Source organism: Aethalodelphis obliquidens, unplaced genomic scaffold (genome assembly GCF_003676395.1).
Source record: "Aethalodelphis obliquidens isolate GAN/ISIS:26980383/991018 unplaced genomic scaffold, ASM367639v1 scaffold4, whole genome shotgun sequence".
Classification (NCBI taxonomy): domain Eukaryota; kingdom Metazoa; phylum Chordata; class Mammalia; order Artiodactyla; family Delphinidae; genus Aethalodelphis; species Aethalodelphis obliquidens.
This window is the reverse complement of record NW_020837948.1, coordinates 47,426,320-47,498,408: the sequence shown is the minus strand read 5'-3', so window position 1 is coordinate 47,498,408 and position 72,089 is coordinate 47,426,320. Positions and strand designations below refer to the sequence as shown.

The 72,089-nt window shown below is 38.2% G+C and overlaps 1 protein-coding gene across 2 annotated transcripts; it reads left to right on the top strand.

The window, feature by feature from the left end:
* The first annotated feature begins 33,781 nt into the window (after window positions 1-33,781).
* LOC113617354 (tubulin beta chain-like) lies at window positions 33,782-41,177 on the top strand. Of its 2 annotated transcripts, none has more exons than XM_027100678.1 (2): window positions 33,782-33,792; window positions 39,322-41,177. In XM_027100678.1, exon 2 carries the CDS (start codon window positions 39,707-39,709, stop codon window positions 40,814-40,816), a length of 1,110 nt encoding a protein of 369 aa, XP_026956479.1. In that variant the 5' UTR covers window positions 33,782-33,792; window positions 39,322-39,706; the 3' UTR covers window positions 40,817-41,177. The 2 variants fall into 2 exon arrangements, with proteins under 2 accessions (XP_026956479.1, XP_026956480.1); XM_027100679.1 differs by lacking the exon at window positions 33,782-33,792 and having other exon boundaries at window positions 39,497-39,634; window positions 39,884-40,816.
* The last annotated feature ends 30,912 nt before the right edge of the window (window positions 41,178-72,089 follow it).

Here is a 72,089-nt window from a genome sequence, read left to right as displayed (position 1 = left end):
TGCATCCTAATCTGATCATCTGCAGAGGAATTTTTCCCAGCATCAGAAATAAAACTCTTACGGTACATTCTATATTGGGAATTTGTGCCAAGAGGACAAACATGTCCAGAGCCTAAATCATAAAAATGCCTTACATTGAATTAAGGGGAAAATGCAACAGTTGACCTGAAGACAATACAGGCTTTTAATCAGTGACAAAAATCATTAAAATGTTCAACAGAAAAAAAGCTCAGGTAGAAAAACGTGCACGCACGCACACACACACACACACACACACTACTAAGAGAGCTCTATCTCCAAGGACTACAGCAAAAGCACTGTGAAAGGTTTAAATGGAGAGTAACACTCCTGAGAACACAAATGAGAGGCAATCGCCACTCTAAGTCGGAAACAACAACATAGAAGTAGGAACCATTCAAGAGATTTCTTTAGTTTCCCCAATTAAACAGGAAAAATACATACATCTACTGACATTTCTTTCACAAATCACAGGATTGTTACTTTTTGTAAGAAATTTGTAAAATGGCGTTAAAATTTATAAATTACAAATTCACTCACTGTATTAATAAGTTGTGTTATTTCCAAAAAAATAGGTAAGAATAATTTTTAAAGATAACTACCATAGGGAAAAGGAAAATAAGTTCTCTGGAGAAAAGTAGAATTGCTATGCCTGTGGTACCCCCCAAAGCCTGTTACACAAGATAATGAAAGAATCCCATTCACTGTGTTACAGGAGACAACTAAGAACAAAGGGATTTGAAGGCTTTAAAGAAATATATAGGAAAAGAATATTTGTGGTGGCCAAATGTTGCATCATTTTAAAGAAAGCCACCAAAAACTAGGCTATAATATATACATTTATGAATATAACAGCATTACCACCTAAAGGAATGACAGTAATTTACAGAAGATGCCAACAGTAGTTTGTAGGTTTAAAATGTCTTCCGATTCCCCAGAACCATAGAGCTACTGAATATTCAGAGAATGGAGCAAAAACAGATCTTCATAGACCTGCATGGGTCATGCCCAGAAGCTGCAAAAAAAAAAGGACTTTGCAAGGAATTGTGAGGTGGTCCCAAAATCCAAGTTCCAACAGCAAGCAAATGGCCCAGTCAGAAGCTGAACCAAACTTAAAATATGAAGATCCCACTCCACTCCACTAAGCATTGCTCATATCTTCCTCAACGCTATCCTCCAAAACAGGAAACATAATTCCTCCAGAGGGGAGAAGCCTGTTGTTTTCTATCAAAAGAGAGGCAAATTTATCCAAATTTCTCTTCAATTCTATCCAATTTGTGAGTCAGCCACAAGGACAGTGGATAGATTATGACAGGTCATTGGAGTCCTCTAAAGCAGTTGTTTAGAGAGTTTGAGTTCATGAAAACCACATAGAAAAGGCAACCCTTGTTCACTGTTGGTGGGAATGTAAATTGGTGCAGCCACTGTGGAAGACAATATGAAGGTTTCTCAAAGGTCTAAAAATAAAACTACCATATGACCCAGCAATTCCACTCCTGGGTAAATATCTGAACAACACGAAAACACATTCAGAAAGATACAAGCACCCCAACGTTCATAACAGCATTACTTACAATTGCCAAGACATGGAAGTAACCTAAGTATCCATCAACAGATGAATGGATAAAGAAAATGTGGCATATATATATATATACACACACATACACACACACATACATACCACAATGGAATTCTACTCAGCCATAAAAAAGAATGAAATTTTTGCCATTTGCAGCAACATGGATGGACTTGGAGGGCATTATGCTAAATGAAATGTCAGACAGAGAAAGACAAATACTGTATGATATCACTTATATGTGGAATCTAAAAAAGTACAAGCTAGTGAATATAACAGAAAAGAAGCAGACTCACAGATACAAAGAACAAACTATTGGTGACCAGTTTGTGGAGGAGGGGCAGTAGAGCAGTGGTGTGTCAGATCATTTTACCAGGTAATATTATAATGAGAATTAAAATTTTTAAGTACATTATGAGTATTATAGAATCTAATTTTTTATAGTATCAACATAAAAATATCACAATAGAAACTTAAGAACTCTGCTATAACCTAAAGAGATGTTACAACCCAAGTCGTCCTCTACCTAAAGCACCCTGTTAAGAGATGGGCAGCTTCAAAAAATGATCTTGACATGGCCTCCTGTGGGTCTGCCGTGAATATTGCATTCCTGCCATGCACGTGCCTCCAAGAATTCTGTTACCTAAGAGAATGGAGGTGGATAATACAAACCGTAGAGAGAGAGATAGGGATCTGGGTCCTACTCCTGGCTCTTACTTAGCCAGAAACAAACTTTCTTTTTTTTGTTGTTGTTGTGGTACGCGGGTCCCTCACTGCTGTGGCCTCTCCCGCTGCGGAGCACAGGCTCTGGACGCGCAGGCTCAGCGGCCATGGCTCACGGGCCTAGCCGCTCCGCGCCATGTGGGATCTTCCCGGACCAGGGCACGAACCCATGTACCCTGCATCGACAGGCGGACTCTCAACCACTGCGCCACCAGGGAAGCCCAAACTGTGTTTCTTAACAGATCACTTAATTTGGCAAGACCTTGGTAATAATAAGGAAACATATGTGGAGCTACTTATAGAGTATCAGGTAATTTATTCCATTTCTTTAACTCTAAATCATCTGACTAGGAAGACTGTGTTAATTGGATTGGATTAACACTTTTGAGAAAAGATACACAAGAAAAAATCAGAAGGGAAAATAATTTTTCTAAAATAAAAAAGACCTTTAAAGATATATGTAAAAAAGAAAGACTGAATAATAATATGGGCACAGTGTTTAAGGAATAAACATCCAAAAATGCATTGCTAAGGATACAAAATGTAAGTGACACACATTCCTTTAATTTTCTTCAAATTATCAAATAGAATACTTTCCATAAAGATGCAGCCATCTGCATTTCATCTTGAATAATCTTATTTATTCATTTACACCCTACTTTATTCCTGAAAAGATCTGACTTAGCTAAGTAATTGGTGTACATTTTTTTAAAATCTTAATGGTTTGAATGACAACTGAACAATATTTAAAACTGAAAATTAGGAAAGCACAAAATGTGTATGATATTTGAAATATTATCTTAAAAGATAGTTCAGAAACAATTCTAAAATTTCCATTCTTAGAATAAATAAGTACCAAAATATATCCCCTGGGACTAATTAAGAAATGTTGTGTTCAGATGTGCAGTATCATATATAAAACTACCTTTTCTCTAACTGAGAGAAAAATAAGGGGCGGTCTAAAGCAGGCTTCCAGCATCTTAATAAAAACAACACATTACGGATCCAGAAACTTCCTAAGTCCTTCAGATGCATTATCTCATTTCATCTTCTCAATAATCTTAAAAGGCAATTATCATTATTATCCCCATTTTACAGATGAAGAATTTAAGAATTAGGGCAAGTACCTTGCCCAAAATCATACCTGTGTGAAATGAGAGAGAGTTAAAATTAAACCCAACCTAATTTGTATTTACCCTTCTAATTACCTCATTTTCCTGCCTCCCATTCACTTGATGTTTTGAGAGAGCATTACGTCCTCCCCACACATAGCTACAACTCTCTGTCCACGATTGCTCTGATCAGGTATTTTGTTTTTCACGATGCTCCAGCAAAATGAAGAAATTCCGCCACAAGCCTTTCTGGCTTCTTGTATCACCATCCCCTTTTCGCCACCCAATTCGCCAAGATCATTTCAGGAGGCACAGAGCACTAGTGCATAATGTGGAGTTTCCCAGAGCTGTCACAGTCAAGATGTGTGTAGAAATGTGGCTCTAGGACTCCACACTGGGGACAAGGTGGAGACAGGGGCAGGTTACTATAGCTCTTCCCTGAATGTGAAAAGGGGAACATTAAGCCTGCTGCTGTGTTGCCTATTTCCTGAGATGTATTGCCATCACTGAAGGAAAACAAAATTATTTTCTCTAGGAAACCAAGTGTTATTACATGTAAATCATTCATGTGCTGTTTAAAAGATTTGCATACTGATGACCCCAAGATTTCTCATATTCTACATTTCTACAATGTGTCTATGGTCATGGCTTAAAGCCCATCACAGAAAAAAAAAAGGCCATTTAGCAATATTTCACTGGTGATTCTAAACATGCATAAGTCATGGAGCCTATGCAAGGTCATGTCCTATAATGGAGACCGTACATTTGGGGATGAATCATCTAACCTAAATGGGTAAAAAAGCAACATGTTACCAGTGATGTCTTATCACCTTATAGAGCATCTTATCAAACTATATTCCCGTGAAAACTGTTTGAAAAGGAGAAATGTGTCATACACTCAATTAATCTGTTGGAGAGCTGGTCTTACAATTCCCTTTCTACCTTATTCCAGCAATATTTGGCAGGAAAAAATAGAGTTTAATAAAGTAGCATCTTGGAGTGTATGAGCAGTGAGGACTGTGTGGAAATACATTGAGTACTCTTTGCCATAAGCCATGTCCCAGGGAATTTCCCACCATAATTCCAACAATTCCAAATTTGCCCTATGAAAGAGTCAGCCAACTTGTTTCCCAGCCCAACTTCTCCCAATGCCAGAATTGAAGCGTGGCTGCCCTGTACCCCACTGGACCTCCACTAGCAATGGCTCCAAGAGTATCCCATATTGCTTCCACCCCGTGGTGTGAAATAACTTTAGTTTCTGCTTTTAAGTCAAGTGTATATGAGTCTACCAGGATGAAATTGGTTGAGCAGTTCATTCATTTACTAAACAAATATTTCCCAAGTGCCTGTGTCATGGCAGGCACTGAACTAGATGCCAAGAACACAACAGTGAGCAAGACAAATCTGGTCCCACTGCTCACGGAATCCATATTATCAGGGGAGACAGAAAATTATACAAGTAAGTACAGTGGAGACAGTCATAGACATACTTAACTTTGTCTCTGTTATCTATATTCATTCAGACCAGAAAAAATAGAAAAAAGAAAAGGAAAAGGAAGAGTGGGCAGAGGGGAAAAGAGAGAGAGAAACGTAAAAAATTTAAACTCTACCCACTATTATTCTCAATGATATGTCCTGAGGTAAACATGATCTAGGAAAGATGAAATCTCAGTTATCACCTGCCATACACAATGTGACCATCTCACCATGGGATAATCTGAGTGTTTTGAAGCTTTGACCACTAACACAAGACACTGCCTTCCTCTTATCTGCTACTGAATTAATAGCAGCCTAGAAGACAAATGGGTTATGCTGGATTTATTAAAGACAGGATAAATGAATATATCCTCCAATGTGGTGCCTTCCCATAGAAGTTTGCAAAGGTAATTTTGACCTTAAGTAAATTCTGTTTACCAAAATGTGAAAGCTATGTCTCTACTCCATGATAATGTGGTATATGGTAGGAAAGAAAAGTTCTAGGCACTTATGTGGCCAAAATTTGTCCTGTTTGATTTCACAGATCACCACATATACAAGTGAAGTGGAGTGGGCTATGGAAGGGTCGTGTTTTCTGCCAAACACTGTGGAATTTATTCTCTTTTCTTTTAACTGTGCCTGTTGTGCACTGCTGATATCTTTACTGTGCAAAGCAATTTCGAAAAAGATCAAAGTATTTTACCATTAGGACAAGATCTTTTCGCACCTGAGAGGATGCTGTGTTTAATCTCAGTGCAATTCTTCTTGATACCAATAAGATGGATCAAAAAAAACCAAACCAAAACAAAACACCCTTCATTTCTATTGGTAGATTCTCAGGATGAGAATCTGACTATCTCCTTCCAGTTTGTTTCTTCATTGGGCATTGCTAGCAAACCTGCTCAAATGAACTGGGTTTCAGGAAAGACTTTTCGGATGAACGTACCCCATGCAATAAAAGAGAATCTGAGTATAAAATGAAGGCAATTGCCTATATAATTCAAGGCAAAAGCTCACCTTTATCTCTATTACCTGGATACTTGAAGTGGGGGAAAGGCTGTAAATTATGTAAATAATTGCATTATTTCTTTAATTCGTTGCATCTTCATACTCAAATACAAAGTTTCTTATTTTCTTTTTGCAAATAGCTCAGTTTCTAAACTTCATTGAAATAAATAACAAAACAAAATGAAAGCATTTTCATTCAAAGACTTGATGACTCAGAGAAGTATACGGGTCCTATAGCAAGATGTTAACTTTTTCATTACTGTTGCATTACAATATTACTTAATTGATATTCAGAAACATGCAAGGCCATGTTACTTTCCCATAAACTGAAGTAGAAAATGTTGAAATGGAAAAGAACAATAAGAATGCATAAAATGTGAAAAATTTTGTCATGTTCTATTAGGGTTTTTCACGTTAGCATCCTATTATATTACTATTTGTTTTCACTAATATGATATGAAAATTGCTGAAATGATTACATGGTCATATCTTAATAGGCAACTCAAATTCTAAAATTATATGATTCTAATATAAGATGAAAGAAAACTGTTAATATTATAAAAAGTTTCTAATATGATCTGAAGGCCCATCTGGAAACAAAAAAGTTTAAGTTACTTTGGTATGATTTCTTGGAGACATTTTCTTTATAGGAACCAGGTGGTGACAGAGAAGGAGAAATTGGGCACAAGGATATCACTGCTAGACTGGATTCATAAATGGAAAATATTTCTCTCGGGTAGGCAATATGTTGCATGAATTATTTTATCCATTCTAAACAATTATGAATATTGATTAGAAGAGCTGAGTTTTATTGTCATTGTTTTTCAATGCAGGAGGTAGCTGCAGTGATTTAGCTTTTGCCTTTTTTTTCTTTTTTTGGTAAGAAAAGCCACTATTAGGAATATGTCTCTTCATAATTTGCTTTCATCTGAGAGTTACTATTAATTGTTAAACAATAATTGCTAAACAATACAGTTTGATATATACTATGAGATAATAAATGGAGGGTGTTGCTTAAGTTAACAGTTTTTTAGCTCTTACTGAAAAACTGTTTTTTAATGTATTGTGCTTATTAAATGTGATAATCATTCAGTAGTCTGTTTATTAAATAATTGGGGGTTAAATCTAAACTTACTTTCAATCTGGGCATAAAGATGATACTTTGGGATCTTAGAAGTAATGTCTGCAATGTAACTTTGGAGTCAAAATTGACTTCTTTACGAAAACTTGTTTTTATGTTGCAGAAACCTGCCATAAGAATCAAGTTGAGAAATGAAAGAAATGTTGGAAGAATAGAATAATTGATTGTAAAGGATGTTATTTACTCTTTTAAGAATACTAATTTCAAAGTTCTATAAGATTCCCTAAAATATTGTATTTAAATGAAGACTGCCACATTTTAATATTTATCTTTTTTAATAGGCAATGTTTTTTTAACATCTTTATTGGAGTATAATTGCTTTACGATGTTGTGTTAGTTTCTGTTGTATAACAAAGTGAATCAGCTGTACGTATATATATATCTCCATATCCCCTCCCTCTTGCGTCTCCCTCCCACCCTCCCTATCCCACATATCTAGGTGATCACAAAGCACCGAGCTGATCTCCCTGTGCTATGCGGCTGCTTCCCACTAGCTATCTGTTTTACATTTGGTAGTGTATATATGTCCCTGCCACTCTACTTCGTCCCAGCTTCCCCTTCCCCTTCCTTGGGTCCTCAAGTCCATTCTCTATGTCTGTGTCTTTATTCCTGTCCTGTCCCTAGGTTCTTCAGAACCACCTTTTTTTTAAGATTCCATATATATGCATTAGCATATGGTATTTATTTTTCTCTTTCTGACTTACTTCACTCTGTATGACAGCCTCTAGGTCCATCCACCTCACTACAAATAACTCAATTTCGTTTCTTTTTTGGCTGAGTAACATTCCATTGTATATATGTGCCGTATCTTCTTTATTCATTCATCTGACAGTGGACACTTAGGTTGCTTCCATGTCCTGGCTATTGTAAATAGTGCTGCAATGAACATTGTGGTGCATGACTTTTTTTGAATTATGGTTTTCTCAGGGTATATGCCCAGTAGTGGGATTTCTGGGTCATATGGTAGTTCTATTTTTAGTTTTTTAAGGAACCTCCATACTGTTCTCCATAGTGACTGTATCAATTTACATTCCCACCAACAGTGCAAGAGGGTTCCCTTTCCTCCACACCCTCTCCAGCATTTACTGTTTGTAGATTTTTTTATGATGGCCATTCTGACCAGTATGAGGTGATGCCTCATTGTAGTTTTGATTTGCATTTCTCTAATGATCAGTGATGTTGAGCATCCTTTCATGTGTTTGTTGGCAATCTGTATCTTCTTTGGAGAAATGTCTATTTAGGTCTTCTGCCCACTTTTGGATTGTTCATTTTTTTGATATTGAGCTGCATGAGCTGCTTGTATATTTTAGAGATTAATCCTTTGTCGGTTGCTTCATTTGCAAATATTTTCTCCCATTCTGAGGGTTGTCTTTTTGTCTTGTTTATGGTTTCTTTTGCGGTACAAAAGCTTTTAAGTTTCATTAGGCCCCATTTGTTTATTTTTCTTTTTATTTCCATTTCTCTAGGAGGTGGGTCGAAAAGGATCTTGACGTGATGTATGTCATAGAATGTTCTATGCTTACCTCTGAGTTTTATAGTGCCTGGCCTTATATTTAGGTCTTTAATTCATTTTGAGTTTATTTTTGTGTATGGTCTTAGAGAGTGTTCTAATTTCATTCTTTTACATGTAGCTGTCCAGTTTTCCCAGCACCACTTATTGAAGAGGCTGTCTTTTCTCCATTGTATATTCTTGCCTCCTTTATCAAAGATAAGGTGACCATATGTGCATGGGTTTATCTCTGGGCTTTCTATCCCGTTCCATTGATCTATATTTCTGTTTTTGTGCCAGTACCATACTGTCTTGATTACTGTAGCTTTGTAGTGTAGTCTGAAGTCCAGGAGCCTGATTCCTCCAGTTCCGTTTTTCTTTCTCAAGATTGCTTTGGCTATTCCAGGTCTTTTATGTTTCCATGCAAATTGTGAAATTTTTTGTTCTAGTTCTGTGAAAAATGTCATTCATAGTTTGATAGGGATTGCATTGAATCTGTAGATTGCTTTGAATAGTATAGTCATTTTCACAAAGCTGATTCTTCCAATCCAAGAACATGGTATATCTCTCCATCTGTTTGTATCATCTTTAATTTCTTAACATTTTATACACTGGAGAAACTTTTTTCTCAAAGATGGCATTATCGATGGTTTAAAAAATGATTATGATTGCTAGAAGGGCTTGGCTTATGAAATCTAGTCCTGACATATATTACTTTTACAGAAAAATGGATTTATCTCAATTGGCTCTTAATGTCATCTAAAAAGGGGGACCATTGAAAATTAGCTGCCAGACACAAAATCATCTTAGTTGAAATTAGAATACATTTAGAATATGTTTTATAAGAAAGACAAAGTGACAAAACTGGCTTTCAGATAGGGCAACTTTTTAAATGCCATATATTTTATCTTAAGTATGGTGTGGATTGTTTGTCAGAACCAGGCTATTCCCACCTCTTTCCCTTTCCTCCCACTCCAAGGTCTCAACACCATGGTCCAATTCTTCAAAAATGATTTGGGATAAGAACCATTTTGATGTAAACTTCTACAGCGCCATTTGGAGCTCTACAGAGAATCAATAAAACAAATGAGCTTAAATTACAGCTGAACTAATCATGTAAATGTTTAAAATGATAAGACTTCAATTCAAGCTTTTCTAAATGCCAATGAACCTAACTAATTACCATATCTGTCCCAGTTTGGGATGAGTTTGAGTATCCAGGTCTTGTTAACAAGTCTTCTCTTGTCCAAGGCAAAGAAAATCAGGTGGAAGAAGTTTCCAAGCCTAGTACTAAAAATGGAAACATCCATACCGTTTTGTGATCCATTTCTAATACACTATGTGGTCAAAAGAACAGATTTATCTTGTAACAAAAAACTAAATGTTTCCCATTTTTAAAAAGAAGCAATAACAAGAACCACAGTTCTACTGTCTATCTTCCATAAAGAATGTATCTTCCTATTTCTATATTGCTAGGGTTTTTTCGGCGCTAGGAACTTCATACTTACCTATGCTCTAATTAATCAAGATAACATGATGCATCCTCAAGTTAATGTTATCCTAAACAACTTTTCTAATGTTTTCATTAACTTTCTTTAAATTGCCATTATGGTGAAGATGTAACGTGTCACCCAGGCCCTTGTCTTTATTTCTGTCTAATAGTGGTAGAAGCTGCAAAACTTACACACTGTATTATCTATTGCAATGAGAATACTGCCAGCCCCAGATCAAATGCCTTTCTTTCCTCAAAGCCCCAACAGTGCTGCCCTCCCCACCCCACCCCCTATAAATTAGCAGTGTTTAGTAGGAGACTTGCCCACATTCTATAGATTACTTTAAGGAAAAGCTCCATCATCCATAATACATTTGGGCTTCTTTCTAGTTGAAGATTTATATATTTTTTTATTGATGGGTTATGAATATTGACACAGGAGATATTCATTGTTTATTGAAGGCTTGTTTACATAAAAGATCTTCACAGGCTACCCCCTAAGTCTAGAGGTCCTAAACCAGTGTCAGGGAGCTGTCTGGGTATTTTTTCCCACGTATTGCACTGCCATTCTACCAACAATAGAGGCCCATTAACGTTTGGCCCTTCAAGTTACTGCAGCCCAAGCCTCAGTGGCAGGACGTCTGCCCAATATGTAAAATAACGGAATGAATGGATTCCTTGGAAACAATGATAACAAGACCTGGCTGAGCTAACTGTGACAGCATGTGGTAATTTTCCAGCCCGCTGGCCCTGTAAAGGAAACTGGAACACAAAGCGGAGACTGTGGGGCGGGCCGGCCTGAATAGCTGCAAACAAGTGCAGAATATCTGATGATGTCATACCCACAGTTTGACAGATGGGGCTGGACCATTTTGCCCCCTTCAAGTGTGCTCTTAACTATTTGTATTCCATCGGCTTCTCACTTGGGAAGTTCAATCCTGTAATCACCTGCTTGAAAGACTAAACAAACCTTAACTGTCATGTGCTTGATTCAAGTACCACTAGTTTTATGAAGAAAAATGATATCCATTATTAGTGGCTGAATGCTGAGGGGGGCCATGGGGGAGAGCGTGCTGCTGTGGATTAATGCATCATCTCTGCTTTCAGCTGTGGGCCAGGTTTTGAGTCTAGCTCTGACTGAATCCTGCCATACACTTTGAATAGCATAATGAAGTATTGTTATCGCCTCCATCTAGTCATTACATCAGGGAAACAGACATCTAAAGTTATCAAAACTGATTACAAGCTGAGCTTTTGTGTCTATAAAATAAATATGCTAAAAGACGGCTTTTATTTTTTTTTAGTCTTATGGGTGTTCTCTCTAGGTTGGATGTTTTAGTGCTTATAGCACTATGTGTCATTATATGTAAGTTGGTGCTAGGGCGTATCTATAAGACAGCGTTCTCCCAAAACGCGTTGGTATGTAGATCTGCGTGTGCGTACGTGTTTAAGTTGGTGCATGGGAGACAGAGAAAATGAAGATTGACAACATTTATAAAAATGAGACACAACTCAATTAAAATACACCGAAAATAGTAAATGAACTGGAGTACTCGGTTTAATTGTAACGACACAAGACTGTCTTTTTCCTCCTTTCAAATAAGTAGTTGCTTTGGATCTCACATGTCTTTGCCATTTTATTCGTGTAGTTCTTTTTATTTACTTTTCAAGGAATTTCTGTAAATATACACGGGCTACAGAATAGGTCTCAGATACAGCTTTACACTTTAATCTTTTCATCAAATAGCTAACCAAAGCTGGATAGCCAAAAGATTCTGTTTATGGAGAAGTGATATCTTTCCCACAGAAAAGCATGGCACATGGCCTAGCTTGTGGAAACAAGAATAATAGCAACAGCATGATAAAAATATTAATGGTTAGGATTCATAAAATACCTTTTCAACTAGGAAAGTACCACACACTCAACTACTTTCTTCAGAGTCTCACAAATTATAGAAGCTGTATAGAAGCTATGCTAAACTTAGCTTCCCCTGTCTTATCTAACATAGTTGTTGGGTAGGGAAAAAAAGTGAAAGCAAGGGGAATTCTCCCCCTCATCCTCGAAGACTTAGTTATGCCCAACTCACCTCTGCCCTGAACCTCCACCCTTACCTTTTGGATGTGAAGGAAAAAACATATTAGTAATATCCTCTACCATTACCCTGCTCACCTGGACACAAGCAGGCTATGCTTTGGTTATCTTTGATGCATTCATTTTATAATGAGATCTACCATCTACTTGGTATTGGGCCATAGCTTTATTCTGTGCAAATACTCCGACTGGGATTGTGCTTTAAAGTCAATCTAAGAGAATTATTTGCACAATGTATATGTGCACCAGTGGCTACTTTTCAACAGCAGAGTTGTGGTTCATAAACAGCCCTAATCTCTTCCAAGGCCATGCCTAAGTTTGAGGGCCTAAGTGGCTACCTAATGAGAAGCTCATGACAGGGCACGTGGCTTATGAAGAGGAGCTCATCTCTGCTTCCCACATTTCTCACTAACACCAAGGGCATCCCTCTATGTGTTTACACCAGATGGAGCTCACCATCTGTTACAAAAAGCCAAATTGTTTTATTTGTAGCCATGGTGCTTATATCCCTACAGGAGACTGAGAGGGTGAGAGAAAAGGAAAAAAAAAATGGTGAGGATAGGTAATAAGAACTTTCCACTAACACAAGTCATAATGTGATGCTATCCACAAGCTGTTCTCTGAGACACAATTCTGATCCAGCTATGGCAGTGGCCTAGGTGGGGATCTCTTAGGAGGCCTGGAGATCATGGTCAAAAAGTCAGTTGAGGAACAGTGTGACACTGGATAGGAAGGAGAAACAGAACCCTTCATTCCCATTGTGAACACTGAGTTAAAGTGTGTTAACACATTGGCTTTCTCAGAGTTTTCATCTGACCAAAAAGCCAAACTACTGAGGGTAATCAAAGTAATATCAGCAACAATGACAATCATGGTAGTATTTCATAATAACTATAACCTGGCAGGATGTTCGAAAGAAATTGATTGATGAATTCCCCACACACATTTAATTCAACCTGTAAAGATAATGTCATATTAAGTTAAACCAAGGATCATCCAGCCCAATATGCCAATTCATCATTTGGAAGGACATATTGTCGTTCAAGTTCACACTTTCATAAGTAATTTATTTCTGCAAATATGGCTAATTCCTTAACAATGAACTATAGGTGTGTCAGGACTTGACCTATCTAAAGATTTCTTGAATCTGCTGGGAATTTAAGCCTATCATCACTACTTGGGGTAACAAGATTCATAAATATATCAGCCACCTCATAAAACCATGCTTCATGTCTATATGAAATTTACAGTTCAGTTCAATTAAATAAATATTTATTAAGGATTCACCTAGTGAATGGCACTATACAAGAACAGCCAGAAATACAAAGGTGGGCAAGGAGGCTTCAGAAAACATACGATCAGTGAGAGGGAGATATGCATAGACACAAGTGTTGGCAATGATCATGGAGTAGGGGGTATGCTGTGGAAAGTAGATACAAGTTATAAGTAAAGCCTAAAAGAAATATCCCCCAGGGAGACTGCTGGGGTTTGGGGAACACATCCATGTTTGCCGTAGAAATATTATACAACAATTTTTAAACTTTAAGCAGGATGCTGAATGAATTTGGGAGTGTTTCTCCCTCTGCAATTTTTTGGAAGAGTTTGAGAAGGATCAGTGTTAGCTGTTCTCTGAATGTTTGATGGAATTCGCCTGTGAAGCCATCTTGTCCTGGACTTTTGTTTGTTGGGAGATTTTTAATTATGTTTTCAATTTCAGTACTTGTGATAGGTCTGTTTATATTTTCTAATTCTTCCTGGTTCTGTCTTGGAAAATTGTACCTTTCCAAGAATTTGTGTGTTTCTTTGTGGTTGTCCACTTTATTGGCATACAGTTGTTTGTAGTAGTCTCTTATAATCCTTTGTATTTCTGCAGGGTCAGTTGTGATTTCTCCTTTTTCATTTCTAATTTTATTGATTTGCATCCTCTCCCTTTTTTTCTTGATGAGTCTGGCTAAGGGTTTATCAATTTTGTTTATCTTTTCAAAGAACCAGCTTTTAGTTTTAGTTTTATTGATCTTTGCTATTGTTTTCTTCATTTCTATTTCATTTATTTCTGCTCTGATATTTATGATTTCTTTCCTTCTACTGACTTTGATAGTTTTAGAAGTCCTAACTATGGCAATCAGAGAAGAAAAAGAAATAAAAAGAATACAAATTAGAAAAAAGGAAGTAAAACTGTCACTGGTTGCAGATGACCCTAGGGTTGACAGAAAACCCTAAAGATGCCACCCGAAAACTACTAGAACTAATCAATGAATGTGATAATGTTGCAGGATACAAAATTAATGCACAGAAATCTCTGGCGTTCCTTATACACTGACAAGGAAAAATCAGAAAGAGAAATTAAGGAAACACTCCCATTTACCATTGCAACAAAAAGAATAAAATACCTAGAAATAATCCTGCCTAAGGAGGCGAAAGACTTGTACTCAGAAAACTATAAGACACTGATGAAAGAAATCAAAGATAACATAAACAGATGGAGAAATATACCATGTTCTTGGATTGGAAGAATCAATATTGTGAAAATGACTATATACTACACAAAGCAATCTACAGATTCAATGCAATCCCTATCAAACTACCAATGGCATTCTTCCTAGAATTAGAGCAAAATGTTTTACAATTCGTATGGAAACACAAAAGACCCCGAATAGTCAAAGCAATCCTGAAAAAGAAAAATGGAGCTGGAGAAATCAGGCTCCCTGACTTCAGACTATACTACAAAGTTACAGTAACAAGACAGTATGGTATTGGCACAAAAACAGAAATATAGATCAATGGTGCAGGATAGAAAGCCCAGAGATAAACCCATGCACCTATGGTCACCTAATCTATGACAAAGGAAGCAAGAATATACAATGAAGAAAAGACAGCCTCTTCAATAAGTGATGCTGGGAAAACTGGACACTATAAAACTCTTAGAGGAAAACATAGGCAGAACACTCTTTGACATAAATTGCAGCAAGATCTTTTTTGACCCACCTCCTAGAGTAATGGAAATAAAAACAAAAATAAACAAATGGGACTTAAAAGCTTTTGCACAGCAAAGGAAACCATAAACAAGACAAAAAGACAACCCTCAAAATGGGAGAAAATATTTGCAAATGAAACAACAGACAAAGGATTAATCTCCAAAATATACAAACAGCTCATGGAGCTCAATATCAAACAAACAATCCAGTTAAACAATGGGTAAAAGACCTAAATAGACATTTCACCAAGGAAGACCTACAGATGGCCAAGAGGCACATGAAAAGATGTTCAACATCACTAATTATTAGAGAAATGAAAATCAAAACTACAATGAGGGGGCTTCCCTGGTGGCGCAGTGGTTAAGAATCTGCCTGCCAGTGAAGGGGTCACGGTTCGATCCCTGGTCCGGGAAGATTCCACATGCCGCGGAGCAACTAAGCCCGTGGGCCACAACTACTGAGCCTGTGCTCTAAAGCCCGCGAGCCACAGCTGCTGAAGCCCGCGGGCCTAGAGCCCATGCTCTGAAACAAGAGAAGCCACCGCAATGAGAAGCCCGTGCATCACAACGAAGAGTAGCCCCTGCTCACTCACCACAACTAGAGAAAGCCTGTGCACAGCAAAGAAGACCCAACACGGCCAAAAATAAAATAAATAAATAAATTTATGAAAAAAAAAAACTACAATGAGGTATCACCTCACACTGGTCAGAATGTCCATTATCAAAAAATCTAGAAACAATAAATGCTGGAAAGGGTGTGGTGAAAAGGGAACCCTCCTGCACTGTTGGTGGGAATATAAATTGATACAACCACTATGGAAAACAGTATGGAGGTTCCCTAAAAAGCTAAAAATAGAACTACCATATGACCCAGAAATCCCACTACTGGGCATATACCCAGAGAAAACCATAATTCAAAAAGAGACATGTACCACAGTGTTCACTGCAGCACTATTTACAATAACTAGTACATGGAACCAACCTAAATGTCCATCGACAGATGAATGGATAAAGAAGATGTGGCACATATATACAATGGAATATTACTCAGCCATAAAAAGAAACGAAATTGAGTTATTTGTAGTGAGGTGGATGGACCTAGAGGCTGTCATACAGAGTGAAGTAAGTCAGAAAGAGAAAAACAAATACCGTATGCTAACGCATATATATGGAATCTAAAAAAAAAAAAAAAAATGGTACTGATGAACCTAGTTCCAGGGCAGGAATAAAGATGTAGACGTAGAGAATGGACATGAGGACACGGGGTGGGAGGGCGAGGCTGGGGTGAAGTGAGAGTAACATCGACATATATACACTACCAAATGTAAAAGAGTTAGCTAGTGGGAAGCAGCCGCATAGCACAGGGAGATCAGCTCAGTGCTTTGTGATGACCTAGAGGGGTGGGATAGGGAGGGTGGGAGGGAGGCTCAGGAGGGAAGGGATATGGGGACATATGTATACCTATGGCCGATTCACTTTGTTGCACATCAGAAACTAACACAATATTGTGAAACAATTATACTCCAATAAAGATTAAAAAAAAAAAAACTTAAGCTATGTGAACAAAATTCTGTAAATAAAAATGTAATAAAGAAAAAAAAAAAAGGACGTTGCCCAGGTTCAGAGTCTTCATCTTTCTAGATTGAAGCCAAGTCTTGTCTTTTAGTTTATCTGCTTTCAGAAAACACCCTTTAACCCTTTTATCATTTTAGTGGCTCTCCTCTGGACATTTTCCAGTTGCATCAGTTTTTTAAGCATGTTTCCATTCTCACTTTCTGTTAAGCATGTTTAAGTATATAAATGGACGTTTGAACTTGGTATGTAAAAATAAGAAGGAAAACTGTCAGATCAAAGTCCAAAATACCGTAGGTCAAACTTCGAATATCAAAAAGTAAGTACGTAAATCCTTATATACATTGCTGCTATAGAGAAGTTCAAGAAAAGGTTCAACTAGAGAAAAATTTGAAGATAGGGACAAGGAGAATCATGCAGTTCTCATGGATTACTTAGCAAAAGCTTTGGGGGTGAAGTCCTATAATCACCAAAATACCTAATTCTGCGGCTGTTTGTGTAACTGTCGTTAATGCATGTCAGAGCATAAATTTGAATTGCTGTACTTGGTTTTGGGTATAGCTGACCTATTTTTGTCATTTTCTAGGTGTGATGTTTGAAAAATTACTGGTCCCTTCTGCATATTGTTTCTTTATTGGTAGAATAGAAATAATATCTATGTTGTAGAGCTCGTAGCTCAGCTACTAGAATATAATAAATTTAATAAATTCTATAACCTGCTGCTCTGAACAAAAACATAAATAATAAAGTCTCTCTTTCCTTAACTGTAAAATGAAAAATTTTGTGTCAAAAGTTTTGCAGTTGCTTTTAACTCTGAAAAATTTGTTTCTGTAAAGCAGAAATCTATAGTTAAATAAGATGATAATTAAATAAGATGATAAATACCATCCTCTGCTTATTTATTTTAAAAAGGAGACATAACTTGGGAGACTCAAACGAGGCAGCAGGCGTTAACTGAAAGGAGGTGGGTCTCACTGTCTGAGCCTCATGATCAGCTCTAGGTCTGGGCTTCACTCACTGAATGACCCCAAGCAAGTCAGGGAACCGTTCCAAAGTCACCTATAGAAAGGGATTATGATTGCTTACCTCAATATGAAAGCCCTTTGTCAACTTCGAAGTGCTATAACATCATCAGTTATTACTGTCTTAGATGACTTTGGAAGCTAGCTACTCCAGTCGTGTTTCAGCATTTTTGTTACCAGAACAATTAAAGCCAAAAGTGGATAAGAATAAAATTTTTTAATATTTTATCTAAAATATTTACTTACATTAAAAAAAATTCAAAATGTCACTAAATTTCTTCTATGAAGGGTTTATTTACAATTCCTACTTACTCACTGTATTCAACTTTCTGTCTAAAACAAGGTCTGCTTTCTGAGCACACCCATCAACGTCACTGTGTATTCAGATCTGTTTCTCAAACTAATTAGAATATGCTGGGATAGATTCTATTTCAATTCGGATGTTTTGTTAAAAATATTCTTGAAACCAATTCACCAATATTCATTAAGTCTCTTCTGAAAGAAGGCACTGAGATAGCGGCTGCAATAAATACAACATGAATAAGATTAAGTCACCGACCTTAAGAAATTGCCAAAACTGGTAAAGTATAAAACAGGTACACAAGTGATTACTACTGAGGATAAGACAAATGCTCTGAGAGAAATAAAAACCAAGTTTTATGAGAGAATCAAAGAAAGAAAAGATACACTTCACCTGGAGAATAATTTAATTTGCAATTAGAAAAGTTCTTTTCAAGATGGATCTGCCAATAACTTGCAAATTAAATATATGAAAAGACTATAATTATAATGCAGGGTGGCCCATTTAAAGAAGTCCCACTTAACATAATGTGATTTCAAGAGCAATAAGATAAAGAATACATAGTTCAAGTGCATATAGATCCTCTTTTTTGAAGGGCACCAAGGCTTTTTACTGTCAAGTTTTTTTTTTTTTTTTTTGAAATGAGTGACCCTATCTAATAGGATCACAGTATTTTTTAAAAATAAGATAAATTTGAAGAGATGCTTCAAAGTTCCTGGATGAAGATGCTCCATTCCATCTGTGTTAGTGGACACTGTGTGAAGTCCCACGTGTGTCGTGCCCTCTGGCACTTCTGCAGGTGCGTTAACCCTCTCAGTCATCAGGGCATCACCGGGTCATACAGACTTCCAGGGAAGGAGGCAGCTCCTGAAGAGGCCCCTTTCCAGGCTATCTTTCTTCGGAGTCTAGTGGCCCTCTCTAAAGGATAGGATCCCTCACCCCTGCCCCTCCACCCTCCCCCAGTCTGGGTCTGGGTACCATTAGTGCACTGGAGCAGCAATTTCACTAAATTGTACCTTACTGGCCCCTTATTACGAAAGGAAGTGTGAATGCTGCCAAGCCCTTTCCTAACTGGCAATGGAATCACAGGTCAGAAAACATCTCTAGCAAGCATAAATTATTAGGCTCACTATAAAAGAGAGCTGACAGATGAAACAGGCATTTCCATGAGTGAACAATACAGCTTCAATTCAAAGACTGCTGATTGGGTGTTCAGCCCTCCAGCATAAACAGCTATTCAGATTTTAAACTGTAACCAAGTGCATAAAGAGAAGGAATGCCACGGCCACCTCGGGTTCTTCAGAACAATTCAACAAGGGATGTGATATAAATAAAATGTCAAACTATAGGTTGAGTATTTCTTCTTCTTCCCTAAGGTGCTTCACAGCCCAGGAAACAGAAGGTCAGTGTTTCAGGCTGAAGGCCGCTCTGGAAACCTGGCCAGCCGAGTTCCCCCACTGGCTGTCCCAGAGCCTCGCCAAGAGATGGGCACTGAGCAGGCCAGCCTCCCTCTCCTCCTACCCTGTCTGTCTGAGTCGTTCCCAGCCTCTGCTTTTGTAAGATGCTATCTGTATTCATGGGGCGAGGCTGTCGGGGATGAGGTCACAAACATGTAATTATAAACCTCTTAGCAAGGCAAAGCGTTCTACTCCTAAGGAAAGTAGACGCTGCCAGTTTCTTACTGTGATGCCACAAAGAGCACCTCCCCAAGATAAAACTATATGTAGTTAACAAAACGAATAGCATTTATCTCTATGGTTTGCCAAAGGATGCAAATCCCAGGCGTTTAGAGCCTTCTAGCCTTTCTCAGGAGAATGGAACAAGAACCTAAGACTATCTGCAATCTTTGATTGTATGTAAATCTCTGGTTAAAATAGCAGCGGGTAGCTGTGTGTATCTAGAAACAGGAGACGCAAGAGTGCTTAGTGATTGCTAAAAGAGAATGCTTCACCATCTTACCAGTAGGGTACATTTCTTAACGATGCCAAAATATTGGACACTTCCATGTTGGGCTAACGTTGTGTCCTCTTGAGTTTCAGAAGGTCAGTAGAAGTCACTTTAGGCACGAGTAACAAAGGAAGTGATCTGGAGTTTCTTCCCTGAGGGACCTGGGCTCTGTGACTTCTCAAAGACCTACACGCTAAGCGGTCTGCCCCCAACCTTTGCCCCTGTGGGGTCAGTTTAGGTCTCTTTTCCTACGCAAAAGGGCACCCGTTATCACAGAAACGCTCGCTTGTCAGTGGTTGCGTTTGGGTTGATTTTTCAGTAGTTTCCACTGTAGGCTGGAAGTCTTCCCATATTGATGATATCCACCCAGAAATGCCCCCGGTTAGGGGAAAGCTCTGATTGTTTTTAACAAATTTGATCACACAAATAGCTCCATGTAAATTGAAGACATAGTCAGAGGAGGTTAAATTGTAACATATATATTTTTTCCATCTTGATATGTTTGCATCAGATCATAATTGTGAATAATGTACTGGCGTTCCAGGAGTCACTATTTAAAAATCTGTTTGGGGATGACGCTTCTTTACATTGATGGGAATTACAAAAACAAACGGGCCTTTCTGCTCTGAAGTACCCCTTTCTAATGTCCTTGCCTCCTGGAATATACTGGTAACACTGTATTTAGATGCTAAGGATAAAGTCAATTATTTACAAATAAACAAGGAATTCTACTGCTACTACTCAAAATGTAGAGAACCCACAATGTGTGAAAGTGTTTTGTTATTAAAAATACCTCTGCTAAGGCGGTGCTCAGGCGTGGCTGTGTGAGAATGCTGTCCAGAAAGTGAAGGTCTCGTGCAACCTGCCACTGACTGGAAGATGTGAAGCCTCCACCCAGTTATTGGGTTGTTGGCATGGGATTATTCTGATGACCGGTGATTATCAATTTCTACAGGATCATTCCAAAAGATTCAAATTGGCTTAGTTTTCTATACTCCAATCCAGTGGTTTTGTTTTGAAATTACAGCATAGGGAAAGAAACTTTCTTCCCTTCCCCTGGTAGGAGAGTGCTTCATTTTTTTAGAGCACATTTTTTAGAGCACATTTTTCTGCTCTAATGTATCTGAGTGAAGCAAGTGCTTTACAGAATGTCCTGATCCAGAGAGTTCTGAGAGAAAACTTGTACATTATCACCCACTAATTATTTTCCCACTGATCTTCTCAGGCAACGTAATTATGAGGTGAATTGTATTAGCAGATGTAACCCTAATGTTAGAAACTTCAATTAAAAAGCAATAATAACCTTCAAAACTACTGCTTTTACTCTATACATCTGAAAATATTTGCATCTACTCTAGATAGCTGTGTGTCCATGATATTCCAAACTTGGCATCGTTCCCTGTGTGCTTCTTTACTGTGACAGTCAACGTCTTGTGACTACATGTATTCAGTATTTATCTGTCCTCTTAATCAATGGTTCTCAATTTCCTGTGCACACTTAAAAATTCCGGAAGCTTTTAAAAAAATACTGATTTCCAAGCCAGAGAAAACTGAATCTCTATGTGTTTGTGCATGTATTGGGCGTGGGGAACAGGGAAGACTCATTGGGTTTTTTTGTTGTTGTTGTTGTTGTTACTTCCAAGGTGATTCTAATGTGCAGCAAGAGACAAAAACGACTGTCCCAGATTGTTAGCTCCATGAAGAATAGGACTATTTCTGTATCTTGCTGCATGGAAAATAAGAGAACTCAAAACTTCACGGTGAATAAATAAACGAATATCACACTGCTGTCATGTACAGCACACTTCTTTGTCAACAAAACCTAGGCAGGAATTTCAAGAACCTCTTATATTTGAAACTAACCTTGGACAACTGGCCTCTGAGTGTTATTTGTGATGAAGCATAAGTTGAAATTATAACATTAGTTCAGGCCTTTCTCTATAAGCTTAAATTCCTACCGTGCAGTGGCCTCAGCTATAGAATGCTAGCCAGCACCCTCGAACCATCACCCACCCTCTGCCCCCAGGGTGCACAGGCAGGAGAAGGCGCGCACTAGAGGGGAGGGAGAACCGATGCACTCTTCCATACCTGCCCTACCTTTTCAGGTACACGAACATTGAGTTGTGCATGAATGAAACTTGTATTAGCACGAGAAATATTGGCCTTTTCATTATTTTATGTCAAAAGATGGCGAGACATAAAATTGCAAATTTCCTACGTAGGTTATAAAGACATGGATATCTACAGTTAGTGATAGCCCTGCTCCATTCAGGTTATGGGTCTGGGTCTGGTAGGGAGATGTTGATGAAGGGCAGTGTCTGCCCACCTTAATATCAAAATCAAAAATCCATATCTGAAGTGATGGATGTAAAAGCCAGGCTAGTCATTACTTCTAGGGGAAGGAGGAGGTAAGATTAGAATAAGGCACATACAGGGAGGGTGGCTGAAAAAATACTCGTTCTTGACCTAGATGCAGTTACAAGGTTTTCACCAGAAGCTAGTCATTAAGCTACACATTGGTTTGGTGTGGTTTTTCTGGATCTGTGTTTTATTTGATAATAAAAAGTTTAGATTAAAATACATTAATAGCAGTCAACCAATACTTTATACCGATTTTAATTCAAAATAATTCATCTCACTGTAATATATAAGTGTATGAAGCACAAAAACTTTTACATCTGAATTCAACTTATCTCTTAAACTCTGTGAACATATTAGTTGTTACCACCTGTCAGATTATTATGCTCGCTAAATGTGTCCTTCCCTCATCTTCCAGGCCTCAAGGGGAATTCCCTTCAGTTAGCGCGGTGGGACTCAGAGGCTAAGTTTGTATGGGTTGGTCAAAACATTTGTTTGGGTTTTTTCATAACATCTTACAGAAAAACCCAAACGAACTTTTTGGCCAGCCCAATATTTCCTCAACAGAAGCCATGGGTGACATTAGTGACTTCCATCATGAACCTGCCCCCCCGCTCCCTTTCCAGACAACAGAGTCCAGGCTTTCCAGGCCATCATTCTGGATAGCACCCCAGCCCCCTGGAACACCTAAGCTCCCTTCTCTAGATTTAGTTGGGGATATAGAATCAGGGACAATTATGTGGTTTCTCCCAGTTTTCTCCTTCTTCCACCAATCTTTTCCCTCCTAAGTAAAACTTTAGTTCTAATTATGGAATAATTGGGGTGGCTCTTTTTTATTTCTCCCCAACCCCTTGATTTCTCCTTGAATCTCCTGTGTGTCTGTCAGTCAGTTGACATTTCCTGAACATCCAAGTCTGTCCTTTGTGAGTTGTGCCAATTTCTCAGAGTGATTCTGACTTCTCGGGGCTTTCTTCTTATTTTATCCTTTTACAGTTCCTTTCTCTTCTCTCTTGGTAAATATGTCTTCCAACTGCTCTTTTTCCTCCCACTGTTTCCTGAAGGAATTAATGAATATCTATATACTCCCTTTATTAGTCTTCCATCCTCATACCTCCTTCTCACCCCTGCCACAGTTACCTATTTCCTGAAGGAAATTGGATTACTCACTGCATCCAATTGTCATTGACAGACATTCAAGTTCATATCCCCTCAAGACTGTTTTAATTTATTAGCTTGAATTCCAACTTTTAGGATCCTTTTTGACAAAGAGTATATTTAAATCCTTATTGACAATAATCCTAACAATAATTCCTACTCAAAGCATATTTCACTCATGAAGTACGTGTATTTTCTAAATAAAAAAAAAAAATCTTCTTAACCTTCCAGTGAGCCAAGGAAAAAGCATTATTATTCCCATTTTGTATATGAAAGCACTGAGGTAAAACAATACATATTTTCCCAGTGGCTAAATAAAACAGAAAGGAAATGAATGCCTAACTTGCAGTTATGTGGGCCACGAAGAAAAAAGTTCTTGAAACTCTAGAAAATTCAGATGAACCCTTTGTGCCAATGACTTACCATAGCCGCCCTTGAAGTGATTATAGTGAATATTTATTCAAGAAATTCTGAGATAGCTCATGTATGTCATGCTACCCTGAGGATGAAATGTCAAATGACTGGGAATAAGGGAAATGCCAGGAAGAACATGACCCAGAGAGGCGATTAATATGGAGTTTATCCATTGAGATATAAAATTTTAATGAAAATCTTTGACTTAATGCAACCTGAAGATGAAGAAACCCTGGAGATACTTTTAAGACCTGAAATAGTGCCTTTCTAGCATTCAGAGACCTGCCTGAACTTTCTCTCACCCTCTTTCTCCTCACACAATGCTTCTGCCTTGGGAGGCTGTGTCACATGTGAAGAAATGAAAAATATCAGTCTTAACTTGATTCATACAGGAGAAATGGGAGGAAATAGAAATGGTTCCCCGGTCAGGTCTGTGACTTTACAGGTGTGTAAGTGTTGAATTGATGGAGTGCGGAAAAACAAAACAAAACAGAAAACTACAAATTGAAACTTTAGCCTTAAACTCAAATAGTTTTGGATGTAGGTTCTGGCTATTGCAACACGTAACATATAGGCAAGAAGCCTACAGAAAAATTTTGTGATGCAGGCTAAACTGATGTTAGATTTCTATTTCTTGCTTGTAAGAGTGCTTTTTTTGCATGGACCAGTTGATTCCCTCTCAGTTAAAGTAGCTGATCCTATTCAACTAGAATTTCCTCCTCCTATCCAGACATCAGTTCATAGCACATGATTTGCCCAAGGTTCCTATTGATTAACAGGCCATCCAGAACAATAAGTGGTCTCAGTTGTAACTCTTACTTCCCATATTTCTTATTAGTATTTTATTACTACTATTATTACACACTCTTGTGTACCAGTAGAATCGCTGAAGTCTTATTTCTTTCTCACTCTCAGGAAGAATTGATGCCACCTCTAACTTTCTTTTACTGTCCTTGAAACCGTAACCATGGTCAATCTTTGCCAAGGAATAAAAGGAACTTTGCAAGGGGTTCCTCTCATGTTGCACACTTCTTGTGCAAATCAAGATATTATTCTTCTGAGTTCCTGTCTGTCAGCTTATGAGACCCATTAATAAAAATCCAGAGAGTCAGGAAAACATCGTGTTGCTGGACCTTTCCAAAAAACTGTGCTCCTCTTTGATAAATTCAAGAAACCTAAGTGAGGAGGAAGAATTTTTAAGCAAAAGAATAAATGTCCAGAAGGGGTATTATAGCCATAAGAGATTCCTCTGAGCAAAGCTTCAAGTGCACAATAAGCATATGGAAAACATCAAATTGATTCAGGGGCTTTGTTATGTTCTATATCCTGATCCCTTACCCCATTCTCAGAATGCTTAAAAAAAAATCCTTCGGTTCTAATAACCATTCTAGGTGCCATAATAACCCTTAGGGATGTTAAGGCTCCTCTTTGGGATTGGATTGGTTGGAAGGAAAAAGAACCAGGATCCCCGCATATACACATATTACGCAAATGTGTACATCTCTGTTGTGAAATGAGAAAAGAAAGGAAAAAGAGTTGCAGAATTATTTTTTTATGTCCGACAGGATACCATTTCATTATTTTTATATTGAGATGACATCTGATCTCCATCCCAAATAGAGGCGCTCATAGCTTTTTGCTACTAACCCAGAAAACCATTAGTGCTGACAGGCTGATCACATTCTCAAAAGTCAGGATCTGCTGTAATAGTGCTTTCTCTTCATCATTTGTCATTTCTGTGGGGTCCCTTTAACTCTGGTGTCAACATATGTGTTCCTCACATCTGAGTTGACATCCTTACTTGAAAAGCATGTTTTATTCCTGCTGCTTCAAATGCATAACCTATTTTAATAATTAAAAATAATTTTATGAAGAGAAATATCTATAATATTGAAAATGTATCAACATATTGATCACTATTTTCCTTTGATGTTTATCTGGAATTTCTCTCCAAATTTGGTGAGGTAAAAAATGGACAGATACCATTCATCTTTGCTGAAGTGAAAATGGACAGGTATCGTTAATCTCCTTTAATAGGTAGGGCCACACAGGAGACTCTCCTGAAGGAGTCATCTGAGGGTGAAAGCTAAATCTTCTCATCCTCAGTTAACGGTATCTTAATTTGAAGCAATGTCTGAGGATTGTAATGTTGGAGCATGGGTTAGTACAACTTCAAATTGTAATACAACCTTCTCCCTCTAGTTTCGGTTCAGGAAAGTTAATGGAAAGAAAAAGAATGAAAGGGACTTGATGTCTGATTGAGTTGGAGGCCAGAGATGAAGGAGGAATCAATTACCTCCCCTCTCCCCTGCTGTTCTTGGCTTCTATAACCTTCCATCCCAAATCTTTTGTTCTTCCCATTTTCAAACAGTGCCTTTTTTATTCCATCTCTAATCCCCAGTTTGCCAACCTAGAGCTTGCAAATATTCATAATACAATTCCAAACCTAACTTCCATGGAAAGATTTCCATGCTGGTTATTCCTCCTACAAAAATAAAAGCACTCTACCATTTTCGATATTTTCATGTATAGCCGAGAGCTGAAAACTAGAAGGGATCTTTGAGATCACCTTGTTCAGGTCTGGGTTTTTTAAAGAAGGACCCAGAGGTTCAGAGAGATAAAATGTAACACAACTCCTTTGACTCTGTCCTCAGTCATTTTTTCTTTTTTAAATGGAAATGGTTTGTCCTACTGGGATTGTTTTTGTTTGTTTTTTTGTTTTTGCGGAAATGAGGAGAATTGCCACCCTTTGTAAGTAGGAGGGTTGTTAGTGATCCCAAGTCACTCAGGAGTAAGGGTGGAGCAGAGGCCAAAAGATCCCAAAGAGTCTAGCTTGGTCCAAGTTCCACGCAGCCTGAAGAGTGACCAGAGCTTTCTTTGGAGGAAGGATGTAGAATGTTGATGACTGTATCTGCCTGACAGAGAACCATAGGGTTTTATGCTTTTAAAATGTCCCTATCCTAACGAAATCAAGGACAGAAAAGTCCCATTGAGATATTGTCTATCTCCTAGACTTTTTTTGTGCCCTGAAATGTGGTGGTTCTCACTGGACCATTTATTGACCCTATTCTTCCAGGAAAGACTGAGTATCTTTTATCCCCTTAAAACTTTTTGTGCTAAAGAGAAAATCTGCCTCCATGTTCCCTGAGTTCCCTCACCAACGGGAGAGAAAAAGATACATAGGATTCCTGTGCTCAGCTCCCAGACTCAACCACAGACTGCTACCACACACCTGGAATGACTGTCCCCACCTTCTATGAGACACACACACAGCCTCCAACTCCTCTTTTCACGCTGGGGAAGAAAGAAGGCCACTTGGAACGAGGGATGTAAACCCTCTCTGTCCCTCTGCTCATTGTTCTCACCTGTTTTCTTCACTTGTGCCTTTAGAGAGTATTAAGGACACTGGTGCATCCTTCTGTAGATGTTTCACAAGCTGCAACCTTAAGGTTTCACATGATTTTGATCCCATCTTTTCCAAAAATTGGTTTTGTTCCAAGCTGATCTTACCGCTACATTTTTCTCCATTCTTTCAAATTTCCTCTTGTTCAAATTTAAAACCATTATTTCTATTCTTATCTTTGCTAACTAATGAGAATAGTTTTTTCTCCTTTGGGAACTACCAAGGTGTGTATAACTGCATTCATATTTTCTTGTGTATTTTCTCTAATACTTTTAGAGGTTATCACGAATTCTGAAGGAGAAAACCTCACTTTAATTAAGGCATATACACAATTTCATTCTTTCTTAGAACCTCCTTCCATGTTTATTTTCCATAATATTGGTCTCCTTAGAGAGATGCAGAGTAATAGAAAAGATGTTTCTCAGATACTGTTTAACACAAAGCGTCTATTATCGAAACTACTATCAAAAGTCAACTATTGGGTAACCTGATTGTGGAAATTGAAGTAAGTTAGTCTACATAGAGGTTATTTGACTACCTTATAATTTCCCAGGATGAAATATTCTCCAAATTCTAATTTCTTTAATAAATCAAATAATTTGATTTGTGATGAATAGAGTCACTTTCCCTATTTCTGACTCCTGAGTTGTCAGTGATTTTAACAGAGAATTTAATTATGTTGCTTATGAAATGATACAGCAAATCAATTAACAAGTCTTTACCAACAATTAAGAAAAACAATTTAAGCATTTTAAATAACAATTAGTTAATTAAATCAATTAACGGAGTATTTACCGTGTATGTAATACTGCTAGACATAAATAGGAATATAACAAAAATGTTTTCCTTTCCCATCCCCTTAGTCCTAGTACAATCTCCAGTGACAGAAATATCCCTGCCACCCCCTTCCTGATCCTCAAATTTCTTACCCTATCCCCCCACAAATCAATTATTATATCAAATTACCACATCCTGACTCACATGAGGCTCCTTCTAGCAAAAGTTAGACCTCTTACTACTTTCCGCACACACAAACAATCTACTGCTTTCTACCATCATAGGGTCAATTTCAAGTTACCGAATACTATCAGTGCCTCCCCAGCCCCACCCAGTGCTGACCCAAACCAGGCCTCTGTCCCCTTCCAAATACACTCACATTCATAACCGCCGGCTCCATGAGCCACTTCAGTCACCTTCCTTGCTCCACTCTGGACTCTGTTGACCTCCTAATCTGCAATTCTGCAACAGCATTCTTCACAAAGAGAACAAGAATCCTTGAGAGTTTATAATGATTTTCCAAAGGATACGCAACCAGGTATGGCTTTAAGTATGGTTTCCAGACCCTCACCTTCCATATATGTTCTTTACAAAACTGATCTGAGAATGGTTTTAGATGGAAGGCATCGTGACAGTTCTCCTTTCCCACATTACTTTTCTCAGTTTCTCATTTGTCCTTTCCCACATAAACAGATATATACACTAACACATACATATATGCATAGGTAGATAGGTAAATAAAATCTCTCTCGCTCCTAATTTTACTGTATTGCAATGCCTTGAGATATTAAAAAACCCCAGGGCCACAAAGACAAAATTCAAAAATATGGGTCCTAAAGCCTCCTTTAACCAAGACTTCATCTTTACTAGGCCTCATGTTTTTCTTTATCTTACACTTATTTCTGTTAAAAGCCAAGTGTGGTATAGAAATAGGTGGCTTTGGCTTCTGTAGGGAAGTAATGGATTTTGATGTTTTACACAGTGCAGCAGAGAGAGTGATAATGAGTTTAAGGACTTCATCTCTTCCATCACTCACCTATTTACCAAAAAATGCATCACCATCAAAGAAGAGCCTAAGAGAATAAAGCATAGAGTGTACAGGTAAGAAATACTAAAAGTAGTAGAAAGTTTCTTCATTTAGGCAACAAACTCTTAGTAAGGCTCTATGACTTGTCTATCTGAAAATGAGCATGAAGAAGTGAGATGTCAGGGAATGTGTACTAACACATTTATTTGAATTGATAAATGAGGTCAGATTTGTCTGAGAGAAAGTAAGCCTAACTGACTCAATTGGTTTGATAATGAAAACTGGCCTTGCCTATTTGGTTATGTGACAGATGTATTCTATAATTTGAATGAGTTAAAGATGTAGTTCCAAAGTTTCGATGAAAAAATATTTAAAGCATGTGATACAATAAATGCAGTTTACCAAAAAATTACTGTATTGGCAAAAATATATTGAAATTAACAGTGTTTCAATGTTCCCAACAATTTTTGAATACATCAGTAGTTTTTAAAAAGTGCCTTTAAATGAAGGAGAAACAGGTACAATTAATAGTTACTTGATGAGTCTCAGGGAAACGTTTTGTTATGCTGACCAGAAATTCAGAAGCTGAATAAATATAAACATTATTTTATAAATTCTTTCACAATTCTCTGCTCTCAGCAAAATTGAAGAAGATCTTTTCATGATGACAGATTATTAAAAATAATTTCTGGTGACATATTACTTTGGTTTTTGGTATCCAACTCAGAGTGAATTCAAATAATTGTGAGCAATTGTTATGAAAAATAAACAAATTCTGTTCATTCCTTTTCAGGCCTTCTGATCCATTCCATATGCTCACAACCACAGTGGGAATAGAATTGATATTGAACCGTCTTTTATTCCAAGTACTCACCCCCAAGTAAAAGCTATCCACCTGATTTTAAAATGCATTTCTAATAACATTTACTTCTAATGTTTAATAATTTTATATCAAAATGTAAAATATATTTATTACCAATTGTGTAGTAATAAAAAAAAATCTTAAGGATAACTCAATCCTGAAGAAAAAAATAAGACTTAGAGCATTGTGGTTACAAAATAATCAAATTTTTAATTTCAATTAGGATAAATTCTACGAGGAAAATTGAATAGAAATACAAGTGGTACATATATACAATGGAATATTACTCAGCCATTAAAAAGAATGAAATAATGCCATTTGCAGCAACATGGATGGACCTATGGATTATCATACTAAGTAAGTCAGGCAGAGAAAGACAAATATCATATGATATCACATATGAGGAATCTAAAAAAATGATACAAATGAACTTATTTACACAACAGAAACAGACTCACAGACTTAGAGAACGAACTTCCCCGGGGGGGAAGGCTGACGGGGAGAGATTGGGAGTTTGGGATTGACATGTACACACTGCTATATTTAAAATAGATAACCAACAAGGACCTACTGTATAGCACAGGGAACTCTGTTCAATACTCTGTAATAACCTAAATGGGAGAAGAATTTGAAAAAGAATAGATACATGTGTATGTAAAACGTAATCGCTTTGGTGTACACCTGAAACTAACACAACACTGTTAATCAACTACACTCCAATATAAAATAAAAATTTAAAGCAAAAGAAATATAGGTTCAAAGAGGTAAAGAAGAGCTTCCCTGGTGGCACAGTGGTTAAGAATCTGTCTGCCAATGCAGGGAACACGTGTTCAAGCCCTGCTCCGGGAAGATCCCACATGCTGCTGTGTAACTAAGCCTGTGCGCCGCAACTACTGAGCCTGTGCTCTAGAGCCCGCGAGCCACAACTACTGAGCCCACGTGCCACAACTACTGAAGCCCGCCCACCCAAAGCCCGTGCTCCACAACAAGAGAAGCCACGGCAATGAGAAGCCCATGCACTGCAAGAGTAGCCCCCGCTCACCGCAACTAGAGAAAGCCCACGTGCAGCAACGAAGACCCAAAGCAGCCAAAAATAAATAAATAAATATATTTTTTAAAAGGAGGTAAAGAAATAATAGAAAATGGAAGTAAAGAGAAGATTATTCATGAGATTTTTCTTTAATTTTAATCTAGGTATAGCATCTCTTCAGCATATATTCAGAGAAGTATAAAAATCTTAAGGGTAGTTCAGTAAATTTTCACAAAGTGATTATGTAAAACAGCACCCAGCCAGATTAAGATAAGAACATTACCAGCACTCCCCAAACAGCTGGTACTCCCCCACCCTGACACCCAAAGTTAACCACTATCCTTGTTTCCAAAATCCTAACTAAGATGTGCTTGTTTTTGAAATTTATATAAATGAAATCTTACGGTATGTGCTTTTTTTCTGTTGCCTTTTATTCAGTATGTTTGTGAAGTTCATCCATATTCATATATTGTTTAAATGCAGCATAATGGGTATTAAATATTTATTTTAAGCTAACTGTTTTACAATATGCAAGAAACTACATATTTGAATCTATTAATCACGTGAAGAAAAATTTGGATGTCAACTCAAAAGTATGGAGGTGTAGTTATTTGATGTCCGTGGGCTTCAATTTTATTATATGTTAAATGGAGTTAAACACTGTTTTCCTCATTGAGTTGCTGTGAGGCTCTACACGGAAAGTACTTGGCACAGTTGCTGACACATCTTATAAACAGCAGCCGTGGTTGTGGTTGTGGTTGTTGCCTTCCTATGAGCCATCCCAACTTTAATATTAACACCGTCTCCAAATCCCTTCTCCTTACTAATCCCCAAGTGATATATCTAAAACGTATAAACAAACATGTCCCTCCCATGCTGAAATTAACATTGTCCTAGTTTCTTACCACTTAAAGTATGTAGTCCAAGCACTCATGCATGACTTGCAATGACAACCTAGACCAGACCCCTGCCTACCTCCTCTGTAATTTAGGGTTGCCAATACATCTTTCACGGAACTGTTGGGGAAAAATAACGGGGGGAAAAAAGAAGAAATCTAAAAAAAAAAAAGCTTAGTGTATGTATGTAAAGCATTTGGCATGAAACAGGTATATAACAAATGGTAAGTTACTCAGGTAGGTAGGAAGAAAGGGAGAGAAGCAAGATTGTTGCCTAATTTGATAATGTTGGCATTAGAAGGATACCTATTATGATGACAGGTCTCAGTCTGTTGGTCTTGATACCCACTTTCTAGCTTAGTTGGGTAGAAGAGGCATAAGGAAAATAAGTATGCTACATGATTTTATCCCATTTTGTATATGAGAGAACTGTGGTCCTGAAAGGTTAAGTGATTTGCCCAAGAATTTACACGGAATTCATGGCAGAACCAGGATTCTCATGTGAATCTGTCAGATTCCAGAGCTGCTTTTTTTCCCCTCCATTCCATGGCTCTCTGAAATATTCAAATTTTATTGTGGTGTCTCAAACATGCTTTCCTCCTAGGAGGAGATAACTTTCAATATCAGCCTCTCTGAGCCTCAGGGTCTAGCTTGTAAAATTGGGCTAATAATAATAATTACCTTTTAAATGAGTTAATACTTGTGAAGTGCCTAGAATAGCGCTTGATAAGTGTTACCTCTGTTGTTGTTTTAATTTTACAGTATCAGTTCATTGGATTTATGATTTAAATAGAAAATCAGTGTATGAGGCTTTGGCCAAAATAGATCAGATTTCTCATGGGAGCATTATCCCTTCCACATAAGGTAAACATCAGTGTTCTGATATACCCTTGACCATTTTCCTAACCATTACCATAGGTCCTTAACATTCCTGTGAACTCAAGACCCAATAATAGGTGCTAAATAATTGCTAATTCAAAATTAGTTATTAAAATCCCTGCTATTAAAAGCTTGCAACTGGGACTTCCCTGGTGGCACAGTGGTTAAGAATCCGCGTGCCAATGCAGAGGATATGGGTTCGAGCCCCGGTCCGGGAAGATCCCACATGCCACGGAGCAACTAAGCCCGTGCACCACAACTACTGAGCCTGCACTCTAGAGCCTACAAGCCACAACTACTGAGCCCGCGAGCCACAACTACTGAAGCCCATGCGCCTAGAACCCGCGCTCCGCAACAAGAGAAGCCACCTCAATGAGAAGCCCGCACACCGCAACGAAGAGTAGCCCCTGCTCGCCGCAACTAGAGAAAGCCGGTGCGCAGCAACAAAGACTCAACACAGCCAAAACTAACTAACTAAATAAATTTTAAAAAGCTTGCAACAAACCTGTAAAGTTAGCACACATCTCAAAAAAAAAAAGAAAAAAATTAACCATACATTCCATGGTAAAATTATATATTCTTATCTAATAAACTTGCCATAGTATCCTATTTTTAAGAACTCAACTTCTCCCCATAGTTCTTAAAAATACCATGAAGCTCAGTTAAAAATATAAATGTTGCTTATAAATAATGTTAAAATATACATTTTCTATTATTACAATAATAATGGTAATATTCAAAATTCTATAACATTCCATAATTTATGATGTGTTTTTACATTTATTGTGTTTATTTTTTCTCATGAACATGTGTTTGACCAGGCATATTGTAAATATAAATGTTGTCATTTATATTCATGGCAAGGTGAAAATGAATGGTGCATTTCAAAGGATAATTTAAATCATCCTTTATGCATATAACACGTCAAGAAAAGGACTTGCCTGGACAGAGACAGTACTGTTTAATAGAAATTAACTGAGCATTTATCACGGCCACAGTGGATTAGGCAGAGGACACAAGGATGACCTGAACACAATCCCTGTCCTTTGTGAGGACCCAGCCCGTCTGGACGTGGCTGAACAACATGCACATTGCTGAGCTGAAATATTTAGATTCTCAGGATGTGTAGTCCATAGAGAGGAAGCAAAGAGGGAGGACTCAATCAGCTGATAATTTAGAAAACACTATCGTCGTGAGAAGGTGCTGTAGGGCCAGAGGCTAGAGGCTTGCTTGTCAATATGTCGTCTGCAGAGCAGCAGCATCTGCATGCCCAGGAGCGCAACAGGACTACAGCATCTCAGCGCCCACACCTGACCTTCTGAGGCAGCTTCTGAACTTCAACAAGATCCCCAAGTGATCTGTACATACATTATAGTTGGTTTAGAAGCCCCGGTATAGAATGGTTCTCCATGCTGCCTGTACATTAGAAAGATCTGGGGAGTTTTATTAACAATGTCCAGACCTGGGCCTTACCTCAAGAATCACTTACCCATCTTCGTCATATCTCAGCTCAAACAACACTGTCTCTTGGAAGTCTTCCCTGACCCACCTTCAGACCAAGATTGATTCCTCAGTGATCATTCTCACGGCATGTTTAGCTCTAATTACACTTTGTAACTAAGCATTTGTTTATGGTATATGATAACTGTCTCTCAGATTGGCAAACACTCTATGAGAGCAGCAACTGTTTCTGGTTTTGCTTATCATTACACCCCCAGCGCCTAGTAGAATTCCTGTCACATGTTAGACATTCAATACGCTCATTCATCCATTCCACAAATATCTGTTGAGCACCTACAGTATTCTAACTGCTTGAGATGTATCAGTGAATGAAACAAGGGTCCCTGAAGGAAGTGACAGAAAATAAATGTGTTGTTCTATCTCTAGCAAGGAAAGAAAATTAATGATAAGGATGAAAAATAAAAGGATGAAAAATAAAAGGATAATATAGTACGTTAGAGAGATATATGTGTTGTAAAAACTAAGAATGAAGGCAGGGTTAGGAGAACTGGGAGCTCTAATTGGGCTGGGACAAGGTAACATTTTAAACAGGGCAGTAAGGGTAACACGTCACATCTGCAAGAGACTTGGAGGGAGAGAGTTAGCCCACAGGTCTCTCGAGAAAGAATACGCCGGACTAGACAAACAACACTGCAAAGGTCCTGAGGAAGGAGCATGCTGGTGTTCCAGGAACTGCAAAAAGGCCAGAGTGGGCAACGTGGAATAGTGGGGAGACAGAGGAGTTGGGCAAGCTGGGGGTTAGGAGTTGGAGACGACTACACAGAGGGAACTGAGGACCAGACCATATAATGCAGGTTCTCGCAGGCGGGTGGTAAGGACTTCGGCTTTTTCACTGTGTGAAACATGGAGCCATTGCAGGATTTTGAACAGCAGAGTGATATAACTTGACTTATTTTTAAAGAGAATATTCTGATTACTGTGTTGAGAACACATTAAAGTGGATCAAGAGTAGAAGCAGAGAAAAAAAAAATCAAGAAACTACTGCAGCAAGTCAGGTGAAAAATGATGGTAATGGTGGTGGCTTGGACCCAGGCGTTAGCAGCGGCATTGGAGAGAATTGGTTCAGAGTCTGAATAACATGTATACACACGTCAATCCATGTATTATCACAAAGCAAACACAATTATGTAAACATCACTAAGGTCGAGGAAGAGAAGTCCACTCATGTCTCCTCCTCCCTAAGGGTAACTACTAACCTGACTTCTAATACCATTAGTTTACCTATTTTCAATCTTTACATAAATGGAATCAACAGTATATATTTTTTGTGGGTCTGTCCTCTTCTCTTGAAATCGATTCATGTTGTTACATGTAATTGAAGTTCATGAGAGTTTATTGCAGGATAGTGTTTGAGTGTATAAATATGCATAATTTGTTTACCCTTCTTACTGTTGTCAAGTATTGGTTGTTCCCAGCTTGTGGCTATTTTGAATAATGGTACCCTGAACATTCTTAAACATGTATTTTTGTGTCAATATCTATTGGTCTTATTGCTAGAAGTAGAATTGGACATTAGGTAATTAGTTATGGATACATACAATTTTAGTAGATAATGTTAAGCAATTTCCTAAAGTGCATTTTATCAACTTTAACTCTTACCAGTTGGGTATAAAGTGTTCCAAGCGCTCTGCATCAGTCTTTGTAAATTTTAGCCATTTTATTGAATATGTAGTGATATCTCAGAGGGGATTTAATTTACATTTTTCTGATGACTTAAAGTTGAACATCTTTTCATATGTTTATTGACCGTTTGGAGATGGTCTTTGTGAAGTACCTTTTCAAGAATGCATTCTTCTATTGAATTGTCTGTGTCTTTTTTTCTCCCTGATTTCTAGAAATTCCTTCTATATTTTGGGAATGAGACTTTTGTCAACTGCATGTATTGCAAATGTCTTCTCATACTATGTGGTTTACCTTTCACTTTCTTCAATAGTGTCTTCTGATGATTACAATTTCTTAACTTTAATGTAGTCTGATTTATTAATATTTTCATTTATGGTTAATGCTTTTTGTCTCTTATTGAGAAATCTTTCCACATGGAAAGATCATGAAGATCTTGTGTTATGTTACCTTCTAGACATTTTATTAGTTTACTACTTATATTTAGCTCTACTATCCAACTGGACTTAATTACGGTGCAAAATAGGGGTCAAGTTTCATTTTTTTCCCTTGTGAAGAGCCAGCTGACCTGGCTCCATCTATTGAAAAGACCATCTTTCCACTTCTCTTCTATACTGCAACTTTTATCATAAATCAAGAGCTCATGTTTGTGTGTGTCTAGTTCTAAATTCTCTGTTCTGTTCCACTGATCTATTGCCAATTATTTTGGCTTTCAGCCCAGATATTCAGTAGTACAAGTTGTCCATGTTTTTCTTCTGCTTTAAGAGTATTTTGGATATTCTTAGCCCTTTGCATTTCCACATAAATTTTAGAATCAGCTTGTTAACTTTAACAGCAATAACAATGAAAAACTCATTCAGGTTTTGGTTGTGATTTAAATCTATAAATGAATTAGGGGAGAACCGACATCTGTGCAATACTGCATCCTCCAATCAGTGAACACGGTACACACATCTATTGATTTATGTCTTTAATTTCTATCAATAATGCTTTACAGATTTGTGTGTAGATGCCTTACGTATCTTTCATTAAATATATATCCAAGAGTTTTATATTTTTAATGCCACCACAAATAATCACTTTATTCTGTTATATAGAACTATATAAAAATTTATATGTTGAACTTGTACCCACGAAACTTGCTAAACTTATTAACTACATATATGTAGACTGTTTTGGATTTTCAATGTATGCAATTACATTGTATAAGAATAACAACATTTCCATTTCTTTCTTTTGAATCCTTGTAGCTTTTAATTTTTCTTTGCCTACAGAACCTTACTTCTGTAAGGTTTTCCTGTCTCATTCCTAGTCCAGAGGAAAGCTTTCAGCAGTTCTGCTTTAAGTATGATGCTTGCTGTATGCTTTTTGCAGATGTCCATAACCAGATTAAGGAAGTTTCCCTCTATTCCTAGTTTGCTGAAGTTTTTTATCATGAAGAGATGTTGAACTTTATCAAATTATTTTTCTGTATCTATTTTTCTCTTTTATCCTGTTAATGTGGTAAATCACACTAATTGACTTGCAAATGTTAAACCAAACTTTGATTTCTGGGTTAAAATCTATTTGATCATGATATAATATCCTTTTCATATATTGCCAGATTTAGTTAGATAACAAAATCCTAAAACAATGTTAGCAATGTTCATGGATGAGATTGGCCTGATATTTGCCTTATACCAACCTTCTCAGGTTTTGGCATTAAGGTTATACTGGCCTCATAAACATACTGAAGTGCAGTTAGTCTTTTTTTATTCTCTGGAAGACTTTGTGTCAGATTAGCATTATTTTTTCTTTTTATATTTGGCAGGATTTGCCAATAAGACCATTTAAGTATGGAGTTTCCTTTTTGGTGAAGGTTTAAAATGCTGATTAAATCTAAAAATTATAGAATGGGAAGAAATAGCATGAGGCCTGAAAGCCATTCTCTCCTTTCACTGAAAGACACCTGGGTAGAAAGAAAGATGACCTAGTCAAGTAAACTTCAAGACCAAACTCAGTCCTTCTACGTGCCGTAAGTGCCCAGTATATCCTTCCTGAGAGCCATATCTACAGCAAGGAGAAATTTGCCATTTTCAGAATTATTTTTCCTTGATTGTGTTAAGAATTAAATTTTGCTACTGTGATTGTCCCTACTTTCCTTGGCTTTATTGTAAACATCTCCTTGTCAGGTTTTCTTATTTTTTCTAATGTTCCCTTTTAGTCACCTCCCAGTGTCCAACAAAACAGGCTGATGGAATAGGAAAGGAATCAGAGAAAAATATTAATATATTAACATCTAGAATGCTATTCCCACAACATCCATGTATTCATTAGAAAAAAAATGAATGATAGAAGCAAATTTGGGATATTATTTGTGAAATAAGTGACAGAAAGACAAATATCATATGATCTAACTTATATGTGGAATCTAAAAAAAAATTATAGAAACAGAATAGATGGTGGTTTCTGGAGCTGGGGGTGCAGGCTGAGAACGAGTGAAGACAGTCAAAGTGCATAAACTTCTAGTTATAAGACAAATACATCCTGAGGATGTAAGGTACAGCATGATGACTGTAGTTAACGATACTGTATTATATACTTGAAAGTTGTTAAGAGAGTAGATCTTGAACACTCTCACTACACACACACAAAATTGTAATTATGTGAGTTGATGGATGGGTTAACTAATCTGATAGTGGGAAACATTTCCCAATGTATACATATATCAAATCATTATGTTGTACATCCTAAACTTACACAATATTATATGTCAATTGTATCTCAATAAATCTGGAAAAAAGATGCAAAAATTATTTGAAGGTGTCTTGTAATTAGCAGAAAACGTGAAACTGCTCAGCCTTGAAAGGTTAGACCAGGTCAAGTCTCTTCCAATGTCACCCTCTCACTCACCTACATTTGGTCTCCCAAAGGAAGAAGCAGGAGATAAATAAGATGCTTTAGCTGACAGTTTGATATGGGAAACACTTAACTTTTTGATGGCTTATCTCAGTCAGAATTCAGTGGTTATTTCCCATCGTAGTCTAATAACACGAAAAGTAAGCAATCATGTCACTGGTGTCATGCCCTTAGAAATGTGATTCAAGACAGTCACAGTGCTCTTCAACATGTTTTCTTCTTTCCTTGATCATTTTTAAACTGGTAACTTACATTTGAAGTGACTTTGAGAATGATTTTTTTTTCTTTCTTCATACAAAAAAGGAGGGGGGAGGGGGGAACATTCCCAAGCTTGTGCTATGAAATCCTTTTGGAACAAACCTAGTTTCTCACTTAAGTGGTAATCAATATTGCTGCCAAACAAATTATCTTTGCAGTGAGACATAAAGTATATCTTTGTGTTTCCTAAAAATTAAAAAAGCCCTATATTAACCCTCTTAGGTTATGACACAGGCAAAATTATCAATAAAATCATAGCCTTTACGCAAAAGCCTCCAAGCTCTCTCAGAACCTTCCTGCCGCCACATTAGGAGCTCACTGTTCCAGCCTCCAGGACCCATCCCATCCTTCCAGCCTGCGATCAGCAGCAGAGAAAAACTAATTACATACCATTTTCTTGCCCCGTACACACTTTGAAGTGAGCAAAAAGATTATAGTAAATTTTAACAGTGAGGGAATTTGTGCACATCCAGGCCAGTCAGTGTGGCAGTCAAATCGGTGCCAAGTTCTGGAAGGTGATTAGTGATGAACATGGCATTGACCCCACCAGCACCTATCATGGGACTAGCAACCTGCAGCTGGACCGCATCTCCGTGTACTACAGTGAAGCCACAGGTGGCAAATTTGTTCCTCGTGCTATCTTGGTGGATCTAGAACCAGGGACCATGGACTCTGTTCACTCAGGTCCTTTAGGTCAGATCTTCAGACCAGACAACTTTGTTTTTAGTCAGTCGGAGGCAAGCAACAGCTGGGCCAAGGGCCACTATACAGAGGGGGCCAAGCTGGCTGACTCGGTCCTGGATGTGGTTCGGAAGGAGGCCGAGAGCTGTGACTGCCAGCAGGGCTTCCAACTGACCCACTCGCTGGGAGGGGGCATGGGCTCTGGAATGGGCACCTTGCTCATCAGCAAGACCTGTAAAGAATATCCTGACCACATCTTGAACACCGTCAGTGTGGTGCCCTCACCCAAAGTGTCCGGCCCTGTGGTTGAGCCCTACAACGCCAACACCCATGAGCTGGTAGAGAACACTGATGACACTTACTGCATTGACAACAAGGCCCTTTACGACATCTGTTTCTGCAACCTCAAGCTGACCATGCCAACCTACAGGGACCTAAACCACCTCGTCTCAGCCACCATGAGTGGTGTCACCACCTGCCTCTGCTTCCCTGGCCAGCCCAATGCTGACCTCCACAAGCTAGCAGTCAACATGGTGCCCTTCCCACGGCTCCACATCTTCCTGCCTGGCTTTGCCCCTCTGACCAGCCATGGAAGCCCGCAGTATCGGGCCTTCCCTGTGCCCGAGCTCACCCAGCAGGTCTTAGATGCCAAGAACATGATGGCTGCCTGTGACCCCCGCCATGGCCCGTACCTCACCATGGCTGCTGTCTTCCGTGGATGGACGTCCATGAAGGAGATGCATGAGCAGATGCTCAACGTGCAGAACAAGAACAGCAGCTACTTCATGGAATGGATCCCCAGCAACATCAAGACGGCCGTCTGCGACATCCCACCCCATGGCCTCATAAGGGCACTCACCTTCACTGGCCACAGCACGGCCATCCAGGAGCTGTTTAAGTGCATCTCAGAGGGGTTCACTGCCATATTCCTCCAGAAGGCTTTCCTCCACTGGTACACAGGTGAGGGCATGGATGAGATGGAGTTCACCGAGGCTGAGAGCAACATGAACGACCTTATCTCCGAGTACCAGCAGTACCAGGATGCCACTGCAGAAGAGGAGGATTTCAGTGAGGAGGCTGAAGAGGAGGCCTAAGGCCGAGTCCCCACGACCGCAGGCTTCTCACTCCCCTCAGCCTTCCTCCTCAACGGCCCCTTTCTTCTCCCTCAGAATTTGTGTTTTCTGCCTCTATCTTGTTTTTTCTTTTTGGTGGGGGGGGTGGTTTCTAGAACACTGCCTGGTATATGATAGGTGCTCAATAAGTATTTGTTGTTTGTTCAATGTCTGCTCTCTCTTTCCACTCTGGGGCACCTAGATTTCTGCCATTCTGGGTAACCCTATATTTCCTTCTCGTGCCCACTCCTCCGACCTGTCCAGTTAACATTTCCCTCTCTGTTTTTCAGATAACTCTCCAAGAAGCCAAAAATAAATGGGAATTGAAAACAAAAACAAACCAACAAACAAAAATAAAAGCCTCCAAGACCTCCTGAACTGAACAATTCTGATCCTCCCTGGGAATGGCTCTGCCATTGGGTTATGAATCTTTTTAAGCTGCAGTGTTTTATATAAAATAAATATATTTTATTTAAATATATTTTTACACAAATGGAATTTCTATATTTCAAGGTAGAATTGTATGTAACTATGCAATTTGGTCAGTTGGATTTAGTTCAGTTGACCTTCATACCATAATATTAAAGGGTATAGAGATATAATAGTTCTAACACTCTTAGAGCTTTAAAAACTGCTAGGATGGGGGAGGAGTTTCAACATGGCGGAAGAGTAAGACACGGAGATCACCTTCCTCTCCACAAATACATCAGAAATACATCTACATGTGGAACAGCTCCTACAGAACACCTACGGAATGCTGGCAGAAGACCACAGACCTCCCAAAAGGCAAGAAACTCCCCACATACCTGAGTAGGGCAAAAGAAAAAAGAAAAAACGGAGACAAAGAATAGGGACGGGGTTTCCCTGGTGGCACAGTGGTTGAGAATCTGCCTGCTAATGCAGGCAACATGGGTTCGAGCCCTGGTCTGGGAGGATCCCACATGCCGTGGAGTAACTAGGCCCGTGAGCCACAACTACTGAGCCTGCACGTCTGGAGCCTGTGCTCCGCAACAAGAGAGGCCGCGACAGTGAGAGGCCTGTACACCGCGATGAAGAGTGGCCCCCGCTTGCCACAACTAGAGAAAGCCCTCGCACAGAAACGAAGACCCAACACAGCAAAAATAAATAAATTAATAAACTCCTACCTCCAACATCTTCAAAAAAAAAAAAAAAAAAAAGAATAGGGACGGGACCTGCACCAGTGGGAAGGAGCAGTGAAGGAGGAAAGGTTTCCACACACTAGGAAGCCCCTTCGCGGGCGGAGACCGCAGGTGGCGGAGGGGGTAAGCTTTGGAGCCACGGAGGAGATCACAGCAACAGGGGTGCGGAGGACAAAGCGGAGACATTCCCGCACAGAGGATCAGTGCTGACCAGCACTCACCAGCCCGAGAGGCCTGTCTGCTCACCCGCCGGGGCGGGTGGGGGCTGGGAGCTGAGGCTCAGGCTTCGGAGATCGGATCCCTGGGAGAGGACTGGGGTTGGCTGCGTGAACACAGCCTGAAGGGGCTAGTGCCCCACAGCTAGCAGGGAGGGAGTCCGGGGAAAGGTCTGGAGCTGCCGAAGAGGCAAGAGACTTTTTCTTGCCTCTTTGTTTCCTGGTGCGCGAGGAGAGGAGATTAAAAGCGCCACTTAAAGGAGCTCCAGAGACGGGCGCCAGCCGCGGGTTTCAGCGCGGACCCCAGAGACAGGCATGAGATGCTAAGGCTGCTGCTGAAGCGACAAAGAAGCCTGTGTGCGAGCACAGGTCACTCGCCACACCTCCCCTCCCGGGGAGCCTGTGCAGCCCGCCACTGCCAGGGTCCTGGGATCCAGGGACAACTTCCCCGGGAGAACGCACGGTGCGCCTCTGGCTGGTGCAACGTCACGCCGGCCTCTGCCGCCACAGGCTCACTCTGCATCCGTACCCATCCCTCCCCCCGACCTGAGTGAGCCAGAGTCCCCGAATCGGCGGCTCCTTTAACCCCGTCCTGTCTGAGAGAAGTACATACGTTCTCGAGCAACCTACACGCAGAGGCGGGTCCAAATCTAAAGCTGAACCCCGGGAGCTGTGCAAACAAAGAGAAAGGGAAATCTCTCCCAGGAGCCTCAGGAGCAGCGGATTAAATCTCCACAATCAACTTGATGTACCCTGCATCTGTGGAATAGGTGAATAGACAACAAATCATCCCAAATTGAGGAGGTGGATTTTGGGAGTAACGATGTATATACTTTTTTCCCTTTTTCTCTTTTTGTGAGTGTGTATACTTCTGTGTGTGATTTTGTCTGTATAGCTTCGCTTTTACCATTTGTCCTAGGGCTCTGTCCATTTTTTTTATTATTACTTTAAAAAATTTCTTCTTCTTAATTATTTTTTACTTTTTATTTTAATAACTTTATTTTATTTTACATTGCTTCATTTTATTTTATCTTCTTCTTTCTTTCTTTTTTTTTTTCCTCCCTTTTATTGTGAGCCATGTGGAGGACAGGCTCTTGATGCTCCAGCCAGGAGTCAGGGCTGTGCCACTGAGGTGGGAGAGCCAAGTTCAGGACACTGGTCGACAAGAGACCTCCCAGCTCCACGTAATATCAAATGGTGAAAATCTCCCAGAGATCTCCATTTCAAGGCCAAGACCCAGCACCACTCAAAGACCAGCAAGCTACAGTGCAGGACACCCTATGCTGAACAACTGGCAAAACAGGAAGACAACCCCATCCATTAGCACAGAGGCGGCCTAAAATCATAATAGGGCCACAGACACCCCAAAACATACCACCAGATGTGGACCTGCCCACCAGAAAGCCAAGATCCAGCCTCATCCACCAGAACACAGGCACTAGTCCCCTCCACCAGGAAGCCTACACAATCCACTGAACCAAACTTAGCCACTGGAGACAGACACCAGAAACTACAGAAAATAGGAACCTGCAGCCTGTGAAAAGGAGACCCCAAACACAGTAAGTTAAGCAAAATGAGAAGACAGAGAAACATACAGCAGATGAAGGAGCAAGATAAAAACCCACCAGACCTAACAAATGAAGAGGGAATAGGCAGTCTACCTGAAAAAGAATTCAGAATAATGATAGTAAATATGATCCAAAATCTTGGAAATAAAATAGAGAAAATGCAAGAAACATTTAACAAGGACCTAGAAGAACTAAAGAGCAAACAAACAGTGATGAACAATGTAATAAATGAAATTAAAAATTCTCTACAAGGGATCAATAGCAGAAATAACTGAGAAAAAAGAATGGATAAGTGACCTGGAAGATAAAATAGTGGAAATAACTACTGCAGAGCAGAATAAAGAGAAAAGAATGAAAAGAATTGAGGACAGTCTCAGAGACCTCTGGGACAACATTAAACACACCAACATTCGAATTATAGGGGTCCCAGAAGAAGAAGAGAAAAAGAAAGGGACTGAGAAAATATTTGAAGAGATTATAGTTGAAAACTTCCCTAATATGGGAAAGGAAAGAGTTAATCAAGTCCAGGGAGCACAGAGAGTCCCTTACAGGATAAATCCAAGGAGAAACATGCCAAGACACATATTAATCAAACTATCAAAAATTAAATACAAAGAACAAATATTAAAAGCAGCAAGGGAAAAACAACAAGTAACACGTAAGGGAATCCCCATAAGGTTAACAGCTCATCTTCCACCAGAAACTCTGCAAGCCAGAATGGAGTGGCAGGACATATTTAAAGTGATGAAAGAGAAAAACCTACAACCAAGATTACTCTACCCAGCAAGGATCTCATTCAGATTTGACAGAGAAATTAAAAGCTTTACAGACAAGCAAAAGCTAAGAGAATTCAGCACCACCGAACCAGGTTTACAACAAATGCTAAAGGAACTTCTCTAGGCAGGAAACACAAGAGAAGGAAAAGACCTACAATAATAAACCCAAAACAATTAAGAAAAGGGTAATAGGAACATACATAACAATAATTACCTTAAATGTAAATGGATTATATGCTCCAACCAATAGACATAGACTGGGGTTTCCCTGGTGGTGCAGTGGTTGAGAGTCTGCCTGCCGATGCAGGGGACATGGGTTCGTGCCCCGGTCCGGGAAGATTCCACGTGCAGCGGAGTGGCTAGGCCCATGAGCCATGGCCACTGAGCCTGTGCGTCCAGAGCCTGTGCTCCACAACGGAAGAGGCCACAACAGTGAGAGGCTGGCATACCACAGGAAAAAAAAAAAAAAAAGACACAGACTGGCTGAATGGATACAAAAACAAGACCCATATATATGCTGTCTACAAGAGACCCACTTAAGACCTAGGGACACATACAGACTGAAAGTGAAGGGATGGAAAAAGATATTCCATGCAAATGGAAATCAAAAGAAAGCTGGAGTAGCAATTCTCATATCAGACAAAATAGACTTTAAAACAGAGACTATTACAAGAGACCAAGAAGGACACCACATAATGATCAAGGGATCAGTCCAAGAAGAAGATATAACAACTGTCAATATTTATGCACCCAACATAGGAGCACCTCAATACATAAGGCAAATACTAACAGCCATAAAAGGGGAAATCGACAGTAACACAATCATAGTAGGGGACTTTAACACCCCACTTTCACCAATGGACAGATCATCCAAAATGAAAATAAATAAGGAAACACAAGCTTTAAATGATACATTAAACAAATGGACTTAATTCATATTTATACGACAGTCCATCCAAAAACAACAGAATACACATTCTTCTCAAGTGCTAATGGAACATTCTCCACGATAGATCATATCTTGGGTCACAAATCAAGCCTTGATAAATTTAACAAAATTGAAATCATATCAAGTATCTTTTCCGACCACAAAGCTATGAGACTAGGTATCAATTACTGGAAAAATTATGTAAGAAAACAAACACATGGAGGCTAAACAACACACTACTTAACAACCCAGAGATCACTAAAGAAATCAAAGAGGAAATGAAAAACTACCTAGATACAAATGACAATGAAAACACAACGACCCAAAACCTATGGGATGCAGCAAAAACAGTTCTAAGAGGGAAGTTTATAGCTATACAAGCCTACCTTAAGAAACACCTCAAATAAACAACCTAACCTTACACCTAAAGCAATTAGAGAAAGAAGAACAAAAAAACCCCAAAGTTAGCAGAAGAAATCATAAAGAACAAATCAGAAATAAATGAAAAAGAAATGAAGGAAACGATAGCGAAAATCAATAAAACTAAAAGCTGGTTCTTTGACAAGATAAACAAAATTGATAAACCATTAGCCACACTTATCAAGAAACAAAAGGAGGCTCAAATCAATAGAATTAGAAATGAAAAAGGAGAAGTAACAACTGACACTGCAGAAATACAAAGGATTATGAGAGATTACTACAAGCAACTATATGCCAATGAAACGGACAACCTGGAAGAAATGGACAAATTCTTAGAAATGCTCAATGCTCCAAGACTGAACCAGAGAGAAATAGAAAATATGAACAGACCAATCACAAGCACTGAAATTGAAACTGTCATTAACAATCTTCCAACAAACAAAAGCCCAGGACCAGATGGCTTCACAGGTGAATTCTATCGAACATTTAGAGAAGAGCTAACACCTATCCTTCTCAAACTCTTTCAAACTATAGCAGAGGGAGGAACACTCCCCAACTCATTCTACGAGGCCACCATCACTCTGATGCCAAAACCAAAGATGTCACAAAGAAAGAAAACTACAGGTCAATATCACTGATGAACATAGATGCAAAAATCCTCAACAGGGCTTCCCTGGTGGCGCAGTGGTTGAGAGTCCACCTGCCAATGCAGGGGACACGGGTTCGTGCCCCGGTCCAGGAAGATCCCACAGGCTGCGGAGCAGCTAGGCCTGTGAGCCATGGCTGCTCAACATGCACGTCTGGAGCCTATGCTCCGCAATGGGAGAGGCCATGAGAGTGAGAGGCCTGCGTACCGAAAAAAAAAAAATCCTCAACAAAATACTAGCAAACAGAATCCAACAGCACATTAAAAGGATCATACACTATGATCAAGTGGGGTTTATCCCAGGAATGCAAGGATTCTTCAATATACGCAAATCAATCAATGTGATACACCATATTAACAAACTGAAGGAGAAAAACCATATGATCATCTCAGTAGATGCAGAGAAAGCTTTTGACAAAATTCAACACCGATTTATGATAAAAACCCTCCAGAAAGTAGGCACAGAGGGAACTTTCCTCAACATAATAAAGGCCATATATGACAAACCCACAGCCAACATCGTCAGCAATGGTGAAAAACTGAAACCATTTCCACAAAGATCAGGAAAAAGACAAGGTTGCCCACTCTTACCACTATTATTCAACATAGGTTTGGAAGTTTTAGCCACAGCAATCAGAGAAGAAAAAGAAATAAAAGGAATCAAAATCGGAAAAGAAGAAGTAAAGTTGTCACTGTTTGCAGATGACATAATACTATACATAGAGAATCCTAAAGATGCTACCAGAAAATTACTATAGCTAATCAATGAATTTGGTAAAGTAGCAGGATACAAAATTGATGCACAGAAATCTCTTGCATTCCTACACACTAATGATGAAAAATCTGAAAGTGAAATTAAGAAAACACTCCCATTTACCACTGCAATGAAAAGAATAAAATATCTAGGAATAAACCTACCTAAGGAAACAAAAGACCTGTATGCAGAAAAGTATAAGAAACTGATGAAAGAAATTAAAGATGATACAAATAGATGGAGAGATATACCGTGTTCTTGGATTGGAAGAATCAACATTGTGAAAATGACTCTACTACCCAAAGCAATCTATAGATTCAATGCAATCCCTATCAAACTACCACTGGCATTATTCACAGAACTAGAACAAAAAATTTCACAACTTTTATGGAAACACAAAAGCCTCTGAATAGCCAAAGCAATCTTGAGGAAAGAAAAACGGAGCTGGAGGAATCAGGCTCCCTGACTTCAGACTATACTACAAAGCTACAGTAATCAAGACAGTATGCTACTGGCACAAAAACAGAAATATAGATCAATGGAACAGTATAGAAAGCCCAGAGATAAACCCACACACATATGGTCACCTTATCTTTCATAAAGGAGGCAAGAATATAAAATGGAGAAAAGACAGCCTCTTCAATAAGTGATGCTGGGAAAACTGGACAGCTACATGTAGAAGAATGAAATTAGAACACTCCCTAACACCATACCCAAAAATAAGCTCAAAATGGATTAAAGACCTAAATGTAAGGTCAGACCTCATCAACCTCTTAGAGGAAAACATAAGCAGAACACTCTATGACATAAATCACAGCAAGATCCTTTTTGACCCACCTCCTAGAGAAATGGAAATAACAACAAAAATAAACAAATGGGACCTAATGAAACTTCAAAGCTTTTGCACAGCACAGGAAACCATAAACAAGACCAGAAGACAACCCTCAGAATGGGAGAAAATATTTGCAAATGAAGCAACTGACAAAGGATTAATCTACAAAATTTACAAGCAGCTCATGCAGCTCAACATTAAAAAAACAAACAATCCAATCCAAAAATGGGCAGAAGACCTAAATAGACATTTCTCCAAAGATATACAGATTGCCAACAGACACATGAAAGAATGCTCAACATCATTAATCATTAGAGAAATGCAAATCAAAACTACAATGAGATATCATCTCACACCTGTCAGAATGGCCATCATCAAAAAAACTACAAACAATAAATGCTGGAGAGGGTGTGAAGAAAAGGGAACCCTTTTGCACTGTTGGTGGAAATGTAAATTCATACACCCGCTATGGAGAACAGTATGGAGGTTCCTTAAAAAACTAAAAATAGAACTACCATACCACCCCGAAATCCCACTACTGGGCATATACCCTGAGAAAATCATAATTCAAAAAGAGTCATGTACTGAAATGTTCATTGCAGCTCTATTTACAATAGCCAGGACATGGAAGCAACCTAAGTGTCCATCGACAGATGAATGGATAAAGAAGATGTGGCACATATATACAATGGAATATTACTCAGCCATAAAATGAGTTATTTGTAGTGAGGTGGATGGACCTAGAGACTGTCATACAGAGTTAAGTAAGTCAGAAAGAAAAAAACAAATACCATACGCTAACACATATATCTGGAATCTAAAAAAAGAAAAAAAAAAAATGGTCAGAAGAACCCAAGGGAAAGACGGGAATAAAGATGCAGACCCACTAGAGAATGGACTTGAAGATACAGGGAGGGGGAATGGTAAGCTGGGACAAAGTGTGACAGTGGCATGGACATATATACACTACCAAATGTAAAATAGCTAGTGGGAAGCAGCTGCATAGCACAGGGGTATCAGCTTGGTGCTTTGTGACCACCTAGAGGGGTGGGATAGGAAGGGTGGGAGGGAGGGAGAGGCAAGAGGGAAGAGATATGGGGACATATGTATATGTATAACTAATTCACTTTGTTATAAAGCAGAAACGAACACACCATTGTAAAGCAATTATACTCCAATAAAGATGTTTAAAAAAAAAAGACTGCTAGGATAATATATACTGACATAGTTTGTATGCTGTACAATTCTACTGCTGTCATATAGCCAAAGCCACGATTTCTATTTTCTAAAATGTCTTAGGACATGAGAAAATTATGTGATTTCTAAAAGAGAGATAATGTATAATAGAGCATATCAAGCACTTTGAGAAACACTGCATTTATATCATTAGCACATGTTGTATCTTTCTATTATTAGCAAATTGCAGGCTTAATAAGTATTTGAGGATGGAAAGATGGAAAAAGCCATGGAAGGAGTTTACTAAAGGTAAAATATCATCACGCTAAAATGAGGTTTACTTGGATGAGCTGAACACTTTATGAATTATTAAGACAGGTTGGTTGCCATCACCCTAAAATACTATCAGGTGGCACTATTTAGAATTATTGTCAATCCTTAATTTACTAACTCAGAATGCATTTCTTCATGTAACTCTGTTATATTTGAGCAGAATCTATACAGGTGATGGTTGAAAAACGTGCATTCATAGTGAAAAATATAGGAACAACATTGCAACACTAAAAATATGTAAAGACATAATAAGAAGTAACAAGACTACTACAGTTTTTTGTTCACTTGTTTCAGGAATGCTGTTTCATGAAAAATGGGATTACTTTTGTAAGGAAGTAGGTAGAAAAATTTCAGGAGATTCTGAAGAGTGTTTTTAGATGATTTAGAGGTTGAGATAGTGATCTTTAGGGGTAATTCTCTTTGAAAATATTTCTAAGGAAATCTGGAAAAAAATTTATGTCTCTCAAGGAAAAAAAAATAATTTCAGGATGTTGAGAAAAACAGAAAAAGATTTATGTGATCACCAAGAGATGAATAAGAAATAGAATGGTTGGGTCAGCTGCTCCCCTGTGTTAGTGATCAGGTACTACTGTTATCAGGGGTTCCTAACTGTCATCCTGACTTAAGCAGACCCCACGGGAGGACCATGTGTACCCTACCAATGGTATACCCAATCTTAAAGTTGAATTTAATTGCCTTGTAGTGCCTGCACACTTTTAAAAGGAAAAAAAGATGGTATAAAGAATAAAATTGCCAAAAACCTAATCCCCAATAATAGGCATTCATTAAGTAAATCACGTATTTTTTATATCATTACATATATTTTTAAGGATGATGATAGAATAACCATAAATTTTATCAAACTAAAAAAATTTGGGGAGAGCAAAGAGATGTTATTAGAAATGACCCCAGGAAAAGTGATATAAATCAGACTGATCCAAGCACACCAGAATTTATAAAATACTATAAATTATATATTCAAAATTGATACGTTGTAGAAGTGTATGAAGTAGCTCAACTTCATTAGATTATGCCAAGGTGTTTTCTAAAGTGACTGTGCAGTTTATCACATCTTCACCAAAACTTGATATTACAATACCTTTAAATTTTACCAATATAATGGGTGTAAAATGTATTTCATTATGGTTTAAGTTGGCATATCCCTGATTACTAATAAAGTTGAACACATTTTCATAAGTTTATTGGCTGTTTATTTTTCCTCATCTGTGAAATGTCTTAATGTTTTTTACCTTTTTCTCCAATAGATTGTCTTTTCATATTGGTTTGATGTTTTCATGTTCTGGACACTATCCTTTATTGGTTATATGTGTTGCAAATATTTTCTCCCAGTTTGTGAGGTGACGTTTCCTCAGTTTTCGGCGGGGGGGGGATCTTGTGATAAATTAATATGATATTTATCACTGTTTCTTCATGTTTTATTATTTTGATGTATTGATTAAGAATCCATTCCTATACAGAGTTGACCTATTTACTTCTAAAAGTATTGAAGTCCTGCCTTTCATAATGAAATGCTCCAGCTGTCTGGAATTGATTTTTGCATACGGTGAGGGGAGATCTTAGGGGGAAGGGTGGAAGGTAGCTGCTCCTCACTTAGTGACATTCAGAGCGGGCGGCAAGCACAGTGGACTGGGTCAGAGTCATGCCTGAGCAAGCTGAGAAGAGCTTGCCCTAGTGGCTTCCGCCAGCAGAGCAGATTCTGTGCAGGGTCTCTGATGCAGTCTTGCTACCGATGCAGGTCTGCAGGTTTGTTACCTTTTTCACACATGTGCAGCCTGAACAAACCCATGTAGGCCACTGGGCAATGCAGATAACATACCCAACCCCACCCAGCACATGCCCAATACTGTGCTTGCTTACATCTCTAGATACATGCTTTCTCATTTTGGTCTCCAAATATTTTCCTTCATAAATTAGCCATGCATTTGAAAATATGTTTATGTTTTATCCAGTACTTTAAATGTCCTTCCCTAAGAAGTGTTCTATGAACATCTATCTACTTAGCCAAGTTGCCTGCAACAGAAGTCTGTAATGTGGTTTCAAAGTGCTTTGAAGTGGAGTCTAGACTGAATGAGCATTAAACCAAAGTTTATGCTAAAGGTGTAAACATAGTCCCTGGTTTTTTTTTTTTACTTTATAAGATTTTAATTTACAAATTAAAAAGCTACATTTTTTTCCTTTTTCTCTTCTTCCTTTACATCACTCTTTTCCTTATCTTTCTCTTTCTCTTTGTCATCTTTTCTATCCTTTTTGCTGTCTTCTTTTTCCTGTCCTTCTTTCTTCTCTGCATCCCAGTTGGCGATCTTGTTGTTGATGAGGTTGTATAAATATAAAAATATAAATTTTTTAAAGACCTTATTCTTTTTTTTAATTATTATTATTAATTTGTTTATTTTTGCTGTGTTGGGTCTTCGTTTCTGTGCGAGGGCTTTCTCTAGTTGTGACAAGCAGGGGCCACTCTTCATCGCGGTGCGCGGGCCTCTCACTATCGCAGCCTCTCTTGTTGCGGAGCACAGGCTCCAGACGCGCAGGCTCAGTACTTGTGGCTCACGGGCCTAGTTGCTCTGCGGCATGTGGGATCCTCCCAGACCAGGGCTCGAACCCGTGTCCCCTGCATTAGCAGGCAGATTCTCAACCACTGCGCCACCAGGAAAGCCCACATTTTTAATTTTTTAATTTTAAACAAGTATAGTAGGCTTGTTTTAAACAAGTATAGTAGGCTCTAAGCAACCAGTGTTTTCTGACACTGACTTTTCTGCTGACTTCTTTTAAAGTACTCCAAAATCAAATAAATTTCTCTAATTACCTCAAATCTTGAGAAAATTTAACTTAAAAATTAGAGAAACAGAAACAATTAGAAATTGGAAAGCTTATGTGCTTTGGTTTTTTTGATGAAGATTTATTTTTACAAATGAGGACACTCAATTTTAAGAATAGTACTAAAACAAAATGACACAAATCAGAGAAAAATTTCAAGAACGCTAAAGCACCACTTCTGATGACATCTGTAGTGAATGCTGTGGTGTGCTGCCAATATCCCCCTCCAGGACCATGACATCTATACCCCTATCAGCCAGGATGTTGGCTACTGACTGTTTGCAATTAAGTTTTCTTCTGGAAATTGCCTTTGACAGAAGAAAGCCACCTGCTCAAATATCACTTCATCTTTAAAGATACTTCCCTGGTGGCGCAGTGAATAAGACTCTGCGCTCCCAAAGCAGGGGGCCTGGGTTCGATCCCTACTCAAGGAACTAGATCCCAAATGCATGCCACAACTAAGAGTTCACATGCCACAACTAAGGAGCCCACAAGCTGCAACTAAGGAGCCCATGTGCTGCAACTAAGACCCAGTGCAACTAAATATATATATATATATATATATTTTAAAAGATACTCTTAATTTAGTATCTGGTTAAAATCTTGGCCTTGCTGCCTCAAATTAGGACAGCTCTGAATGACCATCCCAGCTCCAGAGCTCCCCACATAATCAGCTGAGGCCTTTCTTGCAACTATTGGGTTGGCCAAGAAGTTCGTTCCATAACATCTTATAGAAAAACCCGAACGCACTTCTTGGCCAACCCAACTTATCACAAATCAATCTCTCCTTTTGCCCAATCCTGCTTCCTTTACACCTCTTTACATATCCTGTATCCAAGAACACTTGGACCCAGTCAACTTCCTGAACACATATCTCTGTTGAGTCTTTTTTCCCGTGAATTTGATCTAAGAGAGTTAGTACCAAGAATAATCCCAGGAAGCAGACTCTAAGATAAAATGTTTGAGTTGGATCATCCTTTGGCCAACTGGCAATAAGGACCCTGTCACTGGGGCTAAGTAGATTCCTGATGTCTCCTAGCATGCTGTAACTGTTCCAATGTTATAACTTTCACCAATGACAAACTGGTAGAAGGGAATGCATTGGTGTGGGCAATATCTCAGGTATTTTAGAAGCCTGGAGGCTTTAGTAGTAGAGGTTATAATGAAAAGGTAAGAATAATTAACTGTTCATTTAAGGAAAAGTGTGAAGGCAAGAGGGCCTTCTTGGAAGCAAATAAAAGGGGCTCTAATCTTTGCTGCCAAAGGGCAGGAAATGCTAACTATTGGACCCAGTAATCATGAAGTAGTATATTTCCAGAAAATGTTGAATTTTCAGCCCAACAAGTCTGCCATTCCAAGGTCAGGACCTTGATGAGAAAGGAATAGGACCATGAAACACAGGATGGGAAGATTTAGGCACTCAATTTTAAATCCTTAGGTTTTGCTGAACTCTCCAGACCTGCACGGTGGCCCATTTGTTTGTGTTTAAGGCTAGTAGTGTCCACTCTTCCTTACACATGATGCAGAGACTCTGCTTTGAAAGATAGCACATGCTCTTCTCAAGATCTACCCCCACTTTCTTCTCTAGCTACCAAACCAATTGTCAGGGTCAAGTCATGACATAACCTGGCCAAGGATGTTCTGGGCCTTATTGAGAGAGAAAAGGGTGTATATGCTAAAGGAGTTGCAGGGCCAAAAACATATGTCAGTGGGAGCCAGGAGAGTAGGACTAGATCCTGACAGTGCAGGATCAAAAGGGTGTAGAGCATAAGTTTTCACAAAGGAGAGTTTGTTGATTTGGAAGCATCCTCATATGATACAGGATTTAACACCCTGGCAAGCACCCAGGTAACTGTGCAAACATACTCCTAGATGGCTCTTGGCTTCTAAAAAGGCTGTAATCCACACTAAGTGAAGTAGAAATGCTGTGATTGCCATGGCAGATGTGAAAGAAAGGATCAACAGATTCAGGGAAATGGGGATTCTGAAGTGGAGAGAAAACACAAGGCTGGAGAACCCACCACCTTCTAGGGACAGCTTAGAGAACATGGTCAGAAACGAGCTGGTTAGAGGGGCACTAGAATCATTGAGAAGATCAGTGGTGGCTGTTGTTTGCAGGCCAGGGCTAAGGTAAGAGATGCTACTATAGCACTTCTCTCTCTGAAAGTGATAGAGATGATAGAGGCCAGCAGGAATGATAGGAATGATAAGAGAGGCCACGTGGTGATGATGCTGAATGATCAGAAGCAAGTTGGGGGATATTATCATCATTATGAGTGGGTAATTACTCACAAGGAGCTATGGAGATGTTCAAAGGACATGGCATTCCTAAGGCAAAGTCATGGGCAGCCAATAAGTATTGATATATTTCTTAATATATACAACAAAAAGAAATCAAGGATGGATAATCAAGAGGCTTAGGACAGTTGCCCTAGTAAAAAGCCCAGTTTGTAGACCTGAGCCAGTCTTAGACCTAATATCCAATGACTAAAAGAGATGCTGGGTCCCTAAGAGAAATAACCTTGCAAAAGAACAGCAAGCATATATGGTAGTCCCTGATTAAAAGGACCTATAGCCATTTACTCAGATTATCATAAAGTTGGAAAAGAGGAACACTTGTACTTTTTGAGGACTGTTAGGCACAGGTCCAAATTAACATTGCTAACCAGAGGCCCAAAGAGTCATCATGGCCCCTGCTGGAGTGGAGATGTATGGGAGCCAGATATTAAGTAAAGTCCTGGCCCAAGTTTGGCTTACAGCAGGTCCACTAGGTCTATAGTGGTCATTCCCTGGGTCTCCAGAGGTATAATTGGAATGGAAATATTTGGTGGTCTGTAGAACCTCCACATTTGGTCCTTGGCATGTAGGGTAAAATCTATCATAGTAGAAAAAGCCCAGTGAAAACCTATGAGACTTCCCTTTCACAGATAAAAATATTTCATCCTGGTGGTAGTGGCAGAGATTAGTACCACCCTTATAGACCTAAAGAACGCTGAGGTAGTGGTCACCATCAATTTCCATTTAAATTCATGGTATCCATAATGAATTCCACAAAGCCAGATGGCTTCTGTACATGACATTTGACTACCACAAACTTAACCAATTGCAGCTACTGTGCCAGATGTGGTATATTTACTACAGCAGATTAATATAGCCTCAGGTACAAACTATGCAGCCATTGATCTAGCAAATGGGATCTTTTCTATTCCTATCAGGAAAGAGGATCAGAAGTAGTTCATATTCATGTCAGATGTACAATCATACACATTTAATCTTGCACAAGGCTATGCCAACTCTGCACGGTAGGTCACAATATAGTCCAAATGAACCATCTGGATCATCTGGACATTTCACAAAATGTCACATTGGCCCACGATATTGATGACATCATGTTAATCAGACCAGATGAGCAAGAAATGGCAAGTGGAGGCTTTGGTTTAGACACATGTGTTCCAGAAAGTGGAGGATAAACCTTAAAGATTCAGGAACTCCACACAGCAGTGAAGTTTGAAGGGGTCGAGTGGTCTAGGGTATGCCAGAACATTCCCTCCAAAGTAAAACACAAATTATTACATCTTGGCATTCCCACCGCAAAGAAAGAAGAATGACACCAGGTATGCCTCTTCAGGTTCTGGAGGTAGCATATTCCAAACTCTGAGCAATTGATTCAATGACGTGGAATGTAGCCAGTTTTGACTGTGACCAAGGACAGCAAACAACTCTGCAGCACCGCACCAGCTGTAGGCAAGCAGCTTGGCTTCACAGGCTGTGTAACCTGGTAGGCCCCACGGTACTAAATTTCCTCAAGATTTGAAGCAGTTCTAAAAATTAATATGGTTTTGCAGTAATTCAATATAGGTAAGTCAGATAGACAGCACTGGTTGCTTAAAGCCTGCTGCCATCCTTCACGTTTAAAATTTGGGTACTGGAAAGAAAGACATTTTCCATGTTGGAACTGATGTGATTACTAGCCCCCCATCTATATGAGGACAGTGTCTAGATAATGAATACAAATAGTCATAAATGAAGGGATTTCTCATAAGCTCTCAGAAGCCAAAATAATCACTTGAAAAATGAATGATTTGATTAACTACATAGTTATTTTCTCTACATAAAACTGTAGTCTTCAACTATTAGACCTCATAAGGACCTTCAAGGTCATCGAGTCCAAGGTTTTAATTTTACAAATGAAGAAACTGAGGCAAAAAAAAAAAAGATTAAGGAATTTGCCTAATATATTTTTGATTTAAATTTTACCAAAGCCTAATTTACATCCAATTATATTCTCATAAAACTAAGTCTAATCAATTCCATATTTAACAATTAAAAACCAAAATCAATCAAATCTAAAATGCAATCATGTAAAAGAGATTCATATATTAAATCATAAAAAATAGAACAGGTGATTAAACAAGGAGTCATTCGCCCAAGCCATCTCCTTATCTGGAAACATAGTTCATATGTCATGTGGTCTTAAGTCTTTATTTCTTCCAACAAAATCCTTTACACAAACTCATAATGACACAAAGTTGCTAAAATTTATGTCCCCATTTCCCCTGATTAATTTATAGACTGAACATTATCACTTTTAATCATTTTATGAGACTGGTATTTTTATGGCCAGAAAAGTCCTCAAGGTTATCTTTTGTGCTTTAGAATTTGGTCTCTAAGCTCTACAAATCCAAACTTGATGGTGTGATGAGCCAGAGGAAAAAAAATAACTTACTCCTCCCAAACCTATATAAAGCTAATGGCTGCCATAAAAGTCAGAAGTCATTCAAGCAAAGGTTTCTGTTGATCAAACCCTATAGACTTTTTAATACTAATTTCTCTTGGCTTCTTTCCTTAAACTTGGGTGCTTCCACTCCTTGGCCTAATTAATCACTCTCCTGATTCCCTTTCTACCTCTCTGACTACTTCTTCTCAGCCTCCTTTACATCACCTCTGCTTAGCTCTTAAACATTAGAATGCCTAAGGATTCTATCCTTGCCTTATTCCCTTCTTTACACTCTATGACAGGGATTCTTAACAAAGCAAGTGTGAATTTGAATATTTCCACTAACCCCTCAAATTCAGTATTTTCTTCAATTATGAAAGCATAAAATAAACTATGGTAATATTACAGTCACTATCACTCTGTAAACATTTTTTTTAAATCACAGATATTTTTAATATCACATTGAACTTGTTTCAGAGATGTCAGAGTAGCATTCATACTCATCACCTACTTCAAACATACTGTAGGAGAAACCAGCACATAAAAATATAATATGAGAAAGTATAAGAATAAAGGAAGGAATTAAGTTTCATGGAAGCAGATGGAAGAAAATGTGCAACTCTTATTAGAAGAATTGAGAAGTGTGTTCTAGAAGTAACCTATGACATTGACCTTGAAAGATGAATAAGGGGTGTTCAGATGAGAAAAAAGGGAGAGGCCTTTCTCAACAGAACAATCAAGGATCCTGAGTTGTGAGAAAGGGGTGAACCGTTCTGTTCCATAGCAGCACAGCACGGGAGGGAGGGAGGGAGGGAGGGAGGGAGGGGAAAGAAGTGTAGAGGCATATGATCAAGCTGAGAAGATAGATGGAGGAATGGTTGTGAAAGCCTGTGCATGCTATGCTAAGGCCTTCAGATCTTCTCTTACAGGCAATGATAAACCAAAGGTTTTAATCAGTTCAGTATCATATTTGTATTTTAAAGTGCTAAACTTAATATCAATATGGAGGGAAAACTGGTGGCATGAAGACTAGTGAAAGGGCTATTGCAGTACTTCCTTCAGGAGATGTGAATTGTTGCCTTGGGAGATAAGAAAGCAGTAAAAATAAAAACTGGATTAATTTTCTGGCTTAGATGATGGGGTAATTGTTATGCCATTAACAAAAAGAGAGAATATAGGAATATGAACATAAAAATCTTAATTTGAAAAGAAGACTGTATACTTCGGGAATGCTTATTCAGCTTCATGCAACAAAGAATATGACTACCAGTGGCTCAACACAAATACGGTTTTATTTTCCTCATTAAACAAGAAGTTTGGAGGTCAGCAGCTACTGGCACTTGTTCAGCAATTGGTTAGATTTTGGCTTCACTAAAGAAGAAATACAAATGGCAAATAAAATAATGAAAAGTTTAACATCATATCCCATATATATGATATGAATTTACCCATATCACTAGGTAAGTTCAAGTTAAAACCATGATGAGCTACTACTAGCATATATTAGAATTGCTAAAATTCAAAAACTGACTACTAAGTGTGGACAAAGATACAGATCAATTGGAACTCTCAAACATTGCTAGTGGGAATGCTAAATTGTAAAGCCGCTTTGGGAAATAGATTAGCAGTTTAATATAAAGTCTTATGAAGTTAAACATACATTTACCACATGACTCAGGAATCCCACTTACAGGTATTTACCTCCCAAAATGAAAGCTTTTATTATGCTAAGTGAAAGAAGACAAAAAAAAAAAAGATATTCTGGAAAGGCAAAACTAAAAGAATTATAATCATATCACTGGTAGCCATGAGATGGGGAAAAGGGATTCCCTCAAAGAGGCATAAGGGAATTTTACAGGATGGTGGAAATGTTTAATACCCTGATTGTGAAGGCAGTTATACATTTATAAATATTTATCAAAATTCATGGGGCTGTATACCTAAAAGAGTGAATTATTACTCTATGTAAATTTTTCTTCAGTGAACCTGATGTTTAAAAAAAACCCAGATCTATTTTTCCAAAGAAAACAAAACACTAATCTGAAAAGATATATGCACCCCTATGTTCATTGTAGTGTTATTCACAATAATCAAGATATGAAAGCAACCTAAGCGTCCATTGATAGACAAATGGATAAAGAAGTTGTGGTGTCTGTGTGTATAGACACACACACACAATGGAATATTACTCAGCCATAAAAATAATGAAATCTCGCCATTTGCAAGAACATAGCTCGACCTAGAGAGTATTATACTAAGTGAAATAAGTCAGACAGAGAAAGACAAATACCAAATGATTTCATTAACATGTGAAACCTAAAAAACAAAACAAACGAACAAACACAAAACAGAGTTACAAAATAATAGTCATGGGGATGAAATGTACAGCATGAGGGAATATAGTCAATAGTCAATAACATTGTAATAAATTTGTATGGTGACAGATGGTAACTAGACTTATGATGATGATCATTTTGTAATGTACAGAAATACTGAATCATTATGTTATGCACTTGGAAATAACATAGCACTGTAGGTCAGCTATACTTCAAAAAAAAAAAAAGCCCCAAATCACAAGACCATCGCTTATTTTCAGGGAAAAAATTTAAATGATAGACTTAAGGGATTAAGGTGCCAGCATTAAAAATGAGCACAATGTGGAAGAACTAGAGAGCTAAAATCAAACAGTAATTTAACGCTCAGAATTTTTAATATTCAAAGATGTGTCTTTTTACATCTGTGGCAACATATTCAATGGACTTGGAGATAATTTGATATTTTTCTCACGATGCTATGTAACCACAGATTTCCCTGATTAATACACTTTAATTTTTCAGAATCTTTTGCTTTCCAGCTCTTGTAACCTTGAACAATTCCTCTTTCAACTATCCGTATTTACCTTTATTTCATAATTTACATTTTATTCTGTATCACACACGACAAACTGTTTTACTTAATAACTCTGTAATTTGCCATTAGACTTAATTGTACTAAGTTCATCAAAAAATATAAAGAGACCAAAAGACTATAAATCTGATCATATCCTCACTTATAATATATAGTGTCATGGTTTTTTAATTCCTATTTTATTATGTAAAAATTAATTTTCAGCTAATGAAATTTATTATAGGAAAATTCTAGATAGATAGATATCACAGGTTTTGGATGAAACAGTAATTGGAAAAACCCTGCATTCTTCTATTGCTAAGAAATAAATAGCATTTTATTTATTTTTCAGAATTGTCTGTGTGTGTTGCTAATGCTATCCATTCAACTTCTCTAATTATGTCAAAATGCTATCTTGGAAGACAATGGTTTGATTCACCATGAATTCACAAATAACATTGACTCATTAGAACTCCACATTAGACCTTTTCTCCCATTTCTCATGACAGAATCTCTAGTTCATGAACACAAGTCTAGGATACAATTCATAGTAAGTTCAAGGACAACGGTGAGTTTTCTGGGTTAATACACACTGAATTTGTGAAGTCAACTCTGCCTAAGTTCTCACCCTAAGTCTTCTGAAAGACAGGCATGCCTGAGCAACATTAAACACACGCGATTTGTTCTCAGGGCAAATTTCTCGCCTATTATGGACGCTTTTTGTCATGGAGGTTTTGTAACATTTGTCCTACACAAGTATTTCTCTTCTGAGTCTGCCCCACCTCCCTGCAGTCCTGGGAGGACTCCCAAATAGAGGTTGTGAATGCACCTCAAGATCCACTTTCTGACCTCCTCTCTACACTGTACATGACTGTTTAATTTCCTATTTAAGACAAATTAATTATTGCATGCTCTAATGAGGTTGCAAAGGATCCCGCTCCAGTCCACAAACTTGGAAGAGGTTACCCAGAGGTTTTCCAGATTGATGGGTCCAGGGTGGATGACCTGAAAATGAACTTTGACTAAACTTTGCTCTTTGTGTTCTTGGCAGTCTGTATTTGGAAAGTGGCAATTGTCTGCAGCAGACAGTGTAAAACTTCAACCTAGAATTTTATTTGGAGGTTAGCCTTTGGAAGAGGGAGGGGTGAATAAAAAAAAAAAAACTCTTTGTAAGTCTTTTCTATACTAGTTTTATTAATTGTTTTCTAAGTGTTTTATTCTTCTTTATAATATCCAAGTTACGTTTTAAGGTGAAAGTATTAGCCAGCTGAAAATGTTTTTTGTCTTTCTACTCTCCTCTTCCTCTAGGCACTATACAAGTTAGAACTGTTTTTTAACTTGAACCCAATCTACTATAATACAACCTCTATAATGTCCCTCACTTTAGAACTTAGATAATATGCTTACAAATATTAATTGGTTCCCACAACCTATAGGCCATGTATTAAACCCATTTTACTGATTAGATGTAATTCATCTCTGATTTATGTTGTCATTGAAGACAAATGTGTTGAAATCATTAAATTTCAACTCTGCAATACAAGACTACAATCTGTCCAGGAGATTCCCCCTAAACTAATTATTCATCAAAATGAATGTCAGAACTTTTTTCCATTGATGTGCCAGAACAAAGCGACAGGACATTCTGAGATAAATTACTTGGTCTTAGCCTACTCTGGCAGCTGGTCTGGACTCTATAAAACCACTTTTTAAATAACATACTACTCTCCACTTAAAGATACATAAGTAAAATAACAGTGTTTTACATCATATTCTTCACCATGTTTCCTCGTAAGCAACTGATTAAATATCACACTGTTCTCATAAAGAATCATGAATAGGAAGTGGCATATCCCTATGAGAGATGAGAAAATTGACCTGGGAAACGGCTTAGACTGTTTTATGAAATGGTAGATTTGGGATAAGAAGTCAACACTTAGGGGACTTCCCTGGTGGCGCAGTGGTTGAGAGTCCGCCTGCCGATGCACGGGACACGGGTTCGTGCCCCGGGCCGGGAGGATCCCACATGCCGCGGTGCGGCTGGGCCCATGGGCCATGGCCGCTGAGGCTGCGCGTCCGGAGCCTGTGCTCCACAGCGGGAGAGGCCACAACAGTGAGAGGCCCTACTACCGCAAAAAAAAAAAAAAGAAGTCAACATTTCTTAATTTCTGGCTACTCTTCATTCTCTCATCTGTTTTCTCCTAATGTGACCTGGACAATCCCAGGTGGTGCCAACTTCCCCCTGTAGTCAACACACACATAGAAGCTTTAGCTAAAATGGAAAAAAAAAATGGCAGAGCCTCAATGTACCCCTCTACATGTAGGTAGAAAAAGAGTTTGCACATTTCTTTTTCCTCAACCAAAATTCCTATAAAGTATAGGGGGCATCATAAAAAGTCACCACAGACTTGGAACCAGACTGAAGTGAACAGGAAAGACTCTTGGTCTCCCCCTAAAACCCTGTGCCATTTCCCAATCTCAGTGGTGCCCTGGAGAAACCAAATTATTTCATCTTCTTAGGTTCTTATTCTTCGGGTCTTAGTTAAATTAGGAACTTTTTTTTAGGTCCCTTCAGATGCAGTGTCCCCATTGGATCCTGGACATATCATCACTGCCTTTTTAAATACTGTCCTTTCTAATGCTATTGTGCACTCCTAAAGCCAGGCTGCTGAGCCCAGAGACAAAGCCACTAGAGGTTGTTAAACCAATTCCCCTGAGGCTTCCCTAAAGTTTTTGACTGGAGTTCTCTAGTAGCAACCTGTACCCTTGACTTGCCTGGAGTTGGACAGGGCTAAGGAAGGCACCCTTCTGGACTAGATCCAATCAGCACATTATCATCAGCAAGACCGGCCCTTAGAACAAAATGGTGTTCTGTGTCTTTTGGTGTCTTTTCAAATTATTAATACATTACCCTTGGGTAGACAGGACTTAGGAAGAAGTGCTGATAGAAGCTTATACCAATAATCTGCCCTCTCTGCTCTTTACTTCCCTTCGCTTGTTCACTGAAAATCCAGGAACAGGATTGGAAATGGAACTTATGGGCAGGCATAAAATAAAAGTCTTAGAAGTAGAATTCCAGTGTTTCTGCAATACCCCTTCCACCTGAAAAAGCAATGGACTGAATAATCCATAATAAATTGGCCTAATCTCCTTTGTGAGAATAGAGCTTGATTGTTATATCCCAAGCTAAAAGTGCAAGCTGGAACGAATAAAGCAGATCTTCTGATGAACAAAGATGTTCTGAGTTAATGTCAGAAATGAAGAGGACAAAATGAGCGGGAAAAAAAAAATAACCTTCTTGACTTAGAGAAACATAATATCTGCTAAATAGAATGTCTTTCACAATTTAACATGAGGCATCACCAGCTCTTTTGGAGTCATTTCAAATCACACCAGATGGTACTAACTTGACTCAGAGGCTAGAAGCTGAGCCACAGCTATGATCAAGTCTTTACCACAATTTAGGATGCTGTAGAAAATGGTGCTGTGATGACTTGTTCTATGTTGCTTCCGTTCCTCACAGCTTTCACTTTACCTTCCTCTATAGGACAATTTGTTGTTAGTGACGTTGTTGGTGTGAACTTTTAAGTCACTGACTTGTCTTTTAGTAGAAATTTAAGAGGTACCTCCACTGCTCCTGTAAGACAATGTTGTGGACTCAGTGGAAAAGAATGATTGACAGAGTGCTTTTTGAGAGTGATTGTCAGAGTGCCTTCCAAACTAAATTTCATGTCAAGACTTCCGGCCATCTGAATTCCCAAGTTATTCTATATAGAGAGCTCTAGGTGCTCTAAAACCGTCCCCATTGGTCACATGACTATTCCTTTTCTTTTAAAACAGTTTAGGGAGCAGAATCATTAACAAGGCCAAGACCACAGTACAACCACGAAATATTAGACAAAAGTTAATTCCATTTCCCTCTATAATCGGTGTCCCTGAACACAGGTCACAAGCAAAAGAGAGTATAGCCTAGCTTGCAATTAATTTCTTCATCACAAATTCTGGTTAATTTGTTCTATACTGTCAACTCTTACCATATTTTCAATGGATTCACTGCTAAAACAGGAAAAAGCCTGAAAGACTAAAGCCATATGACCATAATGGGAATGAAGTTATTTACTCTACAAATCACATTTTTAAATTGTTAAATCCAATAACGTTTTGAGTTAAATGACTGACATACTGGAAAAATTTGGAAGGTGAGAAGACTTTTTTTCCTAAAACATTGTCTATTAGTCATTAAAGCAATCCACACATGTACAAAGACAAGATTGCTTCACCATATATGTTTGTGCACATTCATTTTTAAATGATGATAATTAAAATTAAATACTCCAAATTTTTCATCAATCTATATTTTAATGGAAAATATATAATAATTCAGACTCCTCCTTAGGAAGACTTTTATTTCTAGGGGGCTATTATGATATCAAAGGACCTATGGGCCTCTGTATTACCATTATATTCAATCTTCTTTCATCTTTTTTTTATACTGACTCCCTTAGGTTTTTCTTTGCTCTTCCTGTTTAGGGAAGGCAGCTTTTCTTTCTATTATTCCCAACAGTGTTGAGGTGTGAAGCAAACACAAGGCAATCAGATACAAGCAATTCATCAGGGTTGGGTGAAAGTCAGAACTATTCAACCGAAATTAATAAGAAGGGATGTAACAAACCCACCTTCTTATAATTCATTTGAAAGTCATATAATATCAATTAGCATTTATCAAATGAGAACAGGCAGGTGAGGGTGACAGTATCTTACCTACCTCGCAGGAATATGTGATGATGAATGACTCACTCATGAAATATTTTAAATCAGCATTTCCTGAGCACTGTCAGATTATGTTTAGGCAATTCTAAAGATCCAGATAAGACAGAAAAACTTAGTTGTCAAACCACAGCTGGTGGACACAAGCCCACTATGCTCAGTACTTCACCAACTTGAGTCCTAACCTTCCTGCTGCTAATGTCCTAGGAGATACACATTAAGTAAAGTTGACCTGGACTATTGTTTCTGTACAAACGTCATTTTCTGGGAGAGTGTATTATTCCTATCTAAGGAGTCCTGGAACTCTCTGCAGTTAATTCCTACTGTATTCAACTCATTCGACACCTTGTAAAGAGGAAAAATGAAAATAAGAGTCCTTAGAATGATTTGCCCAAGTGAAGAAGCTGAGATTAGAAAACTACTTGCTGGATCCTTAGGGCAGCACTTCATCTACTATGCAAAACTGTCTTTTGTACCAAACTACTTATGGGAATACTCTGCTTGTACATGTTAGAATCATCACTGTGACCACTTATCTAGGTGAACGCTATCTGCTTGGTAGGCTTCTCACCAATATGTGAAAACACCCAGGGACAACCTCGCAGAGTTGCAACTAAAAAAATCACAGACCTCTTTCTTTCTCATGCCTCAGGTTATTTACTAGTAGTTCAGGCTGTCAGGCTTCCTGAAGTAAAGGAAGGAGAGTCCTTGACCTTGCAACTCCTGGCATGTTCAAGTTTAAATTCACTAAGAAAGTTCAGGCTGCTTATATTTTATTTGAACATTGGATATTAATAATGAGGCCAGTATTATATGATTGGAATGAAGTCTCAAAAGCAAATTTGGCTGGTAAGGTATTATTAATTTAGGTTATGTCTATAAAGTTGGATACACTGGACTTCTTCATCTTCCGGCAAAATGGATAATAAATGCCAAAAAAAGATAATTGTCTATATTAAATGATTATAAAATTTGAATTTTTAAAGAAAATTCTTCAATTCAGTTGGTGTTTTTCTTCATTCATTCATTAAATGCATAGATATACGTGGCATACCTGTTGCTATACACTAGGGCTAAGTGTATGGTGAGCAGGCACTGTGCTAGGGCTGAGGACACCCACAGGGAGCAGGTGGACTTTGTCCCTGCCAGTGTGGAACTTATAGGTTGGGAGAGGAGAACCACCAAGCACATTCAGGCAGGCCATGATACACAGGAATCTAGGGTGCTATCACTGGGGTATACCCTGGAGGCATCCTAATCCATCCGGGAGGGCCAGACAACAAACAAGGAAGACATCTTGGTGACAAAGAAGAGATGTGCGTGGATTAGAGAAATATTTGGAAAATGCATTTGATTTTTAAATGTAATATGAGTCCAGTTTTAGCTTCATATTGTGGTAGTTGTGAGGACACTGGGGAGAAAAGGAGAAGTTAAAGAAAAACTCTGAGACCTCATGGGCATGGCATTAAAATGCCTTCTTTTTGAAAAATAAATGGGTTTAGTCAAAATGCAACTGACTTAATTTTACAAGGTATGTAAATTATTTTTCGGAGGACTGGTGGCCTGTGTGGGAGAATTCAGTGAGTATTTGTTTTAATTCTACTTTCAAGAAATACAGGGAGTATAAATCATGGGATGTCAGGATACAATCTGATTCAAAGTACTTCTTCACAAATATGCAATGATGCTGCCAAATAGCCTGCAATGATACTTAATCTGGCAAATTAAAGAGATAACAAAAGTGAAAAAATTAAGTAGTGATAAGGGCCCAGAGAACTGACTCGAATTTTGTAGTTTCTCTTTAAATAATAGCATCTTTAGTAGAGATATCACAAACACTAATATATTTGAGAAATTCCTGTCTTAATATGATGCAAACACAATATTCTGAGTTTACCAGGGAAATAATTAGAACTTTAGAAAGAAATTTAAAGTTCAGAAACTGAAATACATAGGTATAAATCTAACAAAATATGTACATTTTGTGTTTGCATTAGTTTTCTAGGGCTAACATAACAAAGTACCACAAACCAAGTGGCTTAACAGATGTGTATTGTTTCACAATTCTGGAGCTAGAAGTCCAGCATCAAGGTGTGGGCAGGACTGAGTCCTTGTGAGGACTGTTAGGGAGAAATCTGTTCCATGCCTCTCTTCTAGCTTCCAGTGGTTTCCTGGAAGTACTGGCATTCCTTGATTTCTACATCACCCTGATCTCTACTTGCATCTTCTATGGCATTCTCTCTGTGCTGTCTCCAAATTTTTCCTTCTTATAAGGATACCAGTCATATTGGAGTAAGGCCCATCCTAACGACCTCATTTTAACCTGATTACCTCTAAATTGTCTATCTCCAAATAAAGGTCATATTCTGAGGTACTAGGGACTAGGACTTCAACATATGAATTAGGAGAGGATATGTAACAATGCTGAAAGCTACAAAGCATGGATGAAAGAAATCTACATAAATATAAAGGCATACAGTATTCATTGACTGGAAGACTCAACATAGTAAATATGTCAATTCTCTCCATTTTTTGAGTATATATAGACAAGTACATAGTAAAAGGTATATGAAAAGGCAAAAGAATTAGAACAGTCAAAACAAAATTGAAAAAAATGAAATTGGACTCACAGTACCCAATTTTAAGACTTACCATAAAACTATAGTAATTAAGACAGTTTGGTACTGGTGATGGGATAGACATATAGATCAATGAAATAGAACAGAGAATATGGAAATAGACCCACAAAAATTTTTCCCATTGATTTTTGACAACAAGTTTAAGGGCAACTAAGGGAGAAACGATAGTCTTTAAACAAGTGGTGTTGTAATAATTGGACAGCTATATGCCAAAATATGAATCAACCTAAATGACACATCTTATACAAAAATTAATTCAAAATTAATCACAGATCTAAATATCAAATTCAAAATTCTAAAATTTTTAGAAGAAAAAACAGGAGAAAATCTTAGTGATCTGGCATTAGGAAAAGAGGAGTTAGATAAGACACCAAAAGCTCAATCCACAGAAGAAAAAATTGATAAATTGGACTTCATCAAAATTTAAAATTTTGCTGTGCAAAAATACTGTTATAAGATAAGCTACTGACTGTGAGAACGTATCTGTAAACCACATATCTGAAAAGGGACTTGTACCAAGAATGTATAAAGAACCGTGAAAACTCGAACACATTTTTAAATGTGCTAAAAACGTGAGCAGACACTTAGCCAAAGAGGATATATGAAAAGCAAATAAATACAGAATGCAAAATGCTTCAATTCTATTCTTTCTTCCCTTTATAAATTAAGCATTCTGTTTCTACTTTATGTGAACTTCCTCAAATTATTCAGTATCTATTAACTTATAGTCAATATCTGTTTAGATTTATAGACAAGTTTACAAATTTATTTTCTCAACTTTCTTACATCTTAGTTCTCTCTCCTAGGTTAAATTTTCCTTCGTGCTGTAGTAGATGCTCTTTTTGTTTGTTTGAAAATATATTTTCCTCTAACTCCTGAGTAGTTAGGAGTTTGGCTGGATATGTATTTCTAGGTTGATGGTTAATTTCTTTCACCCTTTGAACACTTTCCATTACCTTCTAGCTTCTTATTATTATTGAGAAGTCTACATTTTAGATTAAATTCTTTTACAGATAATCCCTCTTTTCTCTATTGTTGCTTTTAAGATTTCTCTCTTGGTCTTTGGTGTTTTGCAGTTTTACTGATATACTTAGGTATGAGAAAAGTTTTATTTATCACCCTTGGGACTCACTGTAATACTGGAAAGCTCTCCCCCACTGTCTCCATTCTTTCCCTCAGGAAGTCCTATTAGGCATCTGTTGAATCTTCTCATTTTACCATCCATTCTTCTTTTATAACCTCCAAACTGTAACTCTCTTTGCTGCATTCTGAATAATTCAGACCTGTTCATTTCTCATCTTGGGGGTTTAACCATCACATCTGCATGAAACACAGGCCATGTTTACACATTCTAAAAAGAGCTCTTTTAGTCCACCCAGAATCCAGGATTTTTCTTTTATTTCCATTTTCACTGAAGTTGTAAACTTTTGAGAATACTAACATTATGTGGAGATTAACTCACCTCTTTGTTTAGGCCCAAATCCTAATCTGCTGTCTTCATCTAAGCATCAGAAATGAAGTCCTTAGATTACCATAACTAATAATCTCTACCACCCAGTTTATCTCCCACCCCATACCTGTAGCTACAGTATCAGCTACTGGGCTCACCACTAAGCCTCATTTCTAGAACCTAGTGATTCTGGGAAATCAGCCATGCACTTAAATATGTGTTAGTTATTTTTTGGTTGTCTGTAGTGGTAGGACTTCTGTGTTTTGTTTTCTTCTCTAAAACAGTACTTCAACTATTTATCAGAGTACACATTTTAAAATATTATTTATTTGGTACTCTGGGGTTAAATGGAAGAGGCTAAGGCTGGCTTTGCCACTTACCAGACAAATGACCTTGGGCAAGATACTTAACTTCTCCATATATCAGTTTCCCCATTTGTAAAATGGGCATAACAGTACCTACCTCATAATGTTGTTATAAGAATTAAATGAAATAATATCTGTCAAGTGATTAGAACAGTGTCTGGCATTTAGTAAACACTGTTTAAGTATTTGTTACATAAAAATGAAAACAAGAAAATGTCAGTAGTTTTCTATTGCATTAATGTGTATATTTAAGACAAAGAAATTCCATTTTGCTTTAAAATCTGGTGCTTATTGTGTAGCTAGAGGATTAAAAAGAACCAAAAGTGTTTTTACTTAAATTCACTAGGTTAACACACCTGAGGTTGAACAGTTAACATTCACTCAATTTGGTTCTCATCACTCAACAACACTTCTCTTCTCTATCCTATATATTCACCTTGTCAGTCACATGTCTCAAATTCCTATAAGCAAAAAATTGTAAATGACAAGGAAAGTGACTAGTGCATCTCTCCATTTCCCACTCAGAGAAGCACTCAGAGTTTCTAGGAAACACACAAATCCCAAAAGGCAATGACATTAAAAGATTAAAGGGGTCTGCTTTTTATTATTTTCCTTCTAACTTCCCTGAAGCAAGCACTTTGGCATATTGCGGCTTGAAGTCTCTATCTGCTAAGACCAGTCTGGTGGAGAGTAACTTCCTGAGAAACATGCTGAGATTTCCACTGATCCATATATTTCTGCATCTTTGTAGAAAAAGCCCTGAACGTCCAGTTATCCTTATATATATATGTTAAGCTTAAAATCAAAACTCTTCCTCTGATTTGAATGGGCTTTTAATACTTGAATTTCCACTTCTCAGTCTAGCTGACAATTACTCAACAGCTAATACAGTGCTTGCCACATCCTTTTCTAGGATCTCTATTAAAAGTGTTTCTTCCCCCAATAAAGTGTTTTACGAAATGCTTCCCTAACTACTCAAGAAGAAAAAACTATTAGCCTTTAGTCTAAAGCTTATCTTACTGTGGATAAGTTTTAAAGTCAAAACAAAGAGGAAATGCAGTCAGAATTAGGGGGAAAAAATCCCACAAATTAACAACAAAGTAGAGTCCAGTGACATCTAAATGCAACATTGGTGCTTCCCTTCCTTGCACTGACTCCAGTGTTTTTTCCTCAGTTAAGGACCAGATGATGGACTTGGTTTGTGTTTAGGAGTCATGTCGTTGGGAAAATATGTCTATCTAAATACTAAAATTACAATCAGGGCAGTGAGAGGCTCCCACTATGAGAGCTACGGGATCACTGTGGCCCCTGGGAAGGCAGTTAACTCACACCTAACACAAACTCACTGTGGAAGAGCAAGAGGAATTGCCTGCCCTATTTAAATACCCTACCTTTCTTCCCCAGAGTTAAGTGTGATCAGATTTTATCATTCTTTGTATGCATGATGATGGAAAACTTGGTTTCCAACATATTTTTTTAATTAAAAGAAAAAAGAAAAGGAGAACAGCATTTGGGTCAGGGACAATTCAAGGCCTATCTTAGATTTCACAGAGGAACAATCATAAAAGAGTGTCATAAAGTAGAATTCGACATAAATGATATAATCTCTAGTTTACATGCTACTAAACCTGCTTATTGATGCTTAAAATGGCTGAATATTTGATAAGAGCATTACTGCTTTCAGAATACCAAAATTTTTTTCATTTAAATCATCAAGGCTTTTTCTAAAAAGACATTCATTTAATGTGTCAAAGAAAAAAATGAAAATGTGCAATTCAATAGACCCATTCCATACTGGTCTTCAAATTGTTCTAGGGAGCCCCAGAGTTTGGGCTTATTCAAGATTCACAGGTGACATAACAGCTGTCTTCATCTGTATGAATGTCTGCCATTTAGCAGAAGAATTCAGCTTACTGGAACTAGGTCAATGATTGAGATTTGCAAGAAGAATATATTAATATACAACCTAGAGTACAAGTTTTTAACAATCAGAGCTGCCAGAGTATTAAACAGTCTCTCTTATGATGTTAGGAATTTCTATCACTAGATTTATAAATGGAATGAAGGTACATCAAAGAATCTGGCACACAGTAGGTTCACAAGTATTTGTAAACTTAAATCATACTCAACCTAGGTGATTCCCTATCAGGGCACTATTACTAGGAATGACTTGAATGTGTTAATTTCTGAGATCTCTTCCAGTTCTAAAAGTCTTTAGTATCTAGCAGAAGAAATTGTTTATTTTTTAAGATATGTGTTGACACAGGGGGGATTCTTGCAGAAATAGACAAGCATCATATCTAGGTCAGCCAGTTGTACAAATTAAGCTGCAATGTGGAAAAGTGGTTAAAGCACAATCTGAGGTTAGTTAAAAGAACTTCAGCAGAGTCTCAACAGTAGCAGCTCTAGACCACACTGCAAGTTGGGAATACAAAGTAAACCAATATCCTTTGAAATCAGGGTAAAACAAACTATCTCTTAATGTGGTGACTCTGTTTGCAGTCCTGCTAAAAGACAAGTTGGGATTGCTTCAAAAAGCCACAATTTTTGCTTATTCTGGAAAGTGATGCCTTACACTTTTCCCTAGTGGAAATAAGCCAAGATATTAGAAGTCTCTGAGATCTTTTCCAAACTTGCATTTCTGAGCACGGCAAATCAGGGTGAATTTCATGTGATAGATATTTTAAGATGTCTGTTAAATAAACTGAGTTCAATTTATTTGTCTTTTATTAAAATATAAAAGCAAATTAAGTTGTCATGTTGGGAAACATTAAGCACCATATAAATA

Coding starts and splice junctions, on each gene's coding strand:
- LOC113617354 (XM_027100678.1), top strand. CDS start 39,707: ATGGACTCTGTTCACTCAGGTCCTTTAGGTCAGATCTTCAGACCAGAC.